General features: G+C 39.8%; 2 protein-coding genes across 5 annotated transcripts; both read right to left on the bottom strand.

Annotated features, from left to right (window-relative positions):
- Nucleotides 1-11432: 11432 nt before the first annotated feature.
- fkbp15 (FK506 binding protein 15) lies at nt 11433-38755 on the bottom strand. Of its 3 annotated transcripts, XM_022759140.1 has the most exons (29): nt 38604-38755; nt 35660-35763; nt 35493-35571; nt 34971-35040; nt 34809-34883; nt 33549-33647; nt 33278-33427; nt 31436-31504; nt 30240-30383; nt 29865-30019; nt 29734-29782; nt 29539-29655; nt 27498-27582; nt 27280-27380; nt 27095-27182; nt 26785-26894; nt 26604-26702; nt 25924-26018; nt 24862-24964; nt 21665-21836; nt 19124-19260; nt 17109-17264; nt 16778-16930; nt 15926-16018; nt 15620-15733; nt 15176-15283; nt 13809-14431; nt 12125-12233; nt 11433-11973 (listed from the first exon to the last, which is right to left on the bottom strand). In XM_022759140.1, the coding sequence occupies exons 1-29, from the start codon at nt 38651-38653 to the stop codon at nt 11896-11898; spliced, it is 3585 nt and encodes a 1194-aa protein (XP_022614861.1). In that variant the 5' UTR covers nt 38654-38755; the 3' UTR covers nt 11433-11895. The 3 variants fall into 3 exon arrangements, with proteins under 3 accessions (XP_022614861.1, XP_022614870.1, XP_022614876.1); XM_022759149.1 differs by lacking the exon at nt 15176-15283; XM_022759155.1 differs by lacking the exon at nt 12125-12233 and having other exon boundaries at nt 11885-11973.
- Nucleotides 38756-41530: 2775 nt separating this feature from the next.
- On the bottom strand, nt 41531-47235 carry fgf17 (fibroblast growth factor 17). 2 transcript variants are annotated; one of them, XM_022755287.1, is made up of 5 exons: nt 46867-47235; nt 46739-46775; nt 46273-46450; nt 44579-44685; nt 41531-42055 (listed from the first exon to the last, which is right to left on the bottom strand). In XM_022755287.1, the coding sequence occupies exons 1-5, from the start codon at nt 46896-46898 to the stop codon at nt 41765-41767; spliced, it is 645 nt and encodes a 214-aa protein (XP_022611008.1). In that variant the 5' UTR covers nt 46899-47235; the 3' UTR covers nt 41531-41764. The 2 variants fall into 2 exon arrangements, with proteins under 2 accessions (XP_022611008.1, XP_022611017.1); XM_022755296.1 differs by having other exon boundaries at nt 46273-46417.
- Nucleotides 47236-71511: the final 24276 nt, after the last annotated feature.

Below are 71511 nucleotides of genomic sequence, written 5' to 3'. Positions count from 1 at the left end.
ATGTTTGTTTTTGTTAGGTTACCGCCCAGTTATGAACTTCTAACCAATGAGTGAGCTAGCTAACATCTTCTCTGCCTAGAGACCTGGACAGGCCACCAAAAGGTGGGACATCTGATCACCCTACATCAAATGGATGCAAAATGAAGGTAACATGAATTCGTAATAATACCAGGTGTGAATGCAAAGGCACGTGGCAAGGCAAGGCAAATTTATTTGTATAACACATTATCATAACACAGAGGTCATTCAATGGCCATAGAAATAAAAGAAGCAAAGAAATAGAAGTAAAAAGTATAATTAAAAAAATATGGTGGTCCTAAGAGCTCAATGCACTGCAACTTAAGAAAAGACATTCACATAATGGCTGAAAGACATTTCACCCTGTTTAGTTTTAACTCTGGGCTCCACTAACTGAGCAGCTTCTGCAGATCTTAGAGACCTGTTGGCTCATATACATGGAACATTTCTGAAATATATTTAGGTTCCAGACCATTTAGTGGCTTATAGACAAAAAAACTTTGAATTCATTCTGTATCTGACTGGAAGCCTGTAAAGACCTGAGAACTGGAGTGATATGTTCTGTTATATGCGTGGATCAGACATTATTATCCAGATAAGGATCCAGATAAAGATCACGTGTTAACACCAGGTGGATATGGGGCCTTACAGTATTAAAAACAACTGTATTTGTGTTTTAGTTTGATCCTCCAGACTTCAACAGCTGTTGGAAGTCCCTGACATTAAAACCTGTGTGGGTCCTTCACATCTTGACATCCCATCAGTTCTTGTGATTACAGGTCATTAAAGCAACTTCACTGCCAGACAGGACGTTGATATTTGTGGTTTACAGAACAACTTTATGGTTAGAGAACGACGTGTTTCACATCGTGGCCTTCGCCATGATGAAGGTCACAGTCTGAAACACATTGGTCTCTGACCATTACATTGAATTTACTGAAAGTGTTTTGCCCTCTTTTCAGACCTTTCTGCACTGTAGGAGCTTATTAATGCTGAATTAGTTTAAATTTCATATGTAAAATAACAGTAATAGACAGTAAGTACTTAAAGAAATTGAAGAAATATGTTCAGTATTTACAGTCTGAGGTATTTACACTTCATGTAACACCATAATTCTTTATTTATGTCACTAAAAGTGTGTGTGGATCATCTAAAATATATAGAATTTAATTTAAGTGACTATTGTAATTTATGTTAATTTGTTAATTAATCTAATAATTTGGAAATGGACATTGTTCTGTATTATTGTTATTTCTTTGTCTGTGTTGAAGTAAACAGCTCAACTTTACAGAGTGGTCCTGTGGATTTTTTGAAGTGGGTTAATACGTGGAGACTGATCAGAGTGTCCCAAACCCAGATTATGTTCATTGACAATGTTTAAATTTTTGTCTCTACATATCAGTACAGGAGAGTTATGGCCTGGTTATGGTTATGGAAAGATCATGGTTATGGTAAGTAAACTATGGTTTGTGTCAGGCTACCAAAACACTTGGTTCAAGTGTTCAAGGGAAAGATTGCAGTTAAGAATTATTAAAGCAAACATCTACTGCATTTTGGTGCAGGTATGTTAAGAGAGGAGACACAACCTCCTGCTTTGTCAACAGACATTATCTGATGATTCACTGAACTGCAGCTTCCTGGGCTGGTTAAAGTCACATGATCCTCATATAAGAGCTGATTTTGATATTTTGATATTTAATGGTAAATTCAATAGTATTAAAAATATTAAAGCACATTTCCTGAAGCTATTTGAATCTTAGATGATAAATCAGTGGCACCATGAGGTAGCTTATGGCTTTGTGCATATGTTAATGTGTTTACATTATCTGACCCTTGAATGGTAAACCTCCTTCATCTTTTATATTTATGGTATTGTGCGTAAATTATTGTGCTTTATTTATATGATGTTTAGTATGTACGCACGGTGTATTGTGCATGTGTGTCTGTGTGTCCTACACTATGAACTCAGCAGGGCAAACTCTTAGACTAGTTCCAGGTTACATCCCTGTTTTTCCAAAGCCATATGAAATATGAACCATTTGTGTGACATTTTGTCATAATTGCTGTGAAGTCTTGAGTAATTGCTAAAAAGTAATTTGTGAGGTCTGCTGAGGCTGCTGCCCCGCGACCCGGATCCGGATAAGCGGGAGACAACGAAACGAAACGAAACCATTCATCAGTTCATTCTTGAGTCCAGGTGAATGTTTGTGCCAAATTTCTGCCACCTGCTAAGTTGACATAAACATGCTGATTGATATGAATGCTATAATTTTATTTTTATTGTTTTTAAATTCTATTCTGAGAGGACATGGCATGTGCAGTTTACTTGCTCCAGTGTTCAATAAAAAAATAAATATGTTGTAATTGTCTTCTCACTTAAAACAACTATGAATAAAAACATTTAAATGAATAATCATATGAATCATGTTTTTTATACAATTTTGAAATATCAGCTTCATTTTTGTCAAATGAGATGATTTATCTTGCTTGTCTTCAGAATAACGGAATCATTTTTCAAAAATTATTTTCATTCATTTTTCTCAAGTTTTTCAAAAATAATCTGATGGAATGAAATTAAAACCAGGGAAAAAAAATTATTTATTATTAATATTATTATAAATACTATGTAGATATAGATCTATCTACATATATAGATATATAGCTATAGATACAAGTATTATGACCATGTGCAAACTTGCACTTTTTCATGTACATATCGTGTGTATTGTGTATATTGTATTTATTAGTGTATATTTGGTGTATTTTTGATGTATATTTCCATAGATTCTATAGATGTTTATTTTTCTGCTGTGGTAAATGAATTTCCCAGTTGTGGGATTAATAAAATTAATCTAATCTAATCTAATCTAATCTAATCTAATCTAATTATTATTAATATTCATAATAATAATCATTATTATTCATGATAATAATAATAACACTAATAATAATGAGTTTTGACATTTATTGGAATCTTTTACAATTGAATGTTTATTCATTTTATATATATTCTATCTGTATGTTTTTATGATCATTTATAATGCCTTATTTATTTATATGGAAGACTTTGGGACTCCACACAGACAAAAATTATTTCATTCCATGGATCTTTTCATGGTTGCAAAACAATATTTTGATGAGTCAACCATTACATTATGATATTTTAAATAAATAATATTTCTCTCTGGTACAAGAATGTTGCAAGTTTGTGTTCACAGTGATTCTATGGTGACACCTGCTGCCCTACAGACACAACAACCCAACCCAGTGTTAGACAGTATACAGTATAACATTATATATAACATGAACCAGAGTCTGAACTCCAACTGATGATGCTTAGTCACTCATTTAAAGCTGTCACACATTATTACATGAAAAACACCTGCTCACAGTCTCCTCTTCACTGTCTGCTGTCTTTAGGAACGTGAGATTGGACCAGCGGTTCCCAAACTTTTTCAGCTCAAGACCCAAATGAGAAATCTGGTGTCTCCCAGGGACCCAAACTTACAGAAAAATACATCATTATTGCTATAACATTTACATATATAAACTAATGATAAAAAACACAACAAACATGAATTTAAAATGTATATGAAATAAATTTATTGATTGTGGCTTCATGTACAACAGTAATTTGACATCTTCTGTCAATGAAATCACCACTCTCACTTGTCATCACCACATAGTCACACACACACACACACACACACACACACACACACACACACACACACACACACACACAGAGCTCTCACCCAATATCTTTCTAACTTGCTCTCCCATCTCTCTCTCTCACTCCCCCCTCTCTTTTCTCTCTTTTGCTCTCTTCTCTCTGATTCTCCTAATGTCCGAACAGTCCGATCTTTTTAATCGATCAAAAATGTTTTTATCATTAAAAAAAATCAACACTCTCACTTGTCACTTACACACACACACACACACACACACACACACACACAAACCTTGATGCTGTGGGTGCTTGGTTTTAGATGTCTGTACAATTTGTTTATTTTTAAGCTTTCATTACTGAGCACCTCCCCACAGAAAACGTACTGAGGCCACCCCTCTGCATTCCGAAAGGCTTTGATAAAGCCAACATTTACGAGCTCTTCTTTATATTTTTGCTTTGATATCATGGACACCGCAATCTGAAGTCGTCACTCAGGTAGCGCTCACTCACTCTCTCCCAAGCGCAGTCAAGCCAGAAGGTGCGCGCAGGTGTCACTGACCAGGGTGCGTGAAGAGGGGGAGGGGGAAGGGAGGGGGAGTGACAGTCTCACACACAGCAATGTGTAGCAAAAAGAACACCAATTCTATTTTGATTAGGAAAATGAATTCAATTCAGTCAATTTTCTGGCATTTTACTCTGCCAATCAGCGACCCAATAAAAACAGGCTCGCGACCAATTGTGGGTCGGGACCCTAAGTTTGGGAAAGGCTGGATTGGAGGATTGAGCCGTGGAGTCACTTACTTAAGAGTACTGGAGGTCAAGTTCTGCATTTAATGATAAGATGTTTCTACAAGTAATGAGAGAAAAGAAAAATGAATGATATCTTCTGAGAGTGTGATTTCATCCTGCATTTAGTCTTAAAATGGGGTGTTTAAGTGGGAAAAAAGGAGGAAAGGAAAGGGAAAGGAACATGCAGCTCTATATCATTTTTGTTTGCACCTCCTAACCACCTTTTTCCACCAGGCTTGTCAATTTACAAGATACAGGACAGTTGGACTGTGGAGCACCAGGAGGTCTGAAGTCTCGGTGCAGATGGTAATTTAGGATGAAGATGAAATTCACAGCTTTAGAAAAATGGTCTGCTGTGGTGAGAACAGTGGTGTTACCTTCAGACAGGCAAAGGCCAGTAATGAAGTCCAGCATGACGTGAGACCAGAGATGGTTGGGAACAGGCGGAGAGAGCAGCAAGCTGGAGGTTGGTGGGAATGCAAACCTTTGTTTTACACTTCTTGCATCTTCTTTTCCATTGTATATTATTCCATCTCTTGTAATTTCTTTTTTTTATCATTAAAGCTGTTTTTTATTTTAGTCTTCCACTACGTTGGACTCATCATGTCATTGTTATGACGACGGCCTCCTCCTAATCTGTTGAAAACAAGGTGAAAATAAACTATTACAAAGAGAAAGTGTATAGTTTATACCATAAATACCATATTTAACTTGTGGCTCTGATGAAGTGAATTCTTTGAAGTGTCAGTTGAACAAGGAAGGGAAGGGCTGAAGTCAGATCCTGGTTTGTCCTGGGACAGTTCAGACAGTGACCTCCAGGTGAAGAACGCCCTGCCCCAGGTCCTCTGTCCTGTTCCTGTTGCCCCTGGGGCAAGAGACGATCAGCAGCCGCCCAGGTCAGCCCACATCCTCCACCTCAGGAACAAGCCGCTGGTCTCTGAGGAGAACCGAACCACCAAACATGACCTGAAGCTTAGACACCAGACACAAAGACAGACTTTGACTACAGCTCAGATCTACCAGTCTACTACCAGTCAGAATTTCTAATTCTATGAATTAAGCACAATCTCAAACTGAGAGTCTCTGGGCATGATTAGGAATGGAAAAATGGATTATGTCATGGCACTACAGAGAGAAAAACCATGGGCCAGCCACTTCCCACTAATTTATTGGCATTGAAAGAATGGATTTTGAATTTATGAATTTAACACAATCAAACCTATATAAATTTGTATATATATTTGTATATATAGCCTCCATATATAGATGGCCTCCACGTAAGATGCATCTTGGACAATACCAACCACCCTCTCCACAACATTCTGGCAGGACAGAGAAGCAGCTACACAGCTGCAGCAAACGTCTCATCTCACTGCGCTGCAGAACAGAGAGGTTCAGGAGATCCTTTGCTCCCACTGCCATCAGGCTATACAACACCTCAGCCAAAGGAAGTGAACTAATTAGTGCCACGGGTGCTCAGCGGCTCAGGCGGAGCCTATTAATATTCCTTCGGGCTTATTATTATTCTTCCGCCAAATTTTGGCGCGTAACTCATCCCGCAGCTTTGAGAAAACCCCGGTAATATATACATCAAAACGTGCATCTTGATCCTGAAAGAGGTGCTATGACTTTTGGTGTTAAAATTCCAATTTTTCCCAAAGTTATTCCCAAAATACTGGGAATAAATAATGCATTAGGAATGCACTGGAATTTTCTTTAAAAACCCACAAAATTTCACCTTTTTTCTACAAAATTTCACCTTTTTTCTGAGTCACCCAGCTCTCTCATACCTGCACGTAGAAATGTGATTCAAACTATAAAACGGAGGAAAACTTCTGCTCTCTCCAAAACACAGCAACTGTTTTTACATAACATGTAAACTTTTCAAACTATGAGCACTCAAAGGAGGAGTGGAAATCACTTTTTCTTCAAAGTTAGAGTGACAGCGTCAGTTGGCTAGAGTGCGTGAAGCAGTAAAAAATAACCTTTATTTTTATTTTTAACTCGAGCTCACGGCCAAACCGTAAAAAGGAGACAAATAATTCTTTCTGAAAATGTAGACATAGTTGTTGGGATTCATAAAATGTAACTTTGACAGGCAGGGTCTGCACAAAATTTAAACGGGGGTGCCGAGTCCGGCAGCAATACCTGTCTCACTCTCATTGACACCTAATGTAATCGTCTTTTTTTTTCAAAAGAATCTCACTCTGTCTTCGCACTGAGCTTACTCACTCATTTTAAGGAATATCTGAATAAAATAGAGACTGTAAGAAACTTCTGGCTTCAGTGTCTGTCACGGTGTTTTCGGTTTTTGAAAAGAAGTAACGGTTTTCTCATAATTTGCAATTGTTTTAAGCCATGTAGAAGCCAAATTCTGGGCAGATTTTCACATTGCCATGGCAACGGCAGCTCCTGACCTGTGTGCGTGTGTGCGTGCCTAGCAACCAGATAACCAACTCTCCAAGCTCCGCTAGCTTTACATTAGCCGCATGTTAGGTCTTAAATTACATTTAGTTAGGTCTTAAATATGTAAGTCCATTTACTGCTTCCTTTGTTGCTTTTCTTTTTGTTTTGTTAAATGAGTGAATGAAGTTGTGACGGTCTCCGCTGAGACAGAGGAGAGGAGAAGCTACTAGCCCTCTCTCGCTGTCACTTCTAGTCGCGTTGCTCTCCTCCCCAGTAATGTTAAATTTAGCACCAAAAAAAACATAATAGTGGTAATTTAAATAGTGATTCATGGGATTTATTAACCCTCAGGGATCCCTCTGTCCTTTTTTGGACATTTTCTTCACTTTTCTTTTTTGATTTGCTGATCATTTTGGCTGTGTTACAGCTGAAGGTATGGATTTCTGCAAGAAAGTGTCTTTTTTGACATATTTTTAAAATCTAATGTCAGTTGCTGTTACAGGTCTATTATACACTGGTAACACATTTTGTACCCTCTGGGGTTCCTCGCGTCCAAAAAAGGACACACAAAGAAAATGCTATAAAATCATCATATATCAATATTTTTTCTGCTTTTTTTTGCATACATCTCTTAAACCACTTCAGTTCTGCTCAAACCTACCAAATGTTTATTAGTTTTCAGGATTTTAACCCTTTAAATGCCAGTTTGAAGACATGTTGCCTCTTGTTTTATTAAAAAAAACAACACAGAATATGAGATATTTCCCACATAATACATGATGGAGGGATGTGACATTGTTTTATATCAGAATCTTTTATATCAAGACATTTCTCAAAACCAGAATATGATCAGGGTGACTTTTGAACACTGGAAATAAATCATGTACTCATCCCGGCAGTAGCCCCCGTGGCACTCAAAATTTCCCTGGAATTTTCTAGTCTAATTATTATTGTTTATTTATTATCAGATGTTATTATTATAATTATTATTATTATCAACTGTAATCCTTATTATTATTATTATTATTTTTATTATTATCATCAACAATGAGCTAATGGACTCATGAATTTCCCCTAGGGGATCAATAAAGTATCTATCTATCTATAACACAGAACATACAGATGATGGCTTTCAGGGTATACTGTATGTACAGAAGCCCTGAAAAGTAAGTGACTTTTTTTTCTAGGAAGAAAGAAAAATAAATTGGAAAAATGAAAATCACTTACCTCTCGGGGTTTGTTTTCACAGATGTAAAAAACATAAACTTAAAAAATATCCTGGCAAAAAAAACAAACAAAAAAAAACACTTGTCTTTCAGGGCTTCTGTACATATGTATACTGTGATCTGATATATTTTCTGGGAATTCAGTTGAGAAACAATCCATACCCAGGCTTCATGATATGCAAAAAAAAAAAAAAAAAAAAAATCAAATTGCGATTATTTTGGCAGATATTGTGATTTCAAGTTTTGCCTGGGGGCGGCGGGGGTGCTACTATATCGTACGACGAAATCGTGGGGAGGGGGGATTATCACTCACTCTATGCTTTTCAGAACATCTGTGAGGATGAATAAAAAGTGATGTTAAAATCATGTAAACGTCGGCTTTAATACACTCGTTCATACACTGCTAAAGACTTGGTACTCTCCTTTGACTCCTCTCTCGCGCTCTGATCCTCTCCTCCACCGGCACCTTCCACTTGTGGCTGAGAACTAGGTCTACTGTCAGTCCTGACACATTAACTGTATCTCGTCAGTAACATGAATTAACTTTTTCTCCCACATTAGAAGAACTAATGATTTCTGCACTCTGCACTGTTTCTCCTGTCCTCGAGATTCTCCTCCATTTTTAAAATAATCTGATTTGAGACATTTCTGCAACAAAAAAACAAAAAAACACGCTGGGATGTAAGGTTAATTTAGGGAAACTCTTCAAGAAGCTGGGTGTGCTTGGATGTAAAAGAGATAATATTCATCTTTTATGTTAAAAAAGGTGGCAACTGGTTTGGTTTTACTTGGCATTACATTATTCACTGCACTTACGGGACAAATTGCGTCCCGTATTGATTCAAATCCACCGAGTACCAAGAAAACAAGTACTACAATTTTGTCGGGAGGCGGAGGCGTCGCGTGTTGATTCACTAGAGGACGCTGCATTTTATTTTCAAATACGGGACGATCGGAGGTAGCAACCCTATTTACCTGTTTGAAGAGCCGCAAAATCATGTCGGCGCCTCCTTCCACAGGCAGAAAATCCAGCGCGTTCGTATTCTTCTTCTTTGGCAATTTCGGATGGCTCTGCCTGATGTACGGATTACGATACAGCGCCGCTATATTGCCGTAGTGGTGTACAGCCGCAATTGCAGTTACAAACGTCAAATCCACCGAGTACTGAGAAAACAATACTAGAATTTTGTCGGGAGGCGGAGGCGGCACGAAATTTGAGGGAAGCGGCCGACTCACAGTTCTCTGTGCAGGAAAAATCCTGTGATTTGTAGGCCGGGGCGTCTCTGTAGCACCACAACACTTATGGTGCTAACAGCGCACAACTATGTGACACATTTTTACCTTCATTAGGTCATCAAATTACAGCTACTGAGATTTGGAAATTGGTCATATTAATATTTTTATTATTTTTCAATTAACTGTGCAGATGTAATTCATATATAAAATAATGATATAGGAATGTGTGTTTTTGGTTGAGCCTGTGAATCAAACATCTGACTAATCAAGACACTTCATCACACCTCATAAATTCATTACAGCCCTCAACCAGACATTTCATCACACCTCTCTTTGACTCTTCTTTTGCCTGTCTCGGTAAGATCTGTTCTGAAAACTGATTCAGATGGAGAATGAAGAATAAAAGATAAACCAAAATGAAGTGTCCTATTAAGATATTATTTCACCATGAGCCTCCAGGACAGCTTCAGTCCATCTTGTCATAGACTCTCCAGGATTCTTTACAGGAGGGTGAACAGCATGCCCTAGTGGTGGTGGAGAGCGCTGTCCAACATGTCGCTCCAAAGTCTCACACAATTTGTCAACTGTCTACACAGAAATAACATTTACCTATTTAGTTGTAGACCGACCCTGACTGTCTTGTTTGCTCTGAGAGCTCCCAGATGAGCAGACATGTCTGAGTTGGAATCAAGAATCTGGACCTTTCCCCTGCAGTGTAAAAGATCATCACATCTGTACTTCACACACTTCCACTTCAAATACAGCAGAATAAAAAGCAACATTCTGCCTTTTTGCTCCCTATGGTGAAGCCACTCAGCTGATGAGAATGTTGGGAGGTGCTTATGGGAATCATGTTCACCCAGCATTGGGCCACTCTGATCAAATCACATCAAATCAAATCAAATTTATTTATAGAGCACATAAAAAAAACAGCAAACAGCTGACCAAAGTGCTACTGTCTCTATTTGACAAAGTTTAACATTGTTTGGGCCGAACATTAAACTGAAACTGATTGACTGTCTTTAATGTGTCTTGCTCAGTGAGCAGCAGTCATCTCTCTCAGGATGTGACCAGCTGAATGTAAGTGATTTAAAGTGAGAGTATTCTGCCATGGAGTCAATATGTATAGAATTGGAAAACTAAATATGCTTAATGAAGGTGGGTCATTCTGTCAGGTAGGAAATACTCACCAAAATACACTATCATCATGGACTATTCATTTATGTAATTATTTTTTCTGATAAGTAGGAACAGACATTTTAACTGTCACAGCATGAAAAACACAAAAACAAACGTTACATAGATTGAAATATATTGATAATAATTAGATTAATTTGTATTTCAATATATTGAATGTAAATGGGAGAAAATACATTTTCATACTTATGTTAAATTTATTGAATAAATATATATATAAATAGTTGATTTTGGCAACTTTGTAATATTTTTCACACATATTAGACATGGCTGAATAATATATTTTTATTGGGAATATTTAAATATATTAATTGCCTTTATATGTAAATAGGTTTAGTTCTCCATCCATGTAAATACACTAATTTGTAATATGAATTCATGGAATTTGTTAACATATTGGTTTTCTGTGGATCCAGTGGACATAATCAATGGCTTCAGGAGCTATAGGACACACCTACTGGAGGTTGAGAGAAAATAATGCAAATTGATTTTATTGATACTATATTGATATATTTATTGATGGAGTGTTTCTAGTACGTGGCACAGCTTTACTCAAATGAGACTCACTTATGTAAGTTTTATTACATTTCTTTAAAATTCTTTAATTAAATGAGTTATGGACAAGTGGCATTCAGTTACTTTCACTTTCTGTTTTCAGCAACTGTGTAACTATGAGCAACCACCAAAGCATCAGACTGACAGTCACCAGTTATATAGTTCCTGGACCTGATGAGACCTGATGAGACCTGATGAGACCTGATGAGACCTGATGAGACCGTCCCTAACGCAGCTGACCATCATTAAAGTATCTTATAACGTTGCCAGACGATTTAACAAAGTTTCACACATAAAGTCTATTCACAACAAAACGAGGAGAGAAGACACACAGGTCACGTTTTCCATGTCATTTATTTTCTGAATTGAATTTCAGATTAGCAAAATTGTGTAAAACCTCTATTCTTAAAGCAGCAAGCTAACAATTAATAACCATGGTACAGTCCGATCACTGCTGATTCAACAAACTAATCTGCTACATGTAAAAATTTGGTATTGAATGACATCACCAACAGGTATCACATGATTAATGAACAGTATTTGTTTTGATTCCTCTGTGAATTACAGGCTTATTTCAACCAGAATCAGAGCCTCAGAATGAGGGTTTGTTCTCCAGGTCGCCGTAACAACAGGTGTCAGTCAGCAGAACAACACAGGGGTGAAGAGCTGGGCCGCTCGGTCCACGCACACTCATCTGCTGAAGCTCCTGACGTCATCCTCGCTGCTCCACCAGGGGAAACAGCAGGTGAGGCACCTTGCTGTTTTTAGTATTGATTATTAAATGATTCTGGTTCCATCTCAGTTCAGCCAGTCCAGATCATTATCATCCTCATCATCACCAAACAGAGGGGCGGGGGGTGGACGCCCCTTCAAACTCTGGACACAAATAAGAGACAGGAAAACATGAATACTGTCCAACAGTGTTGTATGGATAGATTCAGTTAATACAGGACGGGGGGTGGGGATCAGGGGGTGTTACTGGATCAAATCTGAGAGCTATGATTGAACTCTACAGATCCTTCCTCACCATCTCATCCTCCTCGTCCTCCTCGCTGGGTGCTGTGGGGGGGTTGGCAGGAGTTGTGATCTGGAAAAATGTCTCCTTTCCATTTTTCTCACCAATTCCCCCAGTCAGACTGAGATAGCAGCAGACAGAGAGATAGTGTGTGTGTGTGTGTGTGTGTGTGTGTGATTGTGGTGTGGGGGGGGGGGGGGGGTGTACACAAAGAACAGTGAAGAAGAAAGATAAAAGGGAAACCGGGATGAAGCATGAGCAAGAAACAAGTTTAGATGGTTAGTTTGCACAAGTACATGTGTACATCAGTAGGAATGAGTTGGGGGGTGGGGGTCACACACATATAATTCAAGTTAAATGAAATCTAGTTAATAAAAATGAGGTTACATTGATTGTGTGACCATGTCAAGAGATACAGTTCATCATATGATCTAATGAAACAAATGTTTTCTTCATCCACACCAGCAAACCATTTACAAGAATTATGAGTTATAAGGTATGGTAGGTAAATGTTTTTTATGCTGTTGTATGTTGGGGAGACAGAAATGCTGCAAATGATAGAAACAGGATTAAAAAGAGTCAGGTTCTTCAGCTGGTGTGACCTGTCATGTCATTAGAAAAAATTTTGGAGGAAAGAGTTGGAACCAGACTTCAGTGTGATGTCATCACCTTCATCAGCTGTCTGCTGCTATGCTTTCTCTGATATCAGCTGTTGTTTCACATGTACTCTTTTTAATTGTGCATTTTTAAGGTTTCATATTTGTTCCTGTTTTATTGGTCCCATTTTCAGGAACATCACTTTGGGCTGCTTGTATTAAATAATATTAATAAGGTGGGCAACTATGATCACACAAATTCATTGTTTCAAGTTCACATCAAGTTCCTATGATGTGAAATTTATATGAAATTATAAGATAATGTAAATAATGTTCAGAGCTAAATCAAAGTCACTCCAGACTGAGTCTGGAGTTTGTAAGTTTATTGGACAAAAAGATAATAAGGGATTAAAAGGAGATGTGTTTCTATTGTTGGGGTTAAATTATGGAACAATAATAATATAAATTTAAAAATGTGTCATTTCCTTTTGGTTTTCAAAAGAATGGTTTACGGAGCTGTTTGAGGGTTACAGTGTGAACATTTTTCTTTTTTTTATGGGCAGCTTAAATTGATAAGAATGTAGGAAAACCTCAGCCTGGTCAGTCACGTCTCCATACACAGACTGTTGACTTGTCTATATTGTTTATATTTACTGTATAATGTGTGGTGACTGAATAACTTCAGAATAACTAACTTAGTGTCCTGGTGGGCTCCTGGATGACACTGATGTCCTCCTACAGCAGTGTCACTGTTGTTGTGTAAGTGTTGGTACCACTTTAAAATCAGACTCCCCTTGTAAAGGATTTACGAATGGTTTATAACTAGTTTATTCATTAGCTTGTTAACACTTTATAAAACATTTATAAGGGGGGTCTGATTGTAAAGTGGGACCGTTTGTCACACTGTGTGGGGATGAATAAAGTCATCTGATCTAAACTAGTTGAGATGCTGACTTCCCTCCTGTCAGACAGTGTGTGGCTGAGCATCACCTCCATCCCACCTGTTGTTTAACTTGAATCACTGGAGGCCAGACTTTGTTGAGACTCAATGTTGATCAGATTTGACTAGTTTACCAAGAAGGATCTGTTCAATAACTCACAGTGTGTGCTCTCCTGAGCTGTCCTGCAGTGCAGTTGGTGGTGGTGGTGGGTCGGCTGGGGGTCCAAAAGCTTTCTGAGAAGCAGTATTTATTTCTGCTTCATGCTCTACATTGTTTTTGCCTGACACAGGTTCCTGTTCATCCTCAGGTGGTGAACTCTCATCAAATCCATCATCTGGATCTGCAGACTTGTCTTCTGGTTCTGGGGTGGTTTCTCCTAGCTCCTGCTGAACTTCAAACTCTGTCCCCTGTGGTTTGTGTTCAGTGGATGAAGCTGGATGGAGATCGGTGGCCTGTGAAGCCTCTGTCTGGCTTTGTGTCTTTGACTCAGTTACTGTCTCAGTCTCTATCTCTGCTGCTACATCCTGATTCATCTGGGTCCCACTGATATGGTGAGAATCCAGCTCAGCCACATGTTCCTCCTCCTCCTCCTCCTCCTCCTGATCCTCCTTCTCTTCCTCTTTGACTTGTCTCTCTCCATTCACATGTACATTCTGATGAGGCTTCTCCTTTCTTCGTTTCACATCATCACTTTCTTCTTCCTCCTGTTCCTCGGCTTCCTCTTCTTTCTTATGGAGGGAGGACGACGTGTCGGAGCCACTGAGCAGCTGCAGAGTTACATTCTGGGGAAAAGAAATTGAAGATTGAATGATTGAAGAATTCAGTGAGTGTCACTCAACTCCATTACAGTGAATACAATGAAGATTCACTGATATGGATGCCATTGTTTCCCACAGATTTATTATTTGTGACCCCTCCCTGACCTGACTCCCGTCAGTATGGCCGCATGATATGCAAAAATCATCATCAAATCATATTGCAATTATTTTGTCATATATTACAATTTCAGTTGAAATGATTGTTTGTGCATTTAATTTTCACTGGAAAAAAATGTAAAAATAAGTTGTGACGTCTTTGTAGTACCACAACAGTTATGGTGCTAACAATGCACAACAATATTGTGACACATTTTACCTTCATCAAACTGCAGCTCCTGAGATTTGGATATTGCACTTGACCAAATGTGAAGAAGTTCCCTTGAAGCATTCTCAAAAATATCATGTTCACAATGTTTTGTGAGGTCACCATGACCTTGACCTTTGACCTTTGGCCACCAAAATCTAATCAGTTCATCCTTGAGTCCTAGTGAATGTTTGTGCCAAATTTGAAGAAGTACCATGTTAATATTGTGACAGGAAGCAGAAAAATAAATCAGTGTATGGGAAACACTCGATGCTAAAAGCAGTGGGGACTCACTGTAACAGTTCAATGTGAACTGGACACAGGATCTTTCTCCATTATTTAGTCCATTTAAAAAATATGTCATTAAGATTCAGATAGATTCATCTAGATAGATTTGATCCTACCTTAATGGTGGAGACAATCACCCCCAGCACAGCCTGTCCACTGTAGGATTCACTGACATCAAACTCCCCTCGCAGAGAATGAAATACTCCATTCATCACGCGCTTCACCTGCAACCACAAACAGCTGATTTCACTCTCATGGCTCAGTGAGAGTCATGTCACACACATGTCCAAAGACAATTCAAAAGTGAATTCCTCTTAAAAGAGACATCATCTGCTTCTTGAGCTACAGTGTCCACTAAGACCACTTCTGGTCTCGGACTTTATCCTACTGTATACTGGAGCTGCTGTATTTACTGTATGTTCTGAAACTCTGTAGGTCCTGTTCTCTGGTGTGCCGCCACAACAAATATCTTTTCATGAATGATGGAAAACTGGATTATTGTGCTGCACCGTCATTCCATTGTTTCATGGGTGTGTGTGTGTGTGTGTGTGTGTCCTCACCTCTGCTGCAGTGTCTCCTGAACTCTCCTGCTCTACCAGTTTCTTCTCCAGTTCAGATACTCTTCTTTCAAGCTTCTCCCTCACAGCTCCTCCTTGTCTCTCCAAGGCTGTGTACTGAGAGAGGATAACATACAGTGACTGTGTGTGTGGGTGTGTGTGTGTGTGTGTGGAGGGCGTGTTAAGGAAGTTTTCCTCAGGAATGAATAGCGGTTGTGTATGTAAACGCGATGCCTTACAAACTAGTATGTGACATCCATGACAAAGTGCATTCCCCATCAGCTGACTGATGACTGTCCTCCCTCTTACCTTCTCCTGCAGGGCCTGCAGCTCCTCAGTCTGACCGTGCTGCTGCAGAAACCTCTGCTCCTCTGAATCCCTCGACTGCTTCAGAGCTGTAAACTGTAGAGAGTGAGAGAGGCCAGCAATAATCACACGTCATATATTCACATATACACAATATAACCAGGGTCTTCAAATAGAAGTCAAAGCTTTGTCAACTTCTCTAAGCATAATTAAATGATATATTCTTTTCTCATTTAAAAGTAAGAGCTGTAATAAGAACATCACAGAGAGCCTCTGAAAAATGTGCAAGTCGCAATGACTGGCTGAGTAGCATCACATGACCAGTACTGTAAAGGCTAGAAAAGCTGCACCAATAAAAATAGAAATGCTTGATCAAAATTGAATAATTCTCATTATCTCATTATCATTTATAGCACATAGGTCCAGCTCTGGATGCAGATAGGACAGCATCTAGGTCCAGACTGCAATCCACGTATTATTGAACTCTGATATATAAGCAACAAATTAAAAATAAAACAGGAGAAACAGAAACATAGACACAAAATGCTGCATAAACCTGTGTATTACTGATTATCTGTTATTATTCAAATATATGAAAAACTGTGAGTGTATATACAAGATAGATAGATAGATGCAGCAGAGGCCCAGATGTCCTGACCTTTAATCCTTATTAGAATAATAATAATAATGTAATTGCTGACATCATCAGAGCTCCATTACTACAGTGACAGTTCCTCTTCAAGTCAACAACCAGTGAGACAAACTTTCAGACTAAAGTGGATGAACTTGTAAACTTGTGCGCTTTTGTGTGTGTGTATGTATGTGTGTGTGTGTGTGTGTGTGTGTGTGTGATACCTTCTCCTCCAGCTGGGTCATCTTGTCCTGCAGAGCATCTCTCTGCTCTGATAGGTCAATCAGCTCTCTCCTGTGCTGCTCTTTAGCAGAGGCCAACATCTGCTCACACTTCCTCTTCCAGTCGTCGTCCAGCTCCGCCTGCAGCTGAGACAACTGCAACCCACACAGGGTACGAGCCGTTAGTGGTCCTGCTTAGTGACATCTTAACAATGATGAACCAGTCTATTATTAACTGATGGAGAGGATATTTAAGGGAGTTCAGAGAGAAGACTAACTGCACATTATTGTTCCTATAGTATCTTTGCCAAACAGCCCTTTCATTGGATGCCACCTGTTCTGACACGGCGGTGTCAGTGCTGGTCCTGGCCTTGCGAAGCTGAGCTCGGAGGTTGTCCACCTCCTGCTGGCTGCTCTTGCGGAGGTCCTCCACCTCCTCGTCCCGACGCTGGCGCTCAGCCTGCCACTTCTTCTTTCTGTCCAATAGTGTCTTAAAAGGAAGAATTTACATGTTTTACAGGTTTTAAGATTTTTTTTGCTAATTTATTGAAATTTATTAAAAATCAAAAACTGAGATCTCCCATTTACAAAAACTATCCAGACCCGTAATTTGGCGCTTTGTAGAAGCCTCTTTGGCAGCAGTTAGAGCTGAGTCTTTGTCTCTAAGAGCTTTGCAAACCTGGATTTCAACAGTTTATCTCATTCTTCCTGGCAGATCATCTCAAGCTCCATCAGACTGGATTTGAAGTGTCTATTAACCAACATCAGGTTTCTCCACAGATGATCTGTGAGGTTTAAGTCTAGACTCTGGCTGCTCCACTGAAGGACAGTCAGAGACATGTCCTTAAGCCACTCCAGTCTTCTCTTGGTCGCCAGCAATGTGGGGAAAAATGGGCCGCTTGATGTTGACTGAATCTTTATGAACAGCACATCTGATTGGGGTTACATGGTCCCAAATAGGCTACCTATACTGCAAGGCATGTGCAGGACCATCTTCACCTCTCCCACCCCTTCAAGTGGATCTGTCCATCCAAGTAATGTCAGAGGTCAGGAGGGAAATAATCACAAAAAGACACAAAGAAGCCAATGAATCAAAAATCCTAATGTTAACGTTCATGGAGCTAGCACTAATGGAGCTAATAAAGGTAGGCCAGAGGGCATCATGCAGAGTCTGCCATTAATTATTTTGCATGACCGAAATCAAAGGAGTTGGATTTGTCCTTTAAATACAGTCCAAACCAGAACATTCAAAACATACTCGTCAGGAAAGTGTTTCAATGTAAAACCATGTGTGTTTAACTTTGACCATGTAAGAGAATCCTTTTACAAGTGGAATAAATAACTGGAGACACATTTATCAAAAATTGAGGAACACAAGAAAACTGTCCATGGTTCTCAATCAACCACAGCGCTGCCTCTTGATACTGTATATATTGTTTAGCCTGATACATTATAAAAAGCCTGATGTTGATGTTGACGAAAATCACAACTGAATTTTGTTCCCAGTCCGACTCTGGCCTCAAGTTCAGTTTTTGTCTCATCAGACCAGAGAATCTTTTTCCTCATACACTCACTCCAGGCCGTCCTGTACCTTCTACTCCCTCTACGATAAAGACCTGGTTGATGCTGCTCAGGTGGTCTTCCTTCCAGTGGGTTCTCCAGCTCTGTAGAAGACTTCTGAAGCTGTTAGAGAGACTGTTGGGTTCTTGTTCACCTCCCTGACTAAGGCCCTGCTTGTCTTCTCTGTGTGCCTGTCATTCAGGGTGTACATGAGAGTGTGCTGCGTGCACATTGAGGGTATGGGTATCACTACTGGGAACACTCAAAGCTTTAAAAAAGGTTTTATACCCTTGCTCTGATCTAAGGCATGCCAGAATTTTATCATGGAAGTCTACAGAGAGGTCATTGGGCTTCATGGCTTGGTTTTTGTTTTGACCTGCGGTGAGAATTGAGGGACCTTATATACACAGATGTGTGTCTGTCTAAACTATGTCCAATCAGTTCAGTTGCCACATGTGGACAATCAAGTTCAGAACACATCTCAAGAATAATCAACGCAAAGAGGAAGTACCTGACTACAGCAAAGGGTCTGAATACTTTTAGAAAAAAGAGATCTCAGTTTTTGTTTTTTTATAAATTTGTTAAAATGTCTAAAAACAAGTTCGTCATTATGGATTATTGATTGTAGATTGATTGGCAATCTTATGCATTTAAAATTAAAACTACAACAAAATAAATTAAAAGTGCAAAAAGTCATCCTCGTTTCCATGGTGACCTCTGTGTGCTGTGATATTAAGTAAGTCCTGACTCTGACACTGACAGAGGGACAGAAACGTCACATGTACTCACTCGTTCTAGACCCTCTCTGTCGGTCTTCAGGTCCTGCACTTCCTCCTCCATGTTGTTGACTCTCAGCTCCATCTCTTTGCGTCGTTGCTTCTCTGAGCGGTACTGGGCCTGAGCCCTCTCTGCCACCTCCTTCAGCTCTGAAACACATTCGTCAGAGCAGCGTTGTTTTATTATGTTAACTTGATGTCACCTGAGTCCATTAGCATGTAGCATCAGTTATTTTCCGCAGTTCTTTTACCTTTTACACTGCAGGGTCCTGGTCTTTGTACATAAAGTTACCTTCATTTGATTGTTGATAATGTGACACAACTTTATGTGAAGTTGCTATTAAAGCAACAGAGTTTCTCACAGTTTATTTACTTACTATTTAACTCATGACCAATTCAGAATTAATTTTAAGGTTTTATTGGGTTTAAAGATCTTGATGGTCTGAGTCCTACTTATTTATCCTATGAATCTTCTAGAACCCTCAGGTCTCCTGGACATGGCCTTTCATTTAAAAACCCAAATTCAGAAGGAAAAGCCATGGTGAGGTTTTTATTACTATGGTCCATGTCTGTGGATCAGCCTCCCTGAAGACCTGAGGGCAGCAGGAAGTTTTGATATTTTTAAAAGCAAACTCAACACCAACCTTTTACCTCTGGCTTTTAATTGAATTGAATTTATTTTTATTTATTCATCTTTCTCTTTATTTATATATTTTAAGTTTTACTTGTATGTCCTTTTATTCTATGATTATTTTCTGGATTGTTTTACTTTTAATACCCTACTTTTATTTCTGGTTATTTATTTTATTTCTACTTTTATTTCTGGTTTTACTCACTTCCAAACATCTCCTCTCTTTTAGCATTTTATTATTTTGTCTTAATTTTTATTTGATTTTTAATATCCCACCTTTTATTTCTGGTTTTACTCACTTTGTTCACTCTGTTTTAGTATATTATTATTTTATCTTTATCACTCTATTGTTATCTTTGCAACAAATAGTCTGAGTGATTGAAGACATTTCAAGGTGAACCTCACACCTGAACTCCTGCTTCAAATGACTCCTTTCTTTATAGGAACCAATAGAAATATGCTGACATGATCAACCAGTGGTATAAGTGTTGCAGTGGTGCATGGTTTTGACTTTCAAAATAAGAGTGCATTTTGTCCCACACACACACCATCCTGCTGCCCCAAATACTCACTACAGCCCCAAATAATGATTCATTTGCCTCTGAAAATAGTCCCCAACCAATGCATTAGTTCCTCCTGTTTGAGGAACATTTGATCCTTAGTGAACAGCTGTTCTAGTAAATTATTGAGACTTTTTAAAGTTGAGACTTGTTTTTAAAGATTTGCATTTTCACACGAAACCTCCTCTCTAACCACTTCTCCTCAACCTCAACGGAAAATGTCATGAGGTCAAGGAAAGATGTGAAGGAGAGTTCATAAGGACTTAAGAAAAGAATCTGACAGCACTTACACTAGGTTTTTCAAAACTAACCATTTATAACACTTGGACAATTAATAATTATTTTCCTAACCACAAAATCAAAACAAACAAGATTGATATGTCGAAATAAGAAGGAGAAGGAGATAAAGTTGAGCCATTAAAATAATAATTGAATAAAAATAAGGAGCTGAGCAAGAGATCAGAATAAATTATGTTCAGACATAAGTTTATAGTTTCCTGGTATAGGCTTTTGACATTTCTATACATTTGTTAAGTAGAGAAAATTCATTTTTAGTGCTTCACACAGTGAGGGGATTTAGTGAAACAACTGTTATGTATAGACTATAGTACGTTGTTATGATGATATCGTTGACTATAAATTCTATCTGCTTGTTCTTCATGACGACTCCTGACTGGATTTAAAGAGAATAAATCTATATTTATGGATTTGGGCTTCAGTCGATTGGACAAGGATTTCCATCAGTTCTGGATCATGTCACAAACATAAAACAGCTGCTCTGTTGTTTCTACGTTTACATGGGTATGCTGTAGTGAAACTACAATGTTGCTGCAGCAAGGAATTGTGGGACTGCATTTCTCCTTTCCTTTCCTAAAGGAAGGTCCAGTGTTTCTTATGCTGAAGGAGATAAGATAGGAAGCACTGAAGCTGCTTTCCTTATCATGTAGAGAAGTGTAGCAGCTCTGATCATGGCTGCTGCTCAGATACTTCAGCTCAGTTCACAAAAAAAGACTTTTCAACTGCAGCCCCCGACTCGTCTTTCAAATCTGTGTTTAAGATTGTTAACTAGATGAGAATTGACAGGATTGTTTTAGCTGGCTCACATGTTGTAAATGAGAATTAGTTAAATCACATATGAAGAAGTGTAACCAAATACACTCCCATTACCAGTTTAGTGTGTCAGTTTGTTTACTGAAGCCTTTTTAGAGGGAAGTAAAGTCAACTTCCTGCTGCTGCTGATTTTTATTGTGTTTGACTGACAGACGTTACAAATATTTTGTGCACCTCATACATATCAATGAGGGTAGACTTACTATTAGAATGCATCACAATCTAAAACCTGCAATCTACAATCAACACAAACCTTCCTGCTGTGTCTCCAGGGCAGCGATGCGTTGGCAGTGGCTCTCACCGTCCTGCAGCACTGAGCTCAGTTTACTCTGCAGCTCCACGGCCTTCTGCTGGTGAGCTGTGGCTTCCAGCTGCAGCTGGGACAGCCGGGCTGCAGATGAAGCCAGATCTTCTGTTAGACGAACCTGGTGGGAGGACAGAGGGAGGGGTGAGACGAGGAGATGTGCGGTGGCTGTCGACATGTAATCAAAGCCCAGGCCACAAACAGACACTGGAACAGAGCAGTGACAGCCTGGATGAGTGGCTACTGGTGATGGTGGTGTGAGCAGCGTGACCCTGTAGAAGAAAAATGAAGAGTGATGGCTGATGGAAAAGGAGACAGACAGGAAAATGAAGAGAGAAAAGTCAGTTCAAATGTCAATGAAGCGTGAAATAAAGAGGATTATTGCAGTGAGAACAGTTAGATCTGGGTCAAATAGTAGTTCCACATGATTCTTGTCATTTTGTGCAGCTTCTTTGGAAGCAGTTGGTAATCATATCAGCTGTTTAGTCCCAGTATCGCATCCAAAGTGAATTTGAAATCACTTGCAGAGACTCTCTAAACTGTGTCCTGTGACCTATGAACTGACTGTTTACTGTCTCAGGGATTTATGTGTTGTGCTCCCTCTAAATGGACATGATTGCAAAATGATTTTAGGCAGAAAGAGCAGGTTTAATCTGTCAGTGACTAATTTCACTGAGGAGCTCAAAACAGAATCTGCCTCAGTGAAGCTGCTGATTTGAAAATGAACTTACACAATTTCACTTTTTCATTGTTTTTCTTTATGTTGCAGATACTGTTTGACCCCAGTCTGGTAGCAGTACACAGAGGAAACAGGCTCACCTGGCCAGAGCCCAGGTCCCGAGGCAGTGCATGCTGGGAAGAGAGAGCAGTAAATGCTAGATTTTCCTCAGAGCAGCACAGACAACCAGGGAGAGACCAATTGGCAAAGAGTGGAGCATTTAGTATTAGCATCAGATTTGCAACAGGAAACAGACAGTGCATGCTTCAGAAAATACCAACCCAGTCTCCACTGACAGTGTATGTCTGAAGAGAGAAATTATCAGGTGAAATTCAGATTGTGCAGAATAGAAGCTACTTTTACTTACTAATCCAAATGTAAAGCTATATTATCTTTATTATTATTAATTAATATTAATATTAATATTATTTATAGATTTTTTTTAATCAATAAAAGAACCCTTAATCCCACAGTTTATTTAAAAGACTCAGAATCACCAAATTTGGAGATTTCAAATTCTAGGAATCAAGGAATCAACAAAATGTGAAAAGGAAATTTAAAATCTGTTATGGAAACATCTAAAATAACTAGGATTACAGCCTCTGCCAACCAGTCAAGCTGCCGGAAATACGGTCACGATCTCCCCGTCTGTTCCTAAGTGGCCAGGAGTCACAGTGAAGTTGACCTTTGACCTTTTGTCATCATTTCTAATCAATTATTTGTGTCATAATTATTGTATGAATTCTTGAGTTATGGCTGTGAGGTCACAGTGACCTTTGACCTCCAAAATCCAATCAGTTCATCCTGAACTCCAAGTCAACGTTTGTGCCAAATTTGAAGACATTCTCTTAAAGCAGTGGTTCCCAACCTGTGGGCCTGTGGGTAGTGTTCAGGAGAATGGGATGGACAGAGGGACAACCCCAGAACAGCTGTCCGGAAACTGAACTACATCCCAACCTTTTTTTTTCCTTTCACTCTGCCTGTTCCCTTCTGTGCTTTGTCTTGCTCTCTCTCTTCCCCTGACCACCTCTCACCCAGCCCACTGCTCTGAGCCTCCAGGCAGAGGGACGCAGGATGAACCAAAATGACAAATGGACAAAATAATAAAACAGCCTAACTAAATACTACATACCCATTCAGGCGCTGAAACCTAAAGTGAACAGCCCCCTTGAAGATCAGGAGCTGGCTGCGCAAAACCTCTTGCATTAAGATTTTCTTTAAAGTTTGAGTTAAGGTTTCCTTAAAATAAAAACAATTGCACAAAACACCCTTAAGTCTTCTTTAAAATGTTCACCTAAGTATTTAAGGTTTTCTCCTTATCTTAGCCCTATACTTAAGGAATCACTTAAAGTCAGTTTAACCATTGCACAAAAGACATTAATGACCAAACTAAGAAAAACTAGAATCACCTCCTAGTGGTTGTCTGCCTCCTCCACTCAGACTAGTTTCAGGTCCTGTTCATCCAGAGTCATAAAATATGAACCATTTGTGTGAAATTTTGTCATAATTGCGTGTGAAGCCTTGAGTAATGGCTAAAAATTGTTTTCTGATGTCACTGTGACTCCAAAATCTAAATCAGTTTGTCCTAGAGTACAAGTTTTTACCAAATTTGAAGAAATTCCCCCAAGGCGTTAGGGAGATATTGCATTCACATGGCCAAAACCGCGTTTAGTGAGGTCACCATGACCTTTGACCACCAAAATCTAATCTATTTGTCTTTCAGTCCAGGTGAATGTGTTTACCAAATTTGAAGAAATTCCCTGAAGGCATTAAGGAAATATTGCATTTAAAAGGCCAAAACCATGTTTTCTGAGGTCACCATGACCTTTGACCTTTGACCAACAAAATCAAATCAGTTCACCCTCAAGCCCAAGTGAATGTTTGTGCCAAATTTGAATAAGTTCCGTTAAGGCCTTATTGAGATATCCTGTACACGACAATGGGACAGATGGACGTACATACAAACGTACATACAGGAAAACCTTAAGTGTCAAACTTAAGAAAAATTAAGGTGTTTTGTGCAACAGGCCCCTGGGGACTATTCATGGCAGGACACAGTGCAGCCTGAGTATTGTTGCTGACCATGTTCAACGCTTTCATAAACAGTGAGTTCAGTAAACTTCAGTGCCCCCCCCCCAGTCTCCAGACCAGAATCCAGTAGAACCCCTCTGGGATGTGGTAGAACAGGAGATTGATGTGATGCATCATGTCAACATGGAGCAGAGTCTCAGAGGAAAGTTTCAACATCTGGTGGATCCATGAAGAACTGAGGAACTACCCAGTGTTAGTGAGCTGTTCCTAATAATAAAGTGATTGTAGATGTTTTGTATTGTGTGCTCACCTGCTGCACTGTGTTTCTCCAATAAAAATAATCCATCAGTCTCAAGTATTAGTTAGCTTTCTTTCAGCACTGAGTCCAAACACTCACCTTGTCCTGCTCAGCCTGCAGGAGTCTGGCCTGGTTGTGTTCACTGGATGATTTGAGGGAGTCGTTTCTCTGTTCCATCAGCAGGTTACTCTGCTCCACGTACCTGCACAAGCACAAGCACGACCACATTACATCCACCTCAAACTCATCTCTCTAAGATACATGAGTCAGTTCGCTCTGTTAGTGTTGTAGTGGCCTGTACAAAACAATCTAAGTGCATAAAGTACACAAAGATTACATTTTTATTGTTTTTATTAATTTTAACAATTTCACCAACTTCAATTTCACTCTGCAGGATACAAAAGATTTTTCAAAGGAAAATGTCTGAGTAAAGCTCCATGTTCTCCTCTTCTTCTGTGTGTTATTTAAAGTGTTGATCCATAAGAAGATATACTTGTGGTTTTAAGAACCAAAAACCATCTCAGTGTAGTTTTACATCTCCTCTCTCAGGCTTCTCTCTGGAGCTCTAGTAACAACAGGTCAGTGAGCCAATCAGAAGAGAGGAGGCTCTGAGCCTCTCTTCTGATTGGCTGACTGTTTTCTGAGTGATCCAATAAAAATATAAAACATAGTAAAATATAGTAAATATAGCATATTTCAGGTAAACACTCAAAGAAACCAAATTCTGCAAGGTTGGATGGTGGGTTCTGGTGGGTGGGGCTTGGTGACTGCTTTGTTGTGACATCACAAAGTTCCAGAAGTCCTGACGGCTGCTCTTAAGGTTCAGTTACTGAATACAGGCTGTGTGCATTTCTCTGTGGACTGAGGCTTTGATACTTTCACAGTATTAATATAGAACCTAGACCTGATCTATAATCACACTACACATGGACAGAGACCTTTAGAATATAAAACACTATAAAATACATTTTAGAATGTGATTCCTCTTTTATCTTCATAACCATTTTAACAAAAAGAAAATAATAACATGAATCTCCTGATTGTCTTTTCATACATCAAAACTTCACAGTATCATGAGAGAGAGATCACACAAATTTCAACAACAGTGGTAGAACATGATGTTCAAACATATCTGTGACTGTCTGACATTTTGTGACTCACCTCTGGTTCTGGTTGATGAGTTCCCCAATCTTACAGTTTTGCTCCTCAATGCGAGAACTTTTCTCAAACACTTCTTTCTTTAAACATTCGTTTTCCTAAAAAACAAAACAGGAGTTTTCAGAACACTGTTTCATTCCTCATGACAAGACCCACAACATTGGAAGATTTACTAAAGCAACCAAAATTTGTTTTATAAACTAGAAACACCTCCTCGTGGTTGTGCGCCTCCTCCACTCAGACTAGTTTCAGGTTACATCCTGTTTATCCAGTCATAGAAAATATGAACCATTTGTGTGAAATGTTGTATAAATGTATAAAGTCTTGAGTAATGGCTAAAAAGTGTTTTGTGAGGTCACACCAACCTTGACCTTTGACCCCCAAAATCTAATCAGTTCATTCTTGAGTCCAAGTAAATGTTTTTACCAAATGTGAAGGGATTCCCTTGAGGAGTTCTCGAGATATCAGGTTCACAAGGCCAAAATCATGTTTTGTGAGGTCACCGTGACCTTTGACTTTTGACCATCAAAATCTAATCAGTTTTACCTTGAGTTGTAGTGAATGTTTGTGCCAAATTTGAAGAAGTTCCATCCACGCATTACTGAGATATTGTGTCACGAGAATGGGACGGACAGACAACCTGAAAACATGAGGAGGTGGAGCAGCAGTATTCAGGTGTGTACCTGCACAATTCTCTGGATGTTGTGCACGATCATGGAGGTCTCCATCGACAGACCAGACACACCCATGGAAAGACTCCCCTGCCTTTGAAGGTCGTCGATCTGTTACAGTGAAATAGGACCACGTATTTGTCATTTGGTTTTAAGTGTTTCATGAACATTTTCTTGTTCATACTATTTCTACCTTTGAGGCCAGTTGATCCACTTTATCTGCTACTTTTCCGACAGCTAACCGGACTTCTGTGTTGTGCTGGCGTGCCTCAGTCATCAGGAAGGAAGTCAGGTCACCGGAGCCTGGAGAAAACAACACGATCACAACTATATCACAGGGCTGCAGTTACATCAAACACAATGCACTCTTAGAGCTGTGTAATATTATCAGCTACTGAGGCTGCTGTTGCTGAAGAGCTGCATCATCCCAATTTACTAACAGCTGTATAAAACCTCCTGGTTTGATCATAATGACTTCCTGGTATTGAAGTGAACGCTCTTACCCACATATGGGACAGTTTGTGCAGGGTAGACCTGGCCAACATGCTGCAGCTGAGATGGAGCCACAGAGCTCTGAGTATAGGTGTAAGGCTGTAAAACAGCACAGTGCACTGACGTTAAAGGTTTGTTTTACTGGTGTTTTGCACTTACTGATGATACGTTGATAAAGAATGTGGTGAAATCTCACCTGAAAGGCACGGCTGCTGTCTGGCAGCCCGGGCTGTGGGGCAACAGTGGTCATAACAGGAAGTAAGGCAGAAGGTGGTGCACTGTGAGGATGAGGATGTGCTGCAGAAACAGAATTTAACAGATCAGACTGAGGGAATTTACCCAGAAACAGACCTTGTCATCGTCATCAGAAACTGTGTTCTGTGATAAATATACAAAGAGGTGGAAGAAGCTCACCGTGTGCTGAAGCTGGAGCAGCAATGGAGATCTGCACTGGAGATGAAGCTACAGGCCGATCCTTCACTCTACTGCTACTGGTGTCCTGGAGATAGAAACATGGGGGCAGAAACTCAGTGATGACTCCACCACACCATGTGTGAGATCCAGCTGTTTTGTATCATGTTTCCATGTTGATGGATTTGCAAGAGACAGATTTTTTTAAATGGTAAAAAATCAGTGTCATAGAAGCTGAGATATCTTGGCATTCAGTCATGGAAGTATCGGTCAAGCTCCAAAAACACTGCATCATACACTTCCCATAATGCAAGTCAAATCAAATCAGCATCTTTCATTCAACTCTTTCTGTCCGTCAGATTGGGACACATGCCTCCTGTTCTTCCTCCAGAGCCACAGACGACATTATACATGAAGTGTAAACTGACTATGACCAGTAACAAAATTCAGCAGATACATTTCTACACAGAGATGTACTATTTATACTTCTGTGTTTTGGATAAGCAAAAATGAGAGACACGAAAATAAATTCTAAAAATGACAGAAAAGTTGTATTTTGCTCCATTAAACTTTATTTTTTCGCAGCATTTTTAAAAGTAAATAACAATAAAATACTAAAATGAAAGAAAGCCGAGTTCCATTTAACTGCTTCACTTTCAAGCAGGTCTTAATTTCAGCGGATTTGAAACTGAAATTGATCATGTTGTGTTCAGTTCTTCTAGGAAATGTTCTGTTGGTACAGATCTAAATCTAAGCCATTTCTTGGATATTGATTTTCCTTTTTCAGAGCAAATTTCTAAAGTGATGCAGGTGGTGGGCTCAGCTGATCTCTGCCATGCTGAATAATTAAATACTGTCATTTTCTTTTAGCTTTGAGCTCTTGTCCAAATGGAAACTTTAATGTTTCTCGTCTCACATTTTTTTAGACACGTATGAGACTTACAGACAGACATGGGTTTGTAACTTCTGCCTCTAGGGGTCTCGATCAAAATAATAACAAGAGACGCCATTTGGTGACATCATGAAATGGCCTGGGATCATGGGAGTTGTTGTCATCACCACCATTACTGTAAACTCCTCCCAGTTTAGATTCCTTCAGTGTCAGTGGTTCAGGAAATCAAACAGACCCAGTGATTCTAACACTGAATAAAGCTAACCTAAATGCTAAATGTTGACCTTTGTTTTGATTGTTTCTCTGATAACTTCAGATCCAGACGTCCGACGACTAAAATCCTTCATCTGGTTCAAATATAGAGCTGAAAACCACCAAGGTGTCAAAAGTGTATGTGGCTTAAAACTAGATAAAAGTCAATGATGAGCTTCTGTCAGACAAACACACTGACACATGATCATAGAGGATATGATGTCACTGACAGGCGACCAATGAAACGCTACCATGATTAAAATCACAGATTTCTCTGGTTTGAGAATTGATGGAAACATTTGTGAAAATGTAAGAACTCAACTCAAGAACACATAGAACAAAGGTCTAGATATTTTAGACATTTTAATGACGAAAAGTTACAGATTATAACTTCCTTTAAAGAATCTATTGTCAAAAAATCCCATGAGAAGACTCAAACCAACGATGTGTCAGTTCAACACTGTTTGACCCCGTCTGTGGCTCTCAGCCAAAAACCTACTGAAGAAATAACTCTTAGCTGTGGCTCACAAATGTGAATTTTCATTTTAGAAAAGGTGAAATAATTCCCTAAAACTCAAATGTTACACAAAAAGGACGATGTAGAGCATTTGTTGAAACAATTTATATAATACATAACATTTTCTGCACATGAGTATTTCTGGCAACAGAATGGCACGTGCGTGTGTGTGTGTGTGTGTGTGTGTGTGTGTGTAAACTACAGTGTGTGTGTTCATGGTGATGAAGGAGCGTGTCGCACAGTGAGGCTCACTGAGGTGTTTTTAATAGCTTTTAGAAACAAGGACACGGAGGAATAAGATGTTTAGATCTTCTCATGGTATTTGTTGACAATAACAACATCTCCTGACTTTTCCTTTAACATCTATACAGTTTGTGTCCCACCTCAAGCTCAGAGTCGCTGGATTCAGGCTGGCTCGCCACTCCTGCCAGAAAGGGCAACATGGGCTGACCCATCTTCGCCATGCGGGAAATCAGCTTGGCTTTAGTGGCGTCTGGATTCTGGAGTTGGAAAAGAACATGACATAATGCAATAACAGTTCATTTAAACAAAGCCTCACTAAGAAGAAGTGAACTTACTGCCAGCTGTTCACTGAGGGAGTTTGACTTTGCACGAAGTGGAGGCTCCCTGAAGAAGAGCAAAGAGACAAATCAGTGACAGAGGAGTTGAGGATGATGCTGTGAACTGTTTCCTGAGGCTTAACTCTTACCCTGGTCTGCCTGGGTCTGGGGCAGCCTTCTGGAGTGTGGGCTCTGGGGTCAGATTCTCCACACTGGGGACTGAGGGAGGAGCAGGAGACGGGGCAGCAGAGTCTCTGGAGCTGACACTGGCCCGATCAGAGCCACTGTCCTTTGAAAACTTCACCTGAAGCACAGAACCAGCAGAATGAGCTCTAGTTCACACCTCACCAACATTACAGGGGGGTAGAAGAAAAGAGGTCATGTCAGGAGCTGCAGCATCTTAAACAAAGACGTAACTGAAGTATTCATGTGACATTAGAGTGATCAGGTGTTAGAGAAAGTGAACTACAGGAGCAAATGAGGGAGGGGGGAGAGAGGGAGGGAAGGGGGAGGGAGGGCATTACCCGCCGAAGCTCTGCTTCAAAGATAAGAGTGCTGTTAGCCGGGACACAGTTGGCGACTCCCTTGGATCCGTAAGCGAGGCTGGGTGGGACGATGATGAGACGGCGGCCAGCCTTCTTCATCCCCAGCATCCCTTCCTCCCAGCCCTGCTCACACAGAGGAGGACAGCAGAGTGTCAACGAGGTGATAACATGATAATAATATGATGAAGATTAACAGGATGCAGTCAGTTAGTTCATTTAAAAAACAGTGTTTCCCTGTTATTAATTATTAGCAAACACAATTTCCTTCAACGGGGAGAAGTAACTGAATGAAATATTTCCTTCGTTTGAATTTTTACTCTCTTTTCAACACAGTTTGCTTCTATACTTTACTTCCAGAGGCTGTGGTTATTGTGAGAGGAGGTAACGTCTGTCATAACTTCATTGTCACCTGGTAAAATCTGACACATCCTGCAAAAACCTTCAGACAAACTGCTTTTTTGAGGATACAAGAGAGAAAATACAGCATTCCACATTGAACCGAACAAGTCACCTCATGTTTGAGAAAAAAAGTTTTTTTTAGGGTTTTTTTCTTTTCATTTCTAGAAATATAAATATATACAAATAAAAAGCTGCCGAAACATTAGGAATAATATCCAGACGCCTTGTTTAAACCAGTGGACACATAGCTGTGCAATAAAGTTACACTATTATTTATGCTAGGAAAGTGAGTCCACTGTAAGAATAATGACTCAATTCTCCAGTGATCTGATTGGTTCCTGTGAAGTTAACCTGCCCCAGAGCAGGTTAACTGGACAGCACAGGTTACCATGGTGATCAATCCAGTTAAAAGTGAGCCAGCTTCAGAAAAACCTCAAAGTTAAGCTCAAAGATAGATGATGACAGATCGATGTAATGTTGATATCATTATATAACATCAGAATACGATGTTAATTCACAGTATTTAGAAATGGAAGAAAAGAAGAATGGGATAAAAATCATGTCGTGATGGGGAACTGTGAACTTTTTGGCAGTACAGTGAAATGTTTTGATACACAAACATTAAGGCATTAAGAAAAAACACCTGAGTACCGCTAGATAAAAAGATGCAAATAAACTGAAATGAAAATAGAAGAAAATGAATTAGGCAAAAAAACTGTTGATTTAAAACTGCGTTTTTGTGGAGATTACTTTTCTTTTCTTATGTCTTGACTCACTTTTATCACTTTTCCAGCTCCGATTTTCAGTCGCAGCAACTTGTCTTTGTTCTGGTTGGAGTCAAACATCTGAAATGATATTTGAGATTCAATGAGTCACATGTCTGGAAACTTCACAGGAACTGGAGACAACATGTAGCCTGGCATCACCAGACCAATGTGCATGTACAGACTAGATCAAGTGGTGATCAATCCTGAAATATCAATACTTCTGATCCCAAATGTTTCTGCTCTTGGATCAATTCTTATATTGACAGCCTGATCTCTGAACTGTGGGGTAAATGAGTATTTTATCAATAGCTGAGTCACAGTAGAAAATAACTACACTATCACCAGGATCTACTCTACATACTGTAAAACCTGGTTGATAGGAAGTACTTCTCCTTTCGCCTGTCATAATAATATGTGAACAGAGCATTGACAGTGATGATGGCTGTCTCTAAATGTGTGTGATGTGTGTGTGAGGACTGTGAGGTTCTGCGGCAACACAAACCTCGTTAAGCATCTGAGATTTAGTCACAATAAAGAATATGTTGAGACCACGTAACCACGTAACGCTGTTCCATTCAAATTGATATAAATAAATTTGCTAGCTCATTAAATAAATATGGTTATGAAGTAAGTAATGAAATAATTAAAACAATGCTACAATAAATAACTGGATAAAGATCAGGGGTGGAGTGAAATGTGTCTCCCTGGAATCAGATCACAATAAAATATTTCAGTTGTTTTATTATTGTCAAAGCTCAGGAGGCTGAAATGGCTGATTTATTGCCAATGTATTAAATGATTTACACTACAGGCAACAAACCTAGACTGTGTGTTGACTGACAGCTGACCAGTAATATTACAGTAATATTATTGCTTTCCCTGGTAACAAGTAGTGTAAGGCATTATAATTTCAAAAACAGTAATAATATTGCAGTTACTAATCCTATTAGCACTGTGTTACCAGAATGCAAATTGTTTTGTTTGTTTTTTGGAACACAAACAGGAAGCTATGATATCACCCTAAACGTGTAATGTGAAACCATTAAATACTCCCTGCTGCTCTTATGAGAGAATACTTTCATTAAAAAATTATGAGACTTGATTTTTTTTTTTTACAGAGGTGTTTGTGCTCATGCAGTTTGATTGTTGACTCCTCTGTGAGGTCAGTTGTTCCAAAAAAGTGGATTAATTTGCAGAGGTTGCTGCCTAAACAGGCTGAAGGCCTATGTCACGTTTTCAGGAGGGGGGTATAGCGAGAGTAATATAGTAATATAACCAGTAATGTAACCATTAACTTTTGACATGAAGTAATAAGTATTATTATTACTTTTAAAACAAGTAACAAGTAAAAAGTAAGTTATTACTCTTCCTGAGTAACTTGACTCATTGGCATTTATCTATTTCATTATGTATTTCACTTTTTATATTTCATTTTGAACAAAGCCAAATTCAATATAAGAATTCTCTGTAGACCCCAAGTGACCCCTGTGACCTGTGGATGGAGACACCGTCGTCTTGTTTCTTCACTCAGTTTTCAGGCTTTTCCTTTAATTCGTCACCTGTGGAGTTTTCTCCTCTTAGTGTATTTGTTACAAACTATCAGGATCATATTGGTCTTGGTGATTCCATCCTGGTTTTACTTGGCATCAGAAGGAAGCTCTGGGGCATTACCAACGGTCACTAACAAACCAATCAGAGCAACGAAACATGTGATGTAGCACAGAGCGACTGAAACCCTGTCTGAATGGGAGGGGACTGAGCCAGAGCGAATAAACCTGAGCTGCTGATTGGTCTGGGTTCCAGGCTACAAACAATGATCAGATTGATGAAATGATGGTGAAAGTGTGTGACCTGGCCGATTGTGTGGTTCTGCAGGAGCCAGCCTGTGTACAACACCTCCAGACAGTCTCCATTCTCCACCCCCTGCCCCTCCCCGAGACTCAGGTCCTGAACCACCACAGCATCTAAGGAGGCCGTGCTGTTTGCTTTCGCCAAACACACCTGTTGCACACAGAGGGAAACAAGTCATCATCTGATGAGCAACAGAACTCATCGTGTTTGATGAAACCTTGAACTCGATGTAGGTCAGACTGATAAAAGAGGTTTTAGAAGATGCACAAACCTCCTTGCAGAAGTCTGATGAAGCTCTCTCCGATTCAAACATCAGGGACCAGTTCTGCCTCTGGTCGTCGTAAAAAGTGCAGTAGTTGTTTGGTTGTACCTGAGACAGAGACAGAACATGTGGTCAGGAACACTTGAGCTCATTGTGACTCATGAATTTTTCCCTAGGGGATAAATAAAGTATCTGTCTATATATCTATCTATCTATCATTAATGTAGAGACTTGCTGCAAACTCTACAGGTTATTCTCTCTGGAGGGAATCAAGACCTTGGATATTGTTCACAGGACAACACAAGAACAGAAGGTATTGAGAGTCTAGATTGTGACCCAGACTTTGTAAATGTTTCTGTTTGTTTTTCAGAAAGCACTTATAAATTTGACCACAAATAGTCACGTTTAATGAAGATTATACATTGACATGATACTGAGAGACTTGAAGTAACTTAAAGCAAAGCTCCACAATGTTTGTGACAAAGATGTTTGGGAAGAAGGTTTTCAGGCCTCTCACTCCAAAAGAAATCACATAGACAACACAGAACACAGTATGAACACAGCTGATGCCAGTACAGCTGGAACTTAGACTTATAGTTTTCTGCATGGTCATGATATGTGATCTGATCTTCATCTAAGTCACAAGTACTAACAGCCTTTTTTTTTTTTTTTTTTAAAGAAAGTAGAATTACCTCCCTGTTACATCCCTATTTATCCAGAGTCATATAAAATATGAACCATTTTTTTGTGAAATTTTGTCATAATTGCTGTGTGAAGTCTTGAGTTATGGCTAGTATAGTGTTTTGTGAGGTCACACTGACCTTTGGCCACCAAATTCGAATCAGTTTGTCCTTTAGTCTAGGTGAACGTTTGTGCCAAATTTGAAGAAATTCCCTCAAGGTGTTATGGAGATGTTGCATTCTCATGACCTTGACCTTTGACCTTTGACCATCAAAATCAAATCACTTCATCCTTGAGTCTTAGTGAACGTTTGAACCACATTTGAAGAAGTTCCCTCAAGGCATTACTGAGATATCATGTTCACAAGAATGGGACATACAGACGGACAACCTGAAAACAATATGGCTGCTGCTCTGACTGTCACCGGCACAGAGGGATAAAAATAGAGCATGTGACAAAGCTCTCCTCAGGTATGAAGCATGTTCAGACCTAGAAATGAGTTAAATTGGGTCTCCATACATTGTTAAAGGTCTGAATATATAATATATTTGCCTACATGTATTCAACCGTGTGCACGTCTCTACTCACCGTGAAAACAAAGCCCGTATGAATCTTGGCAGCGGTCACTTGTTTCTGTTGGCTCAAGTACAGAAGCAGTTTGTACTGCAGAGAAGAAGAGGTGCATTATTCATCAAAATCAAAAGTCACACGAGTAATCTCAAACAAGTGACCAGCTAGCAAAGCTCTAACCTCTTTTGTTGTGTGGTTGCCCAGCGCGGCTGCTCCCAGCTTCCCCTGCTTCACATACTGGCCGTTAATACTGTGCGACACACAAATGGCAGAGAAGCTTTTCGTTTGACTTGACTATAAGATGATTTGGAGGATTGTGACTTGATCTATAGAAATCAGCATCAGGTTCTTAAGCTTTGTAGAGAAGTGGGGAGTGAATACTTGCAGCCCATAGATTTAAGTACATTTAGAAAACATGAATAAAGCTCAAAGACTTCAATTGATATTATAAAAAGGCTTTAAAATATGAAAAACAGGGGGCGTCGAGTGGCGTAGTGGTCTAAGCAGGTGCCCCATGTGTCGAGGCTACAGTCCTCCCTGCAGTCGGCCCCGGTTCGAGTCCCGCATCGGACGGCCTTTGCTGCATGTCATTCCCCCACTCTCTGCCTCCCCATTTCCTGTCTCTCTACTGTACTATCAAATAAAGGCATAAAAAAGCCCAAAAAATATACTTAAAAAAAAAAATGAAAACAGGCTCCTTACTATCTGAAGGCTTGGACTGCTGTGGCATATAACACTGCTGGAGCTCCAGGTGGTGGAGCTTGTTTCTGGGTGGGCGGCGCTGTGAAGAGACAGAAGACACATTCAGCTCACGTCCAAGTCGTAGCTAAAATCTTAACTCACTTCTGTCTCTGTTGTGAGTGTCTCACCTGGGGTGGAGCTCTTCCTGGGCTGTTTGGGGGCTGTATACTGAAATGACTCATTCCCCTGACTGGCTTCCTGGTCTAGTCCAAACAGGGAGGCCAGCTTGGCCCTGGAAGGAGAACAAGTGTAAAGATCATCTAGATACGTTTATGTTGCCCATGAAATTTATGATCCGCTGATCAACTGAAGTTTGTTCCACTTTATGGTGATGCTCAGAGTCAAACTGTCCTGGCATCAGATATAAGATATAGCCTCTGACACAGCACTGACTCCATGGTCAGGCTCCAGGTAATGCTGCTCGTACAGGCCTGTCATCTTCATGTGGGGGTTTTCAAAAGTTACTGTAGCTGCCTGCAACACATCAACAGCTCCTACCATCATTTCATCTGCAATTATGTTCATTCAATCTGCACAAATGTGCTAAAAAGTACAAACAACAGTAGGACTTCATCTACCAATTATTTTCATTATTCATTTATTTATTTTGATTAACCAATGAATCATTTAGTCTTTAATGCGTTAGGAAAATGATTCGAAATTACCATCAATTTTCCAGAACCAAAAACGATGTGTTCAAATAAAAAAAAAGTGCAAAACTTACAACATGGTCTCATGGTCGTCCTCACTATCATGGAGCTACATGATACACTCACATACACTGAAGAAAACATGCAGCGTGTGAAGCTCTAAAAACAACTACTTAATAGACCATGCATAATGGTCTATATAAGAGAGAAGCAGCAAATCTTCATGTCTGACAACAACACGCTCAGACCACTAGACCATTACAAGCTGTAACATCATCACAACTTCTACCTCAATCATAGGCACCAATCAGCATTTCCAACAGCTGGGATCAAACCTGCTGAGTCTAGACCAACATTTCTGGAAAGCCTCAGTGGCTGCCTGCTACTGACCCCTGGAACTCCTTCCACTGGTAATCACTGGTATCTCCCAGGATGGACATGTTGAACGCCTTGAGGCCCTCATCTCCGATGGTCAGGAACTGGGATGAGGAGGGGCTACCTGTTTGCATGTGTGAGTCAAAATCCTTCTGGTGTACGTTCCAACACTTCTGTCCTGGCCCCCCCCTGATCTCTGGTCACCCCTGTGAAGTCACACCACCGTGATAGATTCAACGGCATAGCAGAAGAAAACTGAGGAGCTCCGACTTAGCGTTCTCCACTGAGCAGAGATGGGCTGTGGCAGAAGCCTTCACCTTACTCCTCTAACAAGCAGCATGTGAGAGGAATTAGCTGCCAGAACACTCCTCCCTCCCTCAAGCCCCAGCCCTGCACTGACTGCTCAGTCCACCCGCTCATACAATGCTCCTGCAGAGCACAGCTCACAGCGCCGTCAGTCTGAAAATGTGGCAAAGCTGCAATTGAACACTGCTCAACTAAGAGGCAATAAGTATAGTAAGTGAATCTGTCTCATAAAAAAAGGGTCAACATTTGAAATCCTGCAACATGTAACAGCAAAATGCCCATAAACCTAGAAAAAACAACATACACATGTAGAAACTTTGAAAATGTTGACCTAGTTCTGAGGGATCTGGTTTATCAGGCAGTCGTTTACCAAAGCTGGTAAATTATCACATTAAGTCAGTGTCTGCATCATGAAGCTACATTGGAGTATTAGGGCCACATTGAGGAAATGTGGTAATATTTCGAGAATTAAAAATGTAAAATTTCTGGAGAAAAAAACATAAATTTTTAGGAATATTATATCAACAAATCAAACAAGTGAAAGGACAGTCAGTGGCAGCCTGAGCTGCTTCTGGCATCTGCTGTTTGTCTAACAATAGAATAGATTCAGTTTCTTCACAATCTTTTCAATGTCCTGGTGCTGATGATGATGATTATAATGATAATGATGCTGATGCTGATGCTGATGAGCCAAAAGATGAAGTCCTCCTTGTTAGTGAAACCTCTGCTGCAGTATAACTTCACAGGATGCTCCACATTCCTCATTTTAAAGTCTCTGATATTTCCCCTCTAAAACAACACGGAACCTAAAATTATGACTTTATTCTCGTAATATTACATCTTTATTCTTGTAAAATTACGAATTGATTTTTGTAAAATTACGAATTGATTCTTGTAAAATTGACTTCATTCTCATATTATGACTTTTTACTTGTAAAATTACGACTTTATTCTTATATTATAAATTTATTATTAAAATTCCAGTTAGCTCAGTGGCTAAAGTAGCAATGTGAAATCTATTTTTTTTTATCGCGACTTGAACATATCACAGAGTCTGAAGAGCTTCATTCATGAAAACTACTGAGCAGAGAACAGATTGGGTGGATTTGTGAAATCATGTGACAACTCATCAGACCAGCGAATGGACCAGGGCAGAGATGCAGTGGATACAGGATCAGTGGAAACGTATCTGATATAACATCCTAAAAAAAGCTCCATGAACTGCTCCACTTCCTGGTTTGTTACACGACAATACTCTGTAGCCGCTAACTTCCATATAATGATAACAGTCATGTGATCAGACAACTCTGACGTCTCCTTTCAAACATCTAGCAGCATAATCAGGGTTAACTTTAAACTGAGCAGGACCTCTGTCAGTATCAGTCATCACACATGTCCTTCAGAGAGGAAAACTTTTGTATAAAATCACCCTTCACGGTGCTTCTCTTGGTATTTTGGTGAAAAATAATTATAGACACAAAAAATATTTTATAACCACTTATTGGTATATTTGCTTCATACCGAAAAATGTAAGATGAATAAGAGAACAACTTAAATCGCCCAGGTTTTCAGTCATCTTCCAAAAGGGATCACATACAAACAGAAGTCACGATCATTTGCCAGATTTAAATTTAAAATTAAATCCGGCCCATAGACGAGTACAGCTAACCCCGGCTAAGTGGTGTAAGCTAGTTAGCTCGCAGGCTAATGGAGTTAGCTCGGTGGACAAAAACAAACTCACCCTCCTGACGGAGACAGGAAGTCTCCGTCCTCGTCCTCTCCGCCGAACATGTTCTGAGTCTGAAGCCTTTTTCCTCTTAAATAAAACAAGTACAGAGCAGAGTTAGTTATTTTTACATGACTAGTTTCTTGAACTGTGACTTCCCCTTCCTGTTTGTGGTGGAGTCAGCTGACTTTCCACCTGATTCAGATTTAGTTACCTCTCGCCACCACTGGATAGCGCCAAAGACTGTGGCAGGGTTATAATTCAGACCCACAACAGTGCAGCAGGTCTTTCAAAATGAGTACTAAACTTGGCACAAATCCTCTTTGGGTATAACTCTTTGGATAAAACACAGTAGCCACTCAAAAATGCTAGACGGCCGCCATTTCTGGTAAGGAAATTTCATTTTTTGCAATAAGTTCACCTACAATTTTCCCATATAAATGATGTAGGTGTCAAATCATACATTTTAACAACGTAGAAGGTGAAATTTAGTACACTGTAAAAACTTAAACTTGCATATAAGTTCAGCAAAAATATCAGCAAACTCACAAAAGTTTCCTAAAAATGCATTTAAAAATAAAGATTTTTTTTAAACCAAAACCACTGCTAGCAAGATAGTAAGCTTATATCAGCTAACTTTGACAAAGTTGCACTGAGGTAAGTTTTCATGTTGATGTCCAAAGTGCCTTTGAAATGTCAAAGAGTGTAATTCAACTGAGAGGATTTCTTTGCTAACTTGTGAACCAGTTCACTAACTAGCCTAGCGCGCTAGGCTATTAATGCTGACTTGAGGCTTGACTAAAGCAGGTAGACTGATGACTTTTACAGAATTTCTGATTCATCATTCATAATAAATTGTTTGCAATTACATTATGTTTTATTCATTTTCATATATTAGATATTACAAATAATGCTCTAAAGAAATTAAAGAATTGTGAGTTTGATGTAATCAGGGTCAAAACATAAGATTAAATTGCAAAATCATTTAAATCTGTCCCGTGGGTAAAATTTTGGTAGCCATCTTGGAAAATGGCGACCATATTTTTCAAGTGGCTAATGCGATTTTTCAAATGAATGGCCCCAGAGGAATAAACAAAAACAACTGCTTTTAACAGGGTAGGATTCAATCCTGTGGAAAAAACATCACAAGGTCATGATGAGAGTGCTGCTCAGTCATCAAGTGTGCACAGTGACTGTCAGAGGCTACTGCCCTTTAGCCAACCCTGACCTTTGACCTCACTGAAGGAAAGAATTTCGCAACAGCCCATAGAATCAAAATCAGTTTTGTATTCCTGTTAAGACCAAGGAAGCTCAATTCACAATTTTACATCAAATCTGTACGTATATGATTCCTCTCTAAATGTTAAAACATCAGTAAATTTATTCAGTCAGAGTAAAATGATAATCATGTTTTAGTTACATTTGCCTTGATTTATTTTTAATATTTATTAGATTTTTATTCACTCTTAAGCTTTTTGCTATTTCTATTTTATACATACGTTTTAATATAATGTTAAATATGTCATAAGAACCCTGGCTGACTTGTTATATGTCAACATGTTAAGGTTTAATGTTTCTTGTCGTGTATACTTACACGCAAGTAATGCAGATAATAAAACAGAAAGATAATAAAATAGAAAGAAGTAATTAGAAAAGAAAGTTCTTGGATATATAATGAAATGATGAAGGTAGATTTGTCACAGCCCCTTCTGTGATTGTTAGACTTCCCAGTATTTCCTGTGTTTTTCCCTGTCTGTCTTCCCCTGTGTCGCCTCCCCTTTTTTCTGTCCGTGCTTCTCAACAGGGGCGTGGCACAGCACTGGCTACCTGGCTCGCCTGTTTTCCATCTATCATCAAGCTCTGTATAAAAACCCCGGCTCTTCATTAACTCATTGCCAGATTGTGCCGCTATCCATGTGGTAACACTCCAGACTACTACTACAGCTCAGCTAAAGGTTGTGACTAATTACTTCTGTTGTCTTGGATTATCCCTCACCAGTGTCTCTCTCCATTTCCAGTTACTGCTGCAACCCGGATTCTTCAACCCCCAGCATCCCCCCGGTACTCTCTCCCTCTCTGATCTCAATTAAATAACTTTTGTGTACACACTACTTGTTGTTCAGTGCCTGAATCTGCTCTGTGGTTCGAACTACGTTTTTAGTCAGATCATAACAAGATCCCAAGTGTAAAATAAGCCTATTTTTGAAATTCCTCACGTTATTGTCAAAAACTCACAATGGAACTCATTAAAACTGATAATCACATCATAAATTTCACCAATTACAAAATATTCAATACCTCCTATGAGATATGGACTAGAATCAGTTGACGTGTTCCCACCAACCTGTTATCAAAGATTTTCCTCTCAAGTTAAATATAGATCTCATTACATTCACAGCCACAATTCCTGCAATCAGTGGTAATTCAATCTGAGGCCCATGTCCTCAGTCTTTGCCAAGTTTATTAGAACGGCTCCGTTAGTTGGCTGAAATCCAAATAGCGTCTTGATCTGTCATAACATTGTGTCAGTCCTGGTGACACATTGATCTAACACAGTCTGATCTGACATTTAAACTTTGGTGTTTGAATGAACTCCACAACTGCTGCACAGATTGTTAATGTGCCCTCATCCTCCTCAGTGTTGCTGTATTTTATCTATTTCATTCAAATATTTTCTCCTTCATCATTCATCATCATAATTGCTCTTGGCTGCTTTTGACCGCACTGTCATTTGTTAATTTGAGTTGTAATTAAACACTGTACAAACAACAGTTCATTGTTTTCTCAAAGCCTCACGGTTTATATGTAGCACTCTTTATGTTTCAGCCACACCACTGTGGTCCTGACTGACACATCACGATTATATGGACTTCCATGAAACTTGGTCCATGGGGTTCACTAGAGTCCCCAAATCATCCAAACATCCCCAAGTGTCTGTCATGTTGCAGTTATTAACCATAGCTCCCCACCAGTCAACACATACACACAGGACGATTAAATATAATCCATCTGCTTTACTCTCTGTCAGTATTTACACATGATCATTTTACAGCAATATTACTTTAGATTTATGGCATTTTAATCATTGTTTACCTATCAAAATTAATACAAAAATAAAATTGCATCTGTTTCTTCCCACATCGCAGCTGGCATCAGTCCATTCCTTTTGCTGTGCGTTAGGAAGAGGTACGTGATTTCCTGTTCCGCTTTGCTCGACGTGTGGACGGAAATCGGATGAACTCAAAATGTTTGCTTTGGTCTGTGTTGGGGAAGGGAGGCGGGCCCGTGTGGAGCCTCTTGATGAAATGGACCTCTCTCTGGTTCTCCCGTGTCCTGGAGGCCTTGATGGGCCTCCCTTTCCTGGTGAAAGCCACATACCAGCCCTCATACTTGGCATTCTGGAACGCTGTGTAATTGTTCTCCAGGACTATCTCTGTGAAGATACAATCCCTGCTCCGGCCGTTGGGCTGTGTGAGGAGACACAACAGGTATCATCATATCAAACAAAAATGATCACTGGATTTCAAGGATAAACAGCTATATTACCAACATCTGATCTACAGTGAGAAAATGGTCAATTCACACATTTTTCTCTTTAAAATCAAAGCCACCTTGAATTGAGACTATGCAACATTTGCAGGTGGAAATGACACAATCTTCTTTTTACAAATGAGAAGTTGAAGCAATAAAAGCAATAGCAATAAGGCACACCAGTAATTTTGCTATCACAGTCTTACTTGGTCTGGTTTAACCAGTAGTTTATGTTAGCTAGTATTAGCAAACTTTAAACAGACATTGCAATGAACATTAAGCATTTAGCGGTTAGCATTAACCACCGTTGTCACAAGCTTACATAGTCTAATATATACAGCATGTCTGAAATTTTTAAATGCAAAACATATAACAGAATTGTCAATATCTTCAGTTAGCTTCTGTGAAAGGAATAGTTTGATCTTGTTGCTGAGAGTGAGATGAGAAGATTGACACCAATATCATTTCTGTCCGTTAAATATAAGGCTAGAGGAAACAGTCCGTTTGTTAGTCATGTGGCTCTGTCCAGAGGAAACTAAATCTGTCTCTGAAGCTCACGACTTAAAACATTATATCTTATTTGTTTAACATATATAGTTTGTCTCAAAACTCTCCTGTAAAACCACAATGATTGGTGTGTTTTTTTTATTTTTTATTTTGTTACCTTTGGACAGAGCCAGACTAGCTGTTTCTCTCTGTTTCCAGTCTATATGCTAAGATAAGCTAACAGGCTGCTGGCTGTGGCCTCATGATTAGCACACAGACCTGACCCACATTGCCATTGAGACGACTCCTCATCATGTCAACTTTGCTCCTTTAACTCATCCAAACAAAGCTGGCACAACAACGTTCTCTCATTCCATGTTCATACAGTTTATATTGAATGGTGAAGGTGCAGCAAAACATTTGTGCCTTCAACAGGCGCTGTAAAGGAGGCTAGTCATATCAATCCTCTCTTCTAACTCTTAAAAATACTTAATCCTCTGTTATGTCGCATTTACACTGGACAAAAAACCTGCTAGCATCTGGCTTCTGTTTTCAGCGTGAAAAGGTCCAATTTGTATTTGTTCCCAGGTCATATAACTCTGCAGGAGTCAAGGATCCGATCAGTAGTGATGTAAACATGACACACAGGTGACCCCAGGTGTAACGTCTTTATGCACAAACACTGTAAACACCTGTCACCTGGAAAGCTTGGTGCTGTTGCACCTTCTGCTGAGAGTGAGTTGCAACCCTGAAATAACACAATCACCAGTTGAGTGTCTGTCTCCTCTCAGGCTACGTCCACACTACTACATTTGAAAACAACACTTAGTAGTGCAGACGATCTCCGTCCAGACTTTCACACCTGAAAACGCATAAATACCTGAGTAGTCAGGTACGCTGGGCATGTGTGAGCCAGAGTAAACAGGAAATAGGTTGTCAACTCAGTTGATTAGTTGCAAAAAATACTATGAACGAGGAAAAGTGCAAACAGCTGCAGTGTTAAAATACAGAATTTAGCTCCTCAACAGCTGCTAGCGATGACAACAAGGTCAGTAACACTGTAATTCATTATCATGTTGTATTCACCACTGGTAGTCCAGGCTGATGAGAGCCAATCAGGAGAGACCATGGGTGTGGGGAGTTTTCAAACTAAAACTGGTCCAGCAAAGTTTACAAAAGTCTCCATTTTCGGTGCTTGAAAACCCCAGAGTCATATGGACTGGAGGAGGAAATGTAGCAGAAGAGATGAGTTTTAAAACAAAAACGTAGTAGTGTGAACGTAGCATCAGTTTGAACAGAAAGGCAAACTCGTCTGGCAATGTGAAAGGAGTCAATCTTACCTGCGTTTAAAAAAACCTGCTTCTATGTGTCAATTTTGATGTAAAAAGTTCTACTATATAGTATGTAGATATACTGTAGGTGCATATATATGTATCGAAATAAAAATGATTGTGGCAGCTGCACATTTCAGTAGTTTGAAGTTGTGAACGTTAAAGTAAACTCTTATGAAATTGGACTTATGTAACGTGTCGTGTGAATTTTGCAGCTTGAGTGTCAGTAACAGATGTAAGAGCAGCCACACCTTCAACACTCTTAAACTATGATGAGAAATAGATTAGTGACTCGTCATGTCCAGATATGTGGACCCATCTTTTCCATTTCCATGAAGGAAGTGGACGTTTGACTTATGACCAAACACACAGGCAGTGCATGATGGGATGGTACTTTCCCCTCATCGCTGTCAGCCAGTAAGACTGAGTGATGTCACTCAGTCCTCTGAGGATTTCTGTTTTCCAGCACATCATGTCCTGAGGTGACTGACACTGTCAGTGGACTGAAGCTTCAGTACAGGAGTTCTCAGTGTTAGTGAGTGTGACATCTGACGAGGTGTTTACAGTATAGTCTGTTTTTTGACTTAATTTTATCACAGTATCTCTCAAATAAAGAAATATATATTGGGATGTTTATCGTACCTTTCCTACCAGTTTCCCCTTCCGGTTCATGCAGATGTAACGCCCACTTTCTGCACCTCTTATCCTCACTCGACTGCCGAACGTGTCCGTCTCAACAAATAGACGAGCTGCCGGAGAAAAATAGAGGGAGAACGTCAAGACAACAGAGTTATTAATTAATATTAATCTCTTCATTTTTTAAATATTTGTTTGTATTTTCAAGAGTTCCAGATGATACAAAAACATGATAATTAACAAATATTATTTAGACTTTAGTGTATTGATGTTGACAATTTCTACTTTACTGCACAGTGTCAGATATGAAGAGTGTTTAAGGTCTATGTAAAAAGGTTGTCTGTAAAGTTAGTATAAGAATTAGTTTGAGAATTAGAATGAGTTATAATTGTGTTTGTGAACACTGTGGGACTAATAAAGGAATATCTTAACTGTTATTTTCCCACTGACCTAGGTATGCCTCTGGAAATCACCTCTAACACTGAATAATTAAACCAATGTGACTGAATGGCCGAACATTAAAGAGCTGAACTGGAAGCAGAATAAACATCCCCAGCTGAATTTGTCCTGCAGTTAATTATGGCCATTGGGCATTACAACAGCCTTGTGTATTAGGGTATAGAGACAAAGGACTTGCCCTAATCAGCCGCTAATTTGCTAGACGATGGATTCATGGATGCAGCAGGGAGGCTGAATTAACATAGAGGCCTGAAAACACCTCACAGAGGGAAGAAACAGGCTGGAGGTGAAACTGCTGTTTGTGCCTGAGGACGTTGGGCCCCTGCAGGGAGTCTGAGCCTTTAGTGTTAGGGGCCAAAAAATGTCATTTGATCAGAGTTTTTCCTCCTCTCTGTCGATAAGTGCTGCTCATTGTGGGAACTGTTGGCTTCTCTCTATATCTCTTCTCTCGCTACAGGTCTTCACCTTTATGATTTGATGCTGTGCAGATAAAACTTAATTGAATTGAAGTTCTTCTGGAGAATATCTCTACGTGCGTGCGTGCGTGTGTGTGTGCAAAAATCACAGTCAACATATAGAGTAAAACTGCCTGAACATCCTCTGTTTTCAAACATATTGTAACTATCAGACTTTTGTTTCTCCTATGTATCATCACATACAAGTCACAAAGCAAAGCATGTGACTCCCTGACAAATTATTATGAAGCAATCTTTTAAATTCCAGGATACACAGAAAAATAAACATAGACTCACAAGTTGTGATTATATTTTCAAATCAGGCACATGAATGCTGGAAATGACATTTCTCTGTGCAACATACTAAAACTAAAAAAAAATGCATTCATATGTATTGATTCTACCTGCCACTATATTTTCATATAATTAAAATATAATTATACATTCATATTTTGCTTGTGTTGTATAGAAAGAACGAGGATGTGTCAAACATTCTTGTGTAATCATTTTTCATGCAGACGTTTACAAGAGTTTTGGAGGTTTCTGCATAAGAGTTTTTATTTCTCAGAAAATCTTCACTCAGCTCTGTGGCTGCAGTGTAATGGAAAGAGGTTAGTCTAAACTTTCTTCATTAAAAAAAAAAAGTGGTTTTGTTAGAAATGAGCCAATGCCTCTGATACAAATGACTGCAGGATCCCTGTGGATCTCCTCTGTTAGAAGTCTCCACTAAGAACTACAAGATAAATGTCATGCAAGGTGAGCAGCAGACCTCGGGTCAGCTCTTACCGTACATATTTCCATCCTCAGCTGTGGCGGTGACCCTTTTACCCTGAATCTGGACGTGCTTCCCGCTGGTGCGGCTGTAGAGCTGGTACACCCTGATCTGTCTGCGGCTGAGCTGGTCCGTCACTGCGCCCTGCGTCCTCACATACTGGTTAAAATTAGGAGACGGGTGATTCTCCCCCTTTTTATGTAAAGGGAAAAATAAAATACATAATTTTTTTTCTTTCTAATCTGGGGTAAAGAAATGTGTAGCCAATTTTACAACCACCACAACAGGTCGAAATTTCCCTTATAACTACCAGACACTAGCCTAGGCCTAAAGTTTATAATATAATATAATATAATATAATATAATATAATATAATATAATATAATATAATATAATAATAATTAATGTGATATTCAGGAGTGAGTTATTACAATTAGCACTATCCTAATTATAAAATAATGTCTTTGAGAGTGTGTTTACCTGAGCATGGCACCATAGCACGAAGAAATGAAAAGATCTGCAACAACAAATGAAGACTTGTTATTATAAAGACGTCATTTTGTGGCAATCGTGCAATCACAAGTTTACGACCCAGTCCGTCGTCTTACATGTAAACACAGCGCCGGTTGATTCCATACATTCTCCTGTTTATTTCATCCGATCAAGGAGCGACTCTGGAGGAGGGTAATCCCGGATGGACGCGGTGAGTAATTCCAACGGTGCTTCCACAGTGTCGCATATGCGCCTCTGACCTGTCCATCCACACCAACTGAGTCTCTGATATAAACCACCGACCTCTTATTCCCCCCTCACATTTAGGCTTCAAAACCCTGATCCAGCAGACTGAGCGGTGAGGAGCTCTGCAGGAGATTTGTGCAGCGCATCAAAACCACAGACATCCATTATTATTATTAAAGAAAAAAGTTTGACATCACTAGGGTTAGATGTGATCGGTCCCGGCTGTGTGGAGGTCTGCTCGGGGTAATTCCAGGTTTTGAAAAGCACCTCTGTCAGGCTGGTTAAATGTTGAAAGGCAAAGTCCCTCCCTGGGTCTGCCTGCTGTGGGTGGGCACAGCCAGGAGCCCTGAGCTGCTTTAATACAGGAACAGATGCCCAGAAAAAGAGATTATTCTCGTTTTTTAAGGAGTAATGTCACGTTTAGGTTAAAAAAAAAAACTGCTCTTTAAGTTTTAGTTTTAACTTTTATTCCCTGTCCCTCTGTCTGCTCTAATGTGGATCATTACTGCTGCATTGTATTTAAAAGCAAGGAGACTAATCGCACCTTATGGGTGTGGCAATTAGGTGTTAAAGAAAAGCATTCCCACCACCCACCCCCCCATCACACTTCCCTTTTATCTCATGTTGACTGGCCTCATGTAAGAGGGGCCGAAAACAAATCATTTAGACAAAAAGGCAGTTTCACCTTCACATAATGAGCAATCAACATCTAGAGATGAATGAGACCCTCTGTGAACAATTCATTCATTCATTCACTGAGAGAAGAGGTATGTATGTATATGTATATGTTATGTATATTCTAACATATATATTTTAGTAACTTCTGAGTCACAGTTTGTGTCAGTGGACATCAGTGTAACATGAAGCTTCAAGTGCCTCCACATCTTGCCCTTCTCACGTTCTCTTGACCCCCATCGCCCCCGTCCAAGGCACTAAAGTGGTCAAATGCAGCAGTGAGACATCTCTGACAGGAGCCAGCAGCAGCTCCATGGTTCCACGTGTTGGTGTCACTTCTTACTGTGAGACAGTGTCAGACCATCAGTCCACTGTTTCTTTCATATCAGAAACAGTGCGTGTTATTATCATGTGACTGAGAGGACAGGACGGCAGCTGTGAGGAGTTTTATGTGTCCACACAGCTGGATGTTAGTCAAGATGATAATGACTCTTCATCACCAGGAAAACCTGACAAGCGTTTTCTTAAGTGATTAACTTGGCAGGACAACTCTGTAAAATAAATGGATGAAACACTGAAACAGTAAAGTTTGTTAAGATAATAACAGAAATGTTAGTTTTACCTATACGTGTTGCTAACTAATGTTTGTGAATGTATGTCATTATTGCTATAATTAATTCATCTTATGAATGTATATTGATACATTTCTACTCTGTTTTGATTATTAGGTCACTTACTAACCCACTAACTTTGTTCACAATACAGGATACAGACATATATTTAACATGACATAGCAGGACAAGCATACGTGTAATTTATACAACAAAGGCACATGTTTCCGTCAATTCTCAAACCAGAGAAATCTGTGATTTTTTAATCAACGTTTCATTGGTCACCTGTCAGTGACATCATGTCCTCCATGATCATGTGTTCCAGATGAAGGATTTTAGTCGTCGGACGTCTGGATCTGAAGTTATCAGAGAAACAAGCTGAGGAAATGTTAGACAGCTCAGCTCCCAGCTGCTGGAGACGTCCTGTCCTGTGTCACTGAAGAGCGTCGCTGAATCTCTGAGTTTTAAAGTCAAACTGCTTCATGGGTGTTTCTACTGGTTTTAATCCCCTGGTGTGTTTGTTATGGAGAGGAGGACACCTCTGTGGATGATTCAGCTGCTGGTAAAAACCTGCTGAACGTCTGCTTCATAAGTTATCAGAGAAACAATCAGAACAAAGGTTAGCATCAATGTCAGCTCCAGCTCTTCCCTGAGTCTCTGTCCTCCGTACAGCGTCGCTCAAACACTGACTTTAAATGTCAAACTGCTTCATTCAGTGTTTTTAACAGTTAGAATCACTGGGTCTGTTTGATTTCCTGAACCACTCACACTGAAGGAATCCAACCCTGGAGGAGCTTACGGTAATGGTGGTGAAGACAATAACTTCTATGATTTACAGTGACTCAGCATGCACAACAGTTATGTTGTCAGTGTTGTGCATAAACGTCTTCAATGAACAGTGCGCATTGAAGACGTTCATATTTTAAGTGAATGCTGAACTGAACAAATTAGTTTACAAATGATGAACATGAACATCAGCAGCGTTCACTCCAGCCTTAGTGAACGCTGCTCACGTTTTACGTTTACGTTTACGTTTTACGTTTTACATTTTACGTTTTACAGTATATATACATATATATACATATATATATATGTATATATATAACATAACATAACAAGACACATCAGATTGAACTACTTGTCTGTAACCTCTGTTCATTATTAGGGCACAACTGTTTTTGATAGAGCCAGTCCTATAAATGCGAACAACTGACTGACAGAGAAATCACAGCTCAGTCTTTGTCTTTTACTGATGTGTTTGATGATGTTGTCAGACAACGTCATGATTATAAAATCAGGATTTTAGCAGCAGCTTGACTGCTGGTTAACATGTCGTCTTAATGGGCTGATACTAGAATACCAGTACTACATGGTCCAGTCATATACTGGGCTTTGACCTAGACTTATTTAGCTAAACAGAGTGTAAAGGCATCCAGACAAGTGTAGTTTTGTGATGCTAACCAACAGACCAGGTCACGTCAACCCAGACCAGCTGCAGCGGCGGCTCAGGAGATCAGCTTCCAGCTCAGATCAGATCTTTCTCTCTGTGCTCCTCTTTTCTGCCACACTCCACACTGTCAGGTGAATTGGAATTTTTTTTTTTAAATAATTAGCCTAAATTAGCCCTCTATTATTTTTCATCCATCCTCAGCTCACAACAGACCTGAGAAGTCACCATCTCTCTCCTTCCTGCTATTTCCTTGGGTTTCCTCCAATCTGAATGTGCCTGGAAACTCACTTCACATCAACACATCCAGACAAATCCTGATCAGATGCTTCCTCAGTGCAAGATATGACGTCTTATTTACACAACTGCGCTGCTCATAGATCAACTCAGCTCTCTCTTCACCATTGATCTCTCAGCTTCAAGTTCCATGTTAGCCTCAAGACCCAGAGAGAACTCCTTCATCTGAAGCAGCAACTCACTCCTAAGAGGTTATGTGTTGATATGTTAAAGTTGTTGGAATGACTTTGCTTTGTTTTGTCAGCAGCATGTTCTCAGGACGATCGTGTTGGTTCGTCAGGCCAATATGAAGAATATATAGTCTACACATTTCCTCACAAAGCGATCTTTTTTGTGCTCTTCTTTTGCTGCCAACTTCAGGTCACATTTATTTCTGTGATCAACGTTGGTGCATGAAAAGATGCCATGAAATATTCAGATTTGCTGAGGATATTCATGTAAATGTCGGCGGAGGGATATACTGTAGAAATGGGATGTGGCTTAAGGGGAAAATGGGCACAACACAGAATCAGTCTCATCCACTTGAGTGTGTGAAGTGATGCAGAGATGTGAGGCCATGTAACCCGATCATATTTCTGTGAGTCTCTGTGGCAGACACTCAGGCTGGAACAGAAGAGCTAGATGGTGACAGACATGCAGGCAGAACAGGTGAGGATCTCAGCCATGCTAGCAGCACGGTCTGTCTCCTTTCATCTTGTTTCAAATATATAGACACCTATTGGATGGATTGCTGTGAGTTTTGATGCAGGTAACCATGGTGATGAATACTAATGAGTTTGGTGATACCCTGACTTTACATGTAGAGTCACCGTGAGATTGACAGTTGAGGTTTTAAGGGTCAGTTATCATGACTTTTCATCATCATCATCATCATCATCATCATCATCATCATCATCATCATCATCATCATCATCATCATCAGGTCAAAACTTAAATTTGTCGAATACTTTGGTTTATGACCAAATCCATACAAAACTAGTGACAATTCAGTAAGCCTCAGCTTTATTTCTGCATAGTACTAATTAGCAAATATTAGTATGCTAACATGCTAACCTAAAGCTACATCCACTATACATTTTTGTTTTAAAATGCATCTCTTTTCATATGTTTCCTCCTGGCGTCCACATGACTCCAGAGTTTTCGAGTCCCTAAAACAGACTTTCAGAAACTCTGCTGGACGTGTTTTATTTTGAAAACTCTGGGTTTGTGTTGTCGACAAATTTTAAAACAAATGACGCAGACACCCATGTTTGCTCCCTGATTGGGCCTGATCAGTCATGGCTACCAGTGGTGAATACAGCAGGATGATTATTCACAAGTGTTACTGACCTTGCTGTCTTTGCTAACAACTGTTAAATTCTGCATTTTAATGCTACAAGTTCCTCATTCATAGTATTTTCTGCAACTAACCAACTGCAGATCTGCAATCTGCGACTTCCTGTTTACACCGGTGCCCAGTGTAGGTGAATGGCCATGTGATATGTATTTTCAGGTGTGTTTGTATACGGATATCGTTTTTGTTTTAAAATGAAAATATATAAGTGTGGACGCAGCCTAAGACAGTGAACATGATAAACATTATACTTGATAAACATCAGCATGTTAGCATTATTGTTGGGAGCATGTTAGCATGCTGATGACAGATCTGCTAGTATGGTTGTAGACAACTTTTTTTCATTATCAAAAAGAAACAGAAAAGTCTGGACAAAGATTTGGACAAAGGCAGGAAATAGCTGCTTAAGGTCCATGTTTTTCTTTAGCTCTAACTTTGTGCTAATTTGATTCATTGTGAATTACAGCTCTTTTTGTGCCCCTGGGCCTCCAGCTGTGAACAGTATATGCTGCTAAAACAACATTCAGTTCTTGAGATTTAAAAAACCACAACCCTCAGTTTTTTTCATTCATCCCTTTAAAGTTTTTTGTATGAACTTTGGTTCACATATGAAGATGTAAAACTGCATCGTCCACATATTGTTGAGCATAGTTGGTAATATCTTCACACATTGTGTGGGTAACAATTCCAGATCATCTTAAATAATCATAGAAACTAGATCTGTTTATGAAATTCATTTAACTTAATTGTGTGGTCTTCTTATTACCGGGAGAAAAAACCACCTTACAGACTTGCTGAGTGGTTTTTCAGAGACTTCAAGCAGTAATGTCCCACACTGCTCGGGTCCTCCTTGGGGCCACTGTTGTTCCAGCGACAAGTGAAAGGAGAACTGGTGGTCTCCAAACAGCTCTGACCACATCGTAAAAATCTCCACCATAAAGAGCAACTGGCCACTCTTTCTGACCCTGCGAAAATAGCGGCAAGGGTTCAGAAAGTGGGTGGTCCAATTTATGAATGATCAAAAGAAGAGAAAAGTAAAAGACAAGAAGATTCATGTGGACGAGCTTCTTCTTCTTCTTTCACGTCCACAGTCAGGTCCCTGCACGGGGTTGAATGTGAATCTAACAGTATCTGTGAATGTACTTTTGTCCCTTTTTTCTGTAGATGAACACTGTTACACACTGAGAGGAGAAAATGTACAACTCTGTGCTTATTACAAAGGCCGTTGACCCTAAGGTATCGCCCTGCCATTTGCAAGCCGACCATTTGAGCTTGCCAAATTTGACACAGCTGACGCAGGCAATAAATTTGAACTAGTTTCCCCACCCCCCCCTTTATCCATAATGAGTGTTGCCTTGCAAAGCCTTTGAACACAGAGACACAAACACACTCATGCACACACACCAGCAACCCTAATGTGATAATCATGGGATGAAGTTGTATCATATGATGAAAGGCACGAGCGATCTGCAAAAATGTGAATCTGCAGAAGTGTGAAAATGTGTAATGACGACTAAAACTGTAACGTTGCAGGTCAGACTCATGTGTGAAGAACTAATGAGTATATGTCAGACCTAACAGGGGACAGACAACATTGTCAGAGAGACCAGACTGTGTAAATCCCCCTGAGCCCCGGATCACTGCAATGTCCGACAGGTGAAACCCAAGTTGCTGATCCACGATTAACTACTAACACTGTGATTGATTCATACACAGGCCAAGAAGCTGGGAACATGTCAGACTTCAAAACTAATAAAGTGACTCACACAACTGCCCTTCTCAGAGCCGCAGACCCTGGGGGGGGGGGGTAATGAAAATAGCCGGACACTGTCCAGCTACAGACGGAGTGAGACAGGGTCCAGCATCTGTGTTATTTTTAAGGAGCAAAATGTCACTGAGCAACGAACATGCTCAAGGCACATATCTAACCAGGTTATATGGAGGGTCAAGCTGAGGCCACATCCAGATCCAGATCCAGATCCAGATCCAGATCCAGCAGATTAATTGATTGTACTGGTACGTCCACATGACAATATCTTCATGGATATTCAACAGATTTGGATGCACACCCTCATTTACTTCTCTTTATTCACTGCTTGTCATTTATGAATTCAATATAACTCCTGTTATTCATTTTATTGCTCAGTATAGAAATAGTTGTATAGAAATGTACAGTCTCATTTCTGGGAGACAGAGTTGGGTTTACTGAAATCACAGAAAGTAGTTCCGTTGTAGCTGCTGACATGAACATAGTGGATCCACTGGCTCTGTTTCTATGGCCCTGAGAGCTCAATACACTGCAACTGCAATAACTTCAGAAAACATCTTCATCAGTTTGACAACACATGAGCTGCAGATACTCACAACACAAATGAGGTGGGGAGGTGAGGTGAGGAGTGAGTGACTGGTGAGAATTATTACACCCCAGGTAGTGGACTCAGTAGAGTAGTGTACAACTGGTCACTAATCAAGCAATATATACCTTCATGCATTGCGCTTGTGCTGAAAAAAATTAAATCGACAGAGCGACGAGAGGAGAGAGTCAGAGCAGCCGCAGGTTTATCTTTACAACACATTTAAACAATGAGGAAACTCAACATGATTTATATATAAAACTTAAACAGCGTTAAGACAAAGTGTAAAACAAAGACATTATAAAAGGACAGTTGAGTACAATTACAAAGAGTTACTAAAGAGTTCAAAAAAATAACAATAAGGTAAAATAGAATAAGACAAAGACAAATAGGAATGTATTCATAAAGCACTTTGTATTTATCGGTTTGAAAAAACACACTCAGTATTATTTCATGTATTCATAACAAAAATGCACACATGTATTAACTTTAGGTGGTTCATTTGCAGACGTTGATGCGGCATCTTTTAATTGATGTAACTGACAGAGCAGAGAAAATGACCAAAAGTGTTTTTTCATTTAGCAGATGAGCTCGTTATGTGCAGACTGCTCACAGACAGGTGACACGTTACAGGACAAACCAGGAGTCTCAGTCAGGTGTTGTATCTCCACAACACTGCTTCACTGCTCCAGGTCTCTGAGCTACTGGAGGATGAACACTGTTCTTCATAAACATATTCCTTCATGTTTTGATGATGGTGGTGGAGAGCGGTGTCTGACACATCGGTCCAAAATCTCCCATAGGTAAAAAGCAATGAGAGCAGGTGACTGTGAATGTCACAGCATCTGATTCACATCTCATCAGACCATCAGTGACCCCTGTGCCCTTTGATGGAGTGATTGTCAGTTTTCAGGTTAATCTCTCTGTGGGCATGTGAAACTACATGCATACTACTGTGTTTTTATTTTAAATGGCATTTCAAATGAACACGATCAAGCTCAGTATCAGAATCGATCTCCATCCAGACTATCACACCTGAAAACACACACATACCTGAGTAATCTCGTACACTGAGCATGTGCGAGCCGGTGTAAACAGGAAGTAGATTGTCTCCTCTGCAGTTGGTTAGTTACAGTAAATCCTCTGAAGGAGGAACAGCAGCTAGCAAAGACAACAAGGTCAGTAACACTGTAACTCATTATCATGTTGTATTCACCACTGGTAGTCAAGGCTGATGAGAGCCAATCAGGAGAGACTGGGGGTGTGACGTCATCGTTTTCAAAGGTCTCCATTTTCGCCCATCCAGACTACGACACAAACCCCAGAGTTTTCAGAATAAAACAGGTCCAGCATCATTTCCAAAAGTCTCTGTTTTCAGTGCTTGAAATCGTTGGAATGATGTGGATGGGAGGAGGAAACGAAGCAAAAGAGATGAGTTTTAAAATGAAAACGTAGTAGTGTGGACGTAGTTTGAGTCGGCAGCAGGAAGGAACTGGAGACAGGGACAGAGACAAGAAGAGACAAACAAAAAACAAAAACGAAGGGAAAGGCTTAACCACAACAGTGCAGTTCACTATAACAACTATGATAGTTCTAGTGTTTCTGTGTTTCTTTTTGCACCTCCATCATTCATGATTTCTGTTTTTCTCTGCCTGAGCCCCCATTTTCCATAAGTTCATTTATTTATTTGACAGGGATGGTGTAATTTAACATAGTTTGATGCGCCTTCCTGTTAAAGGAACAGTCTGACAAATTGCAAAATGTTTTTGTTTTCTAGCCAGCAGTTAAAAGAGACATTGAGGTTCACGCAAGAACATGTTTCATTCTGATCCCAAACCTCTCACTCTTTCTGTGACTTTTGCTCATACAAGTGTCCAAGTCACCAAACTCTCCTGGCAGCACAAACTTGTTGTAAATCACTTGTTTCAGCCTGATGAATGTCAGAATTGAGTTTAAAGTCAGAATTCTGAAAAAAAAGTGAGAATTTTGAAAAATAGTCAGAGTTCTGAGAAAAACGTTAGATTTGAGATTAAAGTCAAAGTTGTAAATATTTTTTTTTTTCACATGTGGCCCTAATCCTCTTCTGTATTAAGGCTGCCTTTTCCTACCTGTGAATGTTGAAATTTCATTCACAAAAATTTGTCACTGGTGTACTGTCAGGTTTTATAAGAGGACAATACTGAACAGAGACATAAATGCTTTTCCTACAACTACTGAACTGTAGAAGCTGTGCCAAAATATAATAAATCTAAAACTCTCAGTAAATTGACAAGAATTCATTTTGCATTAGCTACATATTGTATTTGAGTTATTTTCAGTTTCATATTTCAGCTCAGATTAAAGCTGTATACTGTTGCCCTGAGAGCTCAAAGTTCTTAAGTTGCAGTGTGTTGAGCTCTCAGGGCCACCGTAGCTTTATGATCTCGGGTCAAATGAGTGGTTTTTGCCATATGAAGAAAAACATCCAGCAGGTTGGACCACTCCTTAGAGAATTTTCTAAATACAAGAAAACTTTTTTCTTTTTAGTGAAAGAGTTCCCTACAATGAAATCAATGGTTTTAAAGGTACAGTACATCTTAAAGCCTTTCTGTGTCACTAAATTGATTTTACTGTGTTGATTATTAGCTACAACCTACAAACTTGATAAAAGCCAAGAAGAACTCAGAGAAAAAAAAAAGCATGCAAACAATTTGACCTTTGAAAACTGGCGTTGGGGAACTGGCCATTTATTAGAAATTAGTTATGGATGGAGAAACATGTGACCTCTGCTCCCAGAGGACACATCAGGCCATTATGTTTGACTGGTTTGGGATTTCAAGGACTCACTGATAACCATTTTCAAGATTTATTCTGTCATCAGGTGACGACGAGACCGAGGACATATGTCACTGATGTCACTGGGTCTCACGGTCAAAACACGTCTCACACCCCCGAGGAATTCCTCAGAGGAATCCTTTCCAGCTATACACAGACAGAAGGAACGTGTTCTTTACCCTGCAGGAGAAATCAACAGCGCAACAGTGATGATAACAAACATACAAACATGCACTTTGAGGTGAAATACAGAAAATGTAGCGTGGACAAACCCCAATGTGAACAGTTATTGATTTTCAACATATTTTTGTAGCAGTATTTGTCAGCAGAGGAAAAGGTTTATAGACATCTTCTCTTCTGATACCAGTGTTAGACTTAAGCTTTGTGAAGATAATGTGATATTATTACATATATTTTGCCAGTTTACTGCTTTATTATGGCTCAGTGAGCATGATGTGATGAAGATATCTGCCAACACATTAAATATGAGAGCTCCGTGTCTTTAGCATTTCTTGTAATGTATGTTAATCGATATATGGTCAGTTGAGTAGCACAGTGAAGACCAAAGGTGTGTGATATATGACATATATCATACTTTAGTATATATACTAATACTATATATACTAAGTTCTCAGTCCTTCATTCATTATGTCGCCTGAGTCATTCATTCATTTCATTCATTCCCAAACTAATCCATTTATTTAAATTAAACGAGTGTCCACCCCACCGAAGACAAGGATTACAGAAAAGGGGGGTATTGGCCTGCAGCCACTTACGCCACATATCTTCTGGAGTATGGATTATCATGTTTGAAAACAGGGTTTGTATCTGTAACTGTAGTTTTGTAAAGTTGTGCAATGAAGTTTGTATCTGTGGGGGTGGGGTCACATTTTGACAGGTTTATTGTACGGTAACGTTCTGTACACAGGGTGTTGCAAAAGATACAGGCTAACGGCTCAGGAGAGAGGGTGGGACCTCCAGCTTCTGACCAATCAGTGTCTTGCTACGCAACCACATATTCAGATGAGTCAGCTCATCCAACCCTGAAAGATGAGACCTCTGTTCTATTGAATTCAGGTCTGGAGACTGAATTCAATAGAACACCTTTGGGACGTGGTAGAACAGGAGACATGGAGCAGAGTGAGGCCAGGCTCAGTGAGAATGGTACAGTACATCTCCAGGATGTTCTGAGATGCATCTTCAGTGATGTTCCTGGGCCATTGGAGGTTTCAGGGCTTTCATTTCAGAACTCCTGGCCCAGGTGACCCCAGCCTCAACTCAGATCTTAACCCCAGCGAGCTCATCCAGTCGCCACTGTTCCCACTGAGGTCTTCCGCCTCCTCCAGCCCTCTGGATGGTGAGCTGCTGGATCTGCCCAATGAATGACCCCAGGATACGCTCATGATGAGTGGAGAACTCCTGCTGCTCATGGGAGTGGATGACGTTGGCCTGTGGAGCAACTTCTCTGAGCGTGGGAGCTGAGTTGGAAACGACAAGACACTAATTGGAAATGGCCGTGAACACTGCAGAGTGGAAGCTGATTGGACTGTTTCACACTGAAGACAAAAGCCTGATGTTAGCAGGTATTAGGTTTTTTTTAAAGGGACTTAACACATGACAAGCTATATAAAATATATAGAATAAAGTAAAGTGTCCAATCTGCCAGGTACAGCCAGACATGCTCTACTGACTCTAATGACTATATGCAAATAAGCAAACATGATGAAAATGTGTGTGGCTGATATTACCGATGTACAGACTTGACCATATATCTACAGTGTGTGTACACTTTAAAGAAAGATATATTCACTGTCCTCAGTTCCCCTGCCTTGCATTAGTCTTACCCTGAACAGCCCTCTCTGCACCACAGCATGGCCACCCTGGCTGTTCTGGTGAGAGCCGGGCCCCCGGCACTGAGCCGAGTCCCAGCCAATGTGCTGCAGTGGAGGGGCTTGATGTGGGGCTGCAGCAGCTGTCTGCTCCCTCCTCCCCTTACGGCTCTGATCTCTGCTCTGCAGTTCACACCTGATCAACAACGACTGCACTTCACACAGGAATTTTCCATTTTCTATTTTCTGTCACCCTCCAGAGCCCGGCCCCACCACCACACAATGGGCCCCAGACCAACGGCAAGACAAGTGGTGCCCTACAACTGCAGCACGTCTGGTATGTCAGGCCTGCTTCCATCACTCTGGCTGTGGAAGGAATGGAGAGTCACTGTTCCTACATTGTTAACAAAAGCCACCGACATTACGTGATCAAAGACAGGGAAAATGTCAAATATCACATCAGAGTGAGGAGATGGGAGCTGGAGGAACCATTAAAGGTGCTGTGATTAGCGTTCTGCCTTCAGTACAAGGATAAGTTCATTTAACCTAAACAATTATATCACTTTCTACATTTGTTTCCTACATTTGATCAAATGTGGAAAACATGTTACCACATGTTGCAACATACAACATAATACTGCAGATTTTCTGTTTCCCCATAAAATCTTCAACATGCGCAGTAGACAACAAATATGTCAGTTTACATGGCCAAAAAACCACGTTTCCCATGTGTCAGCACGTGTTCCACACATTTCACATGGGATTTTAACATGTTTTCACATGTTAAATTTCACATGTGTAAAAATCACATGTACATGTGGTCCCATGTGAAATTCATGTGGTTTTTCTGTAAGGGTTCATACAGACAATTATGTATAGCCCAGTGTATGTGAATGGTTTTCAGGTGTGTTAGTGTGGACGGAGATCGTTTTCATCTGAAAATGAAAACATATTAGTGTTAGTGCAATTAGTGCAATAGTTAGTGCAATACTGCTACACTGTGCAATATGGACAATTTATAGTTTATAGTTATATCGTTGATGCTTAGATGCATATTTTATTTGAAATCATTAAAATATATGAATATATATTTACTTAACTTCGCTGTGTATTTTAACAATGAAACTCTTTTTTTCTTTTTTTTCTTTTTGAAAATCCTGAATTTCCCCAAGGGGATAAATAAAGTATATATCTATTTATAAAGAATCTATCAATCTATCTATAACATATTAGCGTGGACGTTGCCTGACAGACTATCACATTGAAAGTTGTGATGTTGCTGGTTTGAAGGGGATTGTTTGACATCTCCAGGAAAGCTTCAAAGTAACTTACAAAAATATACTGTGTGAGTGAAAAATTTTATTGGAACTTGATCAACTACAAACAAAGCAATATGATATAAGAACTGTCTTACTAATACAGTTGTTTCTCAGTGACGACGGATGTGCACCAGCATTAGCAGGGAACACTGAGTCTGGGTCTGCACTGGCTGTGAAGGAGCCTCACAGAGGAACAATGGGCCAGTGGAGGCCAGATTGATGATTGACAGGGGTCAATGGCGACCTTTGTGGAGGTCACAGTGAGGTAAGAGGGCGGCTCTGTGTTCAGAGCCACTCAGAGAGCCATCAGTAACTTGTTCCACAGACATAATGACATAAACAAACAAGGCCTGGTGTTACTTCACCTGGGAGGAGGGAAAACTGCCATCACCTGGTGGAGGTGGCGATGATGTGGGGATCATTCTATTCTGCTCTCTGTCTGTGGTCTTCAGGATAAAAGCAGAACTCAGAGCATCAAATGACTGAATACATGAAAGATGAAAAAAATCTTCTAAAAATTTTCTCTCCTAAACTTTTTTACTGAAATCCTGCAGAGACAACCACACAGCTGTGTCCAGACTGGAGGGGAGAAGTGTGTTACCTGTGCAGGAGGAGGGGCTGGGGTCAGGTGGCCTCGGAGGGAGCAGTGTAACAGGACACTTTCAAAGACAGCACTTAAACACTTAAAAAAACCCAACAAGTGTGTCTCTCATTTCTGCTCACCTGTGAAGCCCCGGCGTCGAGCCCCAGGCAAGTCGCTACAGGATCCAGAGCTGCGGCTGCAGGCAAAGAAGAGCCTCAAATGTAGCTTCACATCATCACTACAGTGTCAACAGTGAGATATGGCGGAGGGAGACGCAAGCACTGTGATTAGCTGCTTGTGTTTTCCCTCCATTTTTCTAATCGTGGTAACTCCAGTTCTATAGATCTATAAATCTGTGTGTGTAACTCACTGTTGCTCTGAAGCACGTCTAACAATGTGAGGTTATACACAAATGTAATGTATTGAATTTCCACACATGAAATATATGTTCATATGAAGTAAAGTCATATATCTGCAGTTATGTACATACTGTATGTATATGTATAAATTACATATGGAACCTGTTAGCAATTGGAACAATTTCATATATAAACATGGATGTTTATGCTTATATTGTAGACATACTGTATGTTACATAAATATAGGTTATATCCATCTCAAAGACTGTATATGATGGTATATATAAGTATAACTATAAAACATAGACATGTACGTTTAAAATTAATAAGATATTAATAAGAAAATCATATGTAAACACTGAATTTTTATGTTTTAAGTGTGTGGTTGCATTTTACTATGTATATTTCATATATGGTATATATATGTGTGTGTGTGTGTGTGTGTGTGTGTGTGTGTGTGTGTGTGTGTATGCATGCATGTATGTATGTATGTACGTATGTTTATGTATAATATAAATTACATATTGAACCTGTTAAAAATTGAAACAATTTCATATATTGACATATATGTGTAGCTAATACAAACATGTATGTTTATGACATATGTTACATAAATACACATCCATCCCAAAGCCTGTCAGTATATGTTGATGTTACATATGAGTATAAATATTAAAGATAGACATGTATGTCTAAATTAATAAGAAATTAATAAGAAAATCATATATAAACATAGAATTTTTATGTTTTAAGTATTTTGTTGCCTTTTACTATGTATATCTTATATATGTATATGTTATAAACTTATATCTTAATGTATCCAGAGGATGTATATATGTGACAACAAATATCCCCTTATAGGTGACATATATTGCAACATCATATAGGAACATATAGTATATGTCATATATCGCATTTCTGTATGGGATATCAACCGGTGAAATGCAACACAAACATACCTGTGGCAGGATTGTTCTCCAGGTGTAACAGAGCAGCGTCAGTGCTGTCCGAGCGTTGGCTCTAGCTTCTTGAGTAGCTGCTGGTCAACAGGCCTCAGTCTGAGGGAGCTCTGATAGCACTGTTTGATCTTGTTTGTTGGGTGGAGAGCAAACACTGCTGGGTGTCAAAGACTTTTACAGTGATGCCATTAGGCCGCTCAGCTGGGTCACGAGTGCAGGAACTAATGAGGTGATGGAAGTGAAGCTTCACACAGGTGTTAGCTCTGTTATCAAGTGAGTAATTGCTTTTTAATTAAACTGTAATTGAGTAAAGTTGTTTTTCATGGTAAACGGGGGTGGGGGGTGGGAGCGTGGTTAGGCACATCTGTCAATCATCTGTGCAATATTCCTTATCTGCTGCTATTTTCTGCTTTTTGTCATGTAATTATACATACTTTTTTAAGTATTTGTCATTTTGCATTTTTTTTTTCTTTGCACTGTCACTTTGCTGCTGTAATACTGCAAATCTCCCGACGGTGGGACTAATGAAGGATTATCTGATCTTATCTTATCTGGCAAGACAAACCAGGTGGTTTAAATACTGGATAATAGTCTGTCATCCAATCAGCTTCTAACCTGATGGGTGCTGCTGAGGATCTGAAGAGGTGCAGTGTTGACGGTGACGTTTTTTGCCTGATGATAGTTTAGTTAGTGAGTAATGGTTTCTCAAAAAGAAACATTATGTGATGTCACTGATGACATCACAGCTGGACCTGCTGTCTCAGGGGCTGCATCCTGCCGAGGCTGCATTTGAAGACTAATTGCGTCATGGCGACGCAGCTTGGCTTTCCCATTTCAAAAGCTCCTGGAAATGATGCAGAGTAATGATGGATCCTTCATGGCAAACATATCCAAAGATTCATTGCACGGTGGTAATGAAAATAATATGGAAGCCAACAGCACTGACAGAGAGTCTGAGGATTGGGTTTCAGCTCAGTTCAACAGGTACAACTGTTAAAAGCAAGAGACTTAATCCACAAATTCTTGTAAAAAAAAAAAAAAAAGTTACCCCTTGTCAGGGTTGGTAGGTGCCAGGAGTGGCGCTATGTGACACAACGGTAAGAGTGGGAACAGGTAATGACACAAAGCAGAAATCCTCCGTAGACCAGACTGCCTCATTCTGGTTCGGCCTTAAGGATGCGGCCCCTGCTGGCCTAACAAAGAGGCCAAACTGATTCCAGCTTCTTAAATGTGAAGATTTCATATTGTTGTAAACTGAATCTATGAGTTTTAGACTCTCAAACTGCTTTCACAATAAAACTAACTCGTATAAGCAGAAATTTTAAACACAGATGGAACCTCTAAAAAAAAGTCAATTGACTCCTTTCACTCTGACAGACGAGTTTGGCTTTCTGTGTCTTCTTGAAACTTCTTGAACGCAGCTTATTCTCAGTGGAAGGTGTTTCAGGTGTAACAGCACCATGCTGGGCAGGTGACAGGTCTGTGGCATATACGGTATTTATGTGTATTTACCCACTCATTCATAGCTGTAGTATTTTATAAATAATAGGCACTTTATTTTGTTTCTTTAAAGATACCCAATTCAGTTTAATGCATTTTTGATTTCAGTGACTCACACAGAGCAGTTGTGTGTATATAAGTCATGGGTTTGTGCTGCGTTCTTCAGTTGGCAGTTACATCCTGAAAGACCAGCCAAGTTATTGTTATTGTTTCTCTTATTCCTTCAGGCCTAAATACCTTCATATTTTATTGGTAGTATACTCTTTATAGTTGATTTGTTTACTTTGTTGTGTTGTGATTTGTTATGTTGTTTGGGGGAACTATAACATTAGTTAACAGCATGTTTTTGGACACGATTTAAACTGTTATTTTTCTAACCTGTGACAGCACATGAACCAAGAAGGTAAAGACTGTAATAGATTGATTTTGTTTGAATTATAATAATAATTGTAATTTTAAGGAAATTTAATTCAAGTGTTGTCATTTGGACAATCTAGCTAAATCAGCTGATATATGCTAACACCAATAATCAATGGTGCAGGATCGAGCTACACTGTAAATATGGATAAAGAACATTGTGTTTAACACAGGAAGCATGGTTTTAGTGGTTAGAAAATGTATAGAAAATCATTATTTTAATTTGTAATACTTATATATTGGAATCTTTGGGTTCATCTATTGTTTTTAATAAAAATATACTAGTTATAAGAATTGTACAGCAGAGAATGTGGTTTAATAATTTTTGGTATATTAGGGTTAGGCTAATTATTCCACATACTTTGTTATATTATATATATTGTTATATTATTTTATCTTTTCTTTAGAAGTCTTACAGTTCAATGATTTCAAATGGAGTTATTCAGAGAATGCTTGATTATTTTTGGATACTGTGATTTTGATATATTTGTTCTGAGCCTGATGAGTTGGTAGTTACACCCTAAAAATCAGTAAAGCCATTGAAGACCAGCCAAGTTATTGTATGTTTCTTTTATCCCTTCAGAATAAAACCACCCTTTTCTTTCCTTAAAATGTGTTCATCCTGTATGAGTCTGCTGTGATTCGTGGTTGCAACACGTGATCTGAGAGACGCCACAGCTTGGAAAGGGGCAAAAAATTAGCATGTTCACCCAAAAATTAGCATGTTTACATCAATGCTGATAGATAACCTGTGACTCCTGCAGAGTCACTGTAAAACAGAAACAAGCTATTTGAAAACGTTACTTTGCAGTCTGGCAAACATTTAGCATTTTCTGGCATATTAGACCAATTTTCAATAAGTATATTTTCAACATATTTTCGATATTTTGACAATTCCTTTGTTAATAGATTAGAAATATTTATACTATGTCAAAATTACTATATTTTCATTTGAATTTCAATCTCCAGCCAGACAAACACACCTGAAAACACACACATACCTGAGTAATCTCGTACACTGAGCATGTGCGAGCCGGTGTAAACAGGAAGCAGATTGTCTCCTCTGCAGTTGGTTAGTTACAGTAAATCCTCTGAAGGAGGAACAGCAAAGACAGTTGTAGCATTAAAACAGAGAATGTAAGTGAACAACAGCTGCTAGCAAAGACAGCAAAGGTCAGTAACACTGTAACTCATTATCATGTTGTATTCACCACTGGTAGCCCAGGCTGATGAGAGTCCGTCCAGACTACAACACAACTCCAGAGTTTTCAAAATAAAATGAGTCCAGCAGAGGAGGAAATGTTGAAGTGTGGACATAGCTTTAGGTTCTTAGTGGGACCCCCTGAGAACACCTCAGTGTACCCCTGAATATAACCAGATCCTTAAGACCCACTAGTGCAGACAATTGTGATGAAACCACAGGGGCTCTTACAAAAGTTTATTCATCCTGATTCAGATGTTTCTGCTGGGACACAGGCGGGAGGGTCGGCCCCCAGCGAGGCTCAGGTTCAGACAGGAGGCATCAGCAAACTGAAGCAGCAGTCAACAGCAGAGCAGAGATAAAGCGTGAGATCTGACAGCGGATACGGTTACATGTCACTTCTGATAGCTCCCAGCATTCCTGAGAAAATGTCTGCCTATACCTCACTTCAGCACCCCAGCCCCCCTCCCCACCTCCCTCCCCCCCTCCTCTCATTCACTTTGACGGGGCTAAGCAGCAGACACAGAGGTCCACAGCAGGGTGTGTGTGTGTGTGTGTGTGTGTGTGTGTGTGTGTGTGTGTGTGTGTGTGTGCGTGCGTGTCGGGGCAGTGATAGACAAGCATTACCCCGCTCCCCATCACTCCCAGTACAGCTCCAGTCGCACTCCAATTAAAAGAGGAGCAGCTCTGGTGCAGACAGCAGGTCTGAAACAGAGAGAAAGAAACAGACGGTCGCTCCTGACAGCGTCTGTCTTCTACACCACAGAAGAAGAACTTCTAAGCCATCATGGCTGTTTGGGCTTGTTGGGAGACAGTTGTTTCAAAATAGAGTAATGGCTTTTATTTTGGAAGGAATTAAAGAAGAGTTTTTTTACTGTATTTTATTACGAATGCTGTGTCCCCAGGACATTATACAGCAGAGGTTATAAACAACGCACTAACCACACTTGTGTTTATGAAATACAGCATCTGCTATTTTATTTATTACATAGCATTTACCTATGTGCATAGAAACACACAAATAATGCAACAATTGTCCGTCCTGCTCTGACACAGTGACACAGATGAGCCGAAACAAAACAGGGGTCTTTTTTGGGGTGAGTTCAGTACCTCAGACTGGTTCCCGTTCCAACGAGACAATGACCCTCAGCTCACAGCCAAGACAACACTGGACAACTCTGAGAATGAGTGCCTCAGGCAAAGTCCTGACTTGAACCCAATTCAGCATCTAGAGAGACCTGAAAACATCTGTCCACTGACATACACATCAACCTGACCTGAGTCTGAGAGGATCTGCAGAGAAGAACGACAGAAAATCCACAAGCCCAGGAGTGTAAAGCTTTTGACATAGAACCCAAGAAGACTGGAGGCTGTAATCACTGCTAAATGTAAAGGGTCCGAGTACGTCAATGTGGGCACCAGAGGGCAGTGCCTCCCACTTTCCTCGCTGTGCCCCCTCAGTTATATAAAAGTATCTTAGAGTTTTCTCCGTCATCAGTGCAAATTTTAAGGCCAGAGAACTCTCTCTCTCTCTCTCTCTCTTCAGATGCTGACCAATCAGTGTGCAGAGTCTCATCACTTGGGTTTTTAGTCAGATTATTGTAAGGAAAGCGACAAGAATGCACTATTTTTTAGCACTGTTTAGTATTTTTTAGTTTTGTATGAAAAATGTATGAAAAGTATGAAAAAGTGAAGGGGTCTGAAGACTTTCTGAACATCTGACAGCCACAGTCTTTACAAATGTCTCCACAGTTCTTTGAGCTAGCCTCCAAAAAAGTGCAGAAAAATGCTGGACAGTGGTGAAATCCCCTCTTACACCATTTTTAACACTTTCTGTAAACTGATGAACGACATGTGAGGTGCTGTCCGTCAGACCAACCCCCCAACTGCAACTTGTTACTGCTTCAATACACAAGCGCACCTGAACCGTGACAGGAAGGTGAAAATTAAATCTATTTTGTGGCATTAAAAAATAAAAGCCTGTGGCTTATCTCCTGGCTGGAGCCCCCCACCCCCCGCCCAGCCTCCCTGTATGAAACACAAGGAGGCAGGGAAACTGTCTTGAATGGGGAACAACATGGCTCTTTACAAAGACTTGGTATAAACAATTAGTCCTGAATGCCAGGGTTTTGATTTGACCATCTAATTGCTGGTTCAGGGCTGAGAGAGTATGTGAGGTAGCTGTGAGGGCCGGGGAGCTGTGAGGGCCCACTGGGGAGGGGCCACAGTCACACAATAGCAGCCTTTATTTCACATTCATCTTCTACAAAGTGGGTGTGCTCTAAAGATTTAATCCCACATTCAGACCTGACAAAAAAAGTCATTCATATTGAAAAGGTGGATACAGCACTGTTTCAGATGCCTCCTGTCTGCCTCCAAAAAACACGTCACAGTGTGTTAGTTTTTTCCAGTACAGAAGAACACGGCAGAGAGGGACCCTGATCCTTATCAAGATCACGTGTCAATCCTCCAAATGGACTTTTCTTCTTCACAGAGACCTAATCGACAGGGATCCAATTCCTAACTGCAGCATGTGGAACTGATGAGTGGCTGACACAGATAACAGGAGGCCATGCTTGTAAAAGGATGGCACGGTGGTACAGGATTACAGTGGAAACTTCCCCTGCTCTTAAATGTCACCTGCTCTCTGCTCCTGTTATCACCTCAAGATGAATTCCTTCACACAGGTTACAGTGCTGTGGTGCGCACAGGTAAAAGACAGGTGAAGCAGGAGGGGCACTTCACTTTCAATATGTGTGTGAAATAGATCATTTGGAGACTCCAGTTATGACATATATAAACCAAACTGACTCACTGATCTGTATGTTTGACATAAAATATTGTATTTGCACCACCTACTTCATTGGATGCATTTATGCAGTTAATTAAGATCTAGAGAAGCAGCGATATTTCTCAGATGTAGCAGAAACATGAGCAAATATCTGGGTCAGACAAATTTATTTAGGAGAGAAAACAAAGGCAAAAGTAAAACCATAAACCATGTATTTTTTTTATTTATCTTTTTAATATTGTTACAGTTTTACAGAACAAAATACAAAACACTAAGACACACAAAGTTTCTTTTCCCACCCGCCACCCAGAAAAGAAAAAAACATAATAAAAATAAATAAGTGCATAGAGTGAAACATAAGAGATATTAGACCAACAATTGAAAGGTCATTGGTTAACAACAGATGGCTTGTTATGGTGGTATCAGTGATGTTCCTATAGACTGTAGATAAGGCTGCCAGATTCTCAGAAAGTTATTGTTTCATTTTCTTAAGCTACATGTGATCATTTCAAGAGAATTTCAACTGTTCATTTCTGACAACCATCTATCAATGAGGAGACTGATGTCAGCGCTCTGCATGTCTGGCCACACACAGTTCTGTTGATATTTGTGAAATTCCCCAGTAAGCAAATTCCAGGATCTAAGGTAACTCCGGTGTGATAAACCACAGATTCATTACTGAATGGAACCAGTGATCCAGTGCCTCTGTATGAAGTGAGTTCTAATATTTCCCAGTTAAAAATCTATACAAAGAGATGCAAAACAACTCACAACAGATGAAACTAGAGAGCATCTTGGAGTGGAATCACACCAGCTGTGACACCTATCCACAGGTCCGTGAGTTGGACCACACCCATCTTTAAGCGTTGTCTTCATTTTGATCTCAACCACATACCTGTAAAGTTTCATGACTGTATCTAACATGGTTGTGACATATACCTATACACCTACAGGAGACACATGACCTCTCACTCCAAACCTCCTCTGTGGTAGTTCCTGCTACAGTAGGTGTCTCCACATTTGCCATGATGCACACACACACACACACAGAGAGAGAGAGAGAGAGAGAGAGAGAGAGAGAGAGAGAGGGTAAATGTAGGAGTGGGGGGACCTTTACCCAGGGGCTCAGGTTCTCATAATCCACCTACGGGTAAAACCAAAACTGCAGGAGGCAAGACCTCAGTACTTAAACTTGATTTTGTTTTCCTACATGGTGTGATGGTGTGTGTGAGATCTGAAATGTGTTGGATGGTATATTTCATTTTCATAAATCATTTGTAAAGAGGATTTAATTTTATTTGTGCTGGCAGTCTTCTCCTTCTTCTTCTTCTTCCTTATTCTCCTTCTTCTTCTTCTTCTTCTTCTTCTTCCTTATTCTTCTTCTTCTTCTTCGTCTTCCTTATTCTCCTTCTTCTTCTTCTTCTTCTTCTTCTTCTTATTCCTTATTCTTCTTCTTCTTCTTCATCTTCCTTATTCTCCTTCTTCCTCTTCTTCTTCTTCTTCTTCTTCTTCTTCCTTGTTTTTTTCTGGCATATTGCAACACGTCTTCTCTCCTGTGCAAAACATTGCTCCATAATACCTTTAATTTTACATCTCACCACAGTAAAAAATAAGGCAACATTTACAGCAGTTTTTGCAGGTTTGCAGCAGTTGAGGTGACGTCCCAGCAATGTAAAGGAAGATTTGTCACTGTGAATCAGAGTCAGAGAGATGCTGATACACCTCCTCTGTGAGAGCAGACACAGAGGAGGGTGTTATAGGGAACCAGAGGTCCACCAAACAGCCCTTGTGCATGTCCGCCTATTAGCATCATGTTTCAGCCTTTAGTTTGCAGTTTTATAGACATGGTTTCAGGGAGATCATCACTGTCTGAGCTCCCAGCATCATTTCTGTGTGAGTCAGCCCCATCATCTGTGGAACACATGAAACTCAAGACACGCAATTACATGACAATAAAAATCAGACCTTTAGAAAACACTGTCCTCAACCTCATCTCGCATCAAGAGACTGTGCACAGACTCTAAATCTTTCTACTCATAGGTTTACCCTTAAAATGTAAGATAGTTACTTTTAAAGGAAATGGAAGAAATACATTCAAACAAATCACCATACAATACTTTGTTTCATTCATTGTTTAAATCTGCGTAAAACAGTAAAATCAACAAAAATGACCCTACCATGAAAGAACAGTAATCTGAAACTTGTTTGAAACCCACCCGCCCAGATCTCAGTCATGACTGTGGTGAGTGCAGTTTTATTATTGCTGGTCATAATGATGGTTAAAACTACAAAAATCTGGCACCAGTTGTAATCAAGTTACAGTCTCAGGACAAGCCCCTTGCTAATTAATTGCCCTGTTAGTTGACTGTACATTACATTACATTAATGTCACGTTAACCCTTAATCTCATCCAGGGTTAGACTCTGAGTTTTCCACCAGGCCATATGCACCTCAGTGTGTGTTGCATTCACATTCATCAGAGAAAACCCTAAATTTCTCTATCACCTCAGCTGACGGAGCTGGTCACTTCAAAGCAGGGACTGAGTCACAGGGGCAATAGAAGCCTGGGACCGACAAATGCACAAGTTGTAAAACTTAACAAGGTGTGAATGCCCTCTGTGTGCCCTGGCTCTCCAGTATGCAGGGGCAGCCTGTGGAAGTTCTTAGGGTCTGTAGTACACTGCAAAAAATGTTGATTCAGGCGAGAAGTTGACTGGTGTTTTCAGGCTGAATACACTCCCTCTGACAAGACGAGTAGATGATTCGGATAGTCAGAGAGGGTGTGTTCACACTGAGACAAAGACACCAGAGACCAATTCACACACAATTCACATCCATTAAGTCGAGTGTTTGATCTGCCTGATGATGGCTTGATGCTCTGGTGAAGGTCTGGATAAATGGATGTTAACTGATCACACAGACAGACTGATAAACATCACAACACAGTTACCAAGAGGCCTGAAGTCCATTGTTACCTTTACAGGGATGATCAACTGGGAAAACTGACAATACTCATCTTCAAAGGACAGCCGGCCATGACTTCTTCTTCATGGTCATAAACTGTGAAGAGTCAATCACATGTCTGTTGTCTGTGTATGGTTCAGTCTAACAAGTGCAAGTCCATGAAAAGCAACTTAAGACTGACCTGCCTGCAGAAATATAAATACCACAGTTTAATAGATAATATTAATATTAAAGTCTATCATACATCGTCAAGGAAAACCACATTTTTTTGTGCAGCTTGCAAAGAGTGAAGCTCCTATAATTTGCAACAATACTGTTTTTGCTGAATTACTTTTTTGGTTAAATTTAGGAGTAAAGTTTCAAACATGATTAAGAGTTTACTTAACTGTGCTGACCACTCTGTGAGGATGTATCACTGTATTAAAACCAAACACTTAACTTAATATTGGACAGATTGAAATTTTACCCTGACGTAAAGTGAGGGGACCTCACAAAGACCATAGCTGTGTCCCAGTCCAGGGCCACAGCTTCACAGAACACGTCCTCTGAAGGCTGCAGCGCCTGAATTGGGACAAAGCTCATGAATGTTTGAACCAAACTCATTGCAATCACAATCCACCCAGTAGTTGTTGTGACATGTCAGTGTAAAGTGGACAGAATAACAGAACCTTCGCTGCAGCCACACTGCTAGCATGGCTAAAAGGGCCTTGATTTGTTGCACATGTACTGAAAAGACTGGCTTTATTTTGACATAAACCAAGCAGCAGTCTGATGTTGAAAACAGCAGCACAGGTGATTTTTTTCTTCAATATATTAAAGATTATACTTTATGTTTAAAAGGAAGATGAAATAAGAAAGCAGTAAATGTGGCCACAGATAAAAACGGCAGGGTAATATTTAATGACAAGATGTAAGATAACTGTTAAGGGCAACTGGCAACTGGCAAGGGAATTAAATCACTAATATCAATTATATGTATGTATATATTTATCAAAAGTTTGCTAAAAATTATCCACCAATAATCAGCATGAGCGATGGGTCACACCAGTTTTGGTTCTTTTT

The sequence above is a fragment of the Seriola dumerili genome, unplaced genomic scaffold (assembly GCF_002260705.1).
Source record: "Seriola dumerili isolate Sdu_G_001 unplaced genomic scaffold, Sdu_1.0 BDQW01000017.1, whole genome shotgun sequence".
Classification (NCBI taxonomy): Eukaryota; Metazoa; Chordata; class Actinopteri; order Carangiformes; family Carangidae; genus Seriola; species Seriola dumerili.
The sequence above is the reverse complement of the archived record's forward strand: the minus strand, read 5'-3'. Positions and strand labels throughout refer to the sequence as shown.

Bases quoted from the DNA above. Each gene is read 5' to 3' on its own strand.
- fkbp15 (XM_022759140.1), bottom strand. From the start codon at position 38,653: ATGTTCGGCGGAGAGGACGAGGACGGAGACTTCCTGTCTCCGTCAGGA. The intron at 30,384-31,435 runs GTGAGTCAAGAC...CTGTGTGAGCAG, and splicing joins GAGCTGGAAAAGTGATAAAA to GGCTGGGAGGAAGGGATGCT. The intron at 26,703-26,784 runs GTAGAAATAGTA...TCACTGTAACAG, and splicing joins TGGATCAACTGGCCTCAAAG to ATCGACGACCTTCAAAGGCA.
- fgf17 (XM_022755287.1), bottom strand. From the start codon at position 46,898: ATGTATGGAATCAACCGGCGCTGTGTTTACAT. The intron at 46,451-46,738 runs GTAAACACACTC...TTACATAAAAAG, and splicing joins TGCTATGGTGCCATGCTCAG to GGGGAGAATCACCCGTCTCC. The intron at 44,686-46,272 runs GTAAGAGCTGAC...TTTCTCCGGCAG, and splicing joins TGAGGATGGAAATATGTACG to CTCGTCTATTTGTTGAGACG.